The following is a 70,487-nucleotide window of genomic DNA, read 5'->3' as shown; positions in this document are numbered from 1 at the left end:
GTTTTAGTGCACATTAGATACAAGTGAGATGTTAGGAAGATGAACAAAACTCAAGATGTTGATTTAGTGCATTCTTTTGAGTTTTAGGTTCATCAAAACACATAGTTATGTGTTTTCCCATCATTGGGAAAGCTAATGTACAAGTCATGTGCATTAAGCCCAAGGAATATGGTGGGATATTGGTTTGAAAAAGTTTTCAAAATGATGTTGGAAAACCTTGGTGAAGGCTATCTTTTAATAGTAATCACCATTGAATAGTTAGACACAAACTTGAAGAAAACACTAAAGTTTTTGCAAGTTTTCAAGTTTGTATCAATCTTTGAAAATATGATGTATTTTCATAGAAAACTATTTTTCCTTGATAATATATGCCCTAAACAATGTCTACACGAAATTTCATTATTTTTGAATTTTTGTAGAATTTTCTAGGGGTTTCTGAAGTTGACTGAAATGGAATTTCAGCAACTATCAGAGCTCCGATCGATCCATGGATCGATTGGAGTGCCTGAATCGATCCATGGATCGATTCAGAAGGCAAATCTCGCGAGCAGATCGATTCAGTAGTCTGAATCGATCGGTGGATCGATTCGTAAAGGTTCAATCGATTGGAACCCAACTCCAATCGATCCAGGTTTTGGCTGGGAAAGCCTGATTTCAGCACTTTGAACCTATTTTAGTCTAGGTAACCATTCCAAACCCATAAAATACATTTGTATACAATAAAAAGGGTGTTTTCGTGATGAAAACAAGGATGGAATGGTTAAGGAAGACTTCATTGAAGTTTAGGTTGAGGTTTGTTTCAAATTTTGAACATTTGAACCTCAAAACTTCAAAATCTGGGTTTCCTAAAGGTTTAGGGATTCCAAGTCATTGTTGGTGTAATGACAGAAGTTACCACCATGTCTTTAGGGGGAGGGACTCTTTAAAGACATGAAAATTATTTTTCATGAACCTTGGAAGGTGGTTAACCTTCTGTTGTGAACTTGCTCAAGGTTGAGCATTTAAACTTGAAATGAGGATAAATGGGGAGTGGATATCCTCATCATTTCAAGTGGCAACTCAAGTGGTTGAAAATGCTCAAGGTTGGGTATTTGTCAACGTTGAGGGAGAAGTTAAGGATAATGAAGGGTATGGGACCTTCAATATTGAGTTGATCACAATGAGTGAAATTGTGATCCCGATGAGCAACTCTTCAGGGGGAGAGTCTTCAACAAATGGAGTTGTTGAAGTGTGCCCAAAATTGGAGCATAGGTTGATGTGTGTCCAAAGACGGGTTGATGTGTTTTATTAGTAGAAGGTTGATGTGTGCCAATAGGGGGAGAATGAAAGGTAGTAAGTTAGGTTTTCATTACCTAGAGGGAGTTTGCCCTCTTAGGGGGAGAATGAAAAGCTTAATTTATGGGTTCATTACCTAGTGGCATGAAGAAGGAGGCTATAGGATTAGCCTAACTTACATGTGGGATTGTAAGTGTTATTGTGGTATTGTCAAATATCAAAAAGGGGGAGATTGTTGGTGCAACATCCCTCAGGTCAAGGTTGACCTGGTTAACCAAGCTGAGTCTTGGTTTGGGTTTAGATGTTTGACAATAAGATATTGATCGAAGAAGAGTCAAGTAGGTCAAGGTTGACCGGATACTTGACTGGGAAGTCCTAACTGGCATGTTAGGCAGGTGAAAATCCTGGTGAGTGAAGCCAGGTGAAAGTCCTAGTGAGTGAAGCTAGGCAGAAGGAAATCCTGGTGAGTGAAGCTAGGTGAAAGTCCTGGTGAGTGAAGCCAGGTGAAAGTCCTAGTGAGTGAAGCTAGGCAGATGGAAAACCCTAGTGAGTGAAGCTAGGTGAAAGTCCTGGTGAGTGAAGCTAGGCAAGGAAGGAAATCCAGATGGATCAAGGATGATCGGACATCTGGTGTTGGGAAGTCCAAGTAGGTCAAAGGATTGACTGGATACTTGGCAAGGAAGGAAGTCCAGATGGGTCAAGGTTGACCAGACATCTGGTGGAAGTCCAAGTAGGTCAATGGAGTGACCGGATACTTGCACGACGAGTAAAAGTCCAAGTGGGTCAAAGGGATTGACCGGACACTGGTGGGGAGTCCCGGTCAAGGGAGTGACCGATGCGAGGCATGATGTACCAACAGTCAAGGTTGACCGGATGTTGGTTAGGGAGGTTTGGGACTTGGTTTTGGGCAAAATAAGTCTTGGATCGATCCGTGGATCGATTCAGATGTGGATCGATCGGTGGATCGATCCGGATCTTCCGGACGGGTCGGATCGATCCGTGGATCGATCGAGGTCCCGATCGATCCGATCGGGACGATGCTGCTTCGCGCGATAGCGCTGGATCGATCCGTGGATCGATCCAGCGCTTCTCGAAATCAGAGGCTCGGATCGATCCGTGGATCGATCCAGCCTCCGATCGATTCGGAACATTCGAATCGATCGGGATCCGACCGTTACGTCGGGTTTAAAGCCGCAGGCGAGCGTGGTCTTCGGCATCTCTTCACGAGCTCTTCTCAGATTCATTCCAGCTCCTCCACAGCTCTCTACAAGCACGTGATCGCCAGTTCTTGAAGGTTCTTGGAGGCTTTCCAAGTCAAGAGGCGGATCTATTGCAAGAGGAAGAAGTTAGGGTTAGGGTTTTTACTGCACATCTTGTAAGCTTTTGCTTAACTCGTATTTCCCTTTCTTCTTCTTGTATTGAGAGTGTTGTAGGGCTTCTCCGCCTTTGGTAGTTACCATAAAGGAGTGTTATTCATAGTGGAGGGTGTGTGCGTTGGTGTGGATCCTTGGATTAGTCACCTCTTGTGAGGTGGATACCAAGTAAAATCCTAGTGTTAGCGTTTTGTATTTGTTTCTATATTTTCCGCTGCACATTCAAGAAGAAACAAGTAACGCCAAGCAACGAAGCGCACCGAGCGAACGCGACAAGCTATTCACCCCCCCTCTAGCTACTTTTGGTCCTAACAAAGGCGAGAGCTTTTGATGGACATGTTGAAGGGTTGGGAATCAGATGTATGGCAGCAGATATGGCAGCTTAGTCTTTTAGTATAAGTGGGAGATTGTTAGAGTGTATACTAAAAGTCTAACTTTTGGTATAAACATTTATCTAGAAATAAGAATCACATTGGTCAAATGTCTACATTTATGATAAATGTAGTTGTTCAATTAATTTATATTGTAGATAACATGGTGTGTGGTGTCACACACAGAGGATCATGTTATCAGTACCTTATAAATTATAAACAGTAACTCACGACCATAATGGAAAGGAACAAACCATTGGAAGGTCGTAGTGTAACTAGGTATTAGTTTATCTTAACTATATAATTACACTAGTACACTTAGAGTGTATTGAGTAGGACCATTAGAGGTCGTTTCTTTTATACTGACGTTATAAAGAAACAAAGACCTCAGTTGTTATGGAAGTGTGTGCTCTTAATCCTAATATAATAACAAGCACATATATTTGATATTTATTTCTTTAATTTATCAATGGGTGAGATTTAGTTCGATGAATCAATAAGCCCGATAAGTTGGGAAATGATATCATTTATAGTGTGTGTTGTTGATTATAGAAGGAAACTGTGTCCTAGTGATCTAGGTTGAGAATGTCCCCAAGAGGAGCTCATAAGGATTGCCCTGTTAAACCCTGCAGGTGGACATAGTCCGACATGACGATGAAGTTGAGTGGTACTACTCTTGGAGCTAGATATTAATTAAGTGAGTTGTCAGTAACTTACTTAATTAGTGGACATTTGTTATCTTAAACACAGGGAGACTAACACACTCATAATAAGAAGGAGCCCAAAATATAATTTGGATTGGTGCGGTAGTTCAATAATAGTTCTTTAGTGGAATGAATTATTATTGATGAAATTAAGTTGTGTGTTCGGGGCGAACACGGGATGCTTAATTTCATCGGGAGACCAAAACCAATTCCTCCTCTCAGTCCCTATCGTAGCCTCTAGTATATAGAGATTTATACCCACCGCATACCCACCTTCTTATCCATCCAATGGGGCCGGCCAATCTAGCTTGGAACCCAAGCTAGGGCCGGCCAAGACCAAGTGGATGAGTCATGTAGGTGGCCGGCCAAAGCTTGGGTCCCAAGCTTAGGTGGCCAACCACTAGAATATTAAAAGGATTTTTTATTAAAATTATTTCTTATGTGGATATCATGATTTTAAAAGAGAGTTTAAAAATTAAAAATTTCCTTTTATAACTTTCTACAAAAGATTAAGAGAAGAGATTAATCTCTTTCCTTATTTGTAGATTAAAAGGATGGTTTTAATTTTTGGTAAAAACTTTCCTTATTTGTAAATCATCTACATGTTTAAAAGAGAGTTTAAAATTTGAAATCTTTCCTTATTTGTTGATTAAAGGAGGATTTTAAATTTTAAGAAAACTTTCCTTTTTAACCATGTTCATGATTTAAAAGAAAGTTTAAAAATTAATAATTCTCTTTTATTAGTTTCTACAAAAGATTGAGAAAAGATTTGATATCTTTCCTTATTTGTAGATTAAAAGAGATTTTAATTTTAGAGATAACTTTCTTTTATCCACATGTTTAAAAGAAAGATTTTAATTTATTAAATTTCCTTTTATAAGCCAATCATGAAGGGATTAAATTATTGAAGAAATTTTATAAATTTCGGAGACAAATTAGGAAGTTTTAATTAATTAAAACTCTCCTTGTTTGTAGCTTTGTGTGGCCGACCATGTAAATTGAGAAAAGGAAAATTATTTTAATTAAATAAATTTTCCTTTTCATGGCAAAAGAATTAAGGAAGTTTTTAATTAAATTTCCTTATTTGCCAAGACCAAGGATTATAAAAGAGGGGGTAGAGAAGGCTTCATGGTGAACAACCTCTATTATTTCTCTCCCTCTTTTCCTTGGTGTTGTGGCCGGCCAATCTCTCTTCCTCTCTTCCTCTTGGTGGTGGCCGAACCTTCTCTATTGGCTTGGAGCTCTTGTGGTGGCCGGATACTACTTGGAGAAGAAGAAGAAGAAGAAGGAGAGAAAGCTTGTATCCCTTGGAGCTTGGTTGGTGTTTTGTTCTTCGTCCTTGGTGAAGCTTCTTTGTGTTGGCCGAACCTAGCTAGGAGGAGAAGAAGGTGCTTGGTGGTTTCTCATCTCGGAAGATCGTTGCCCACACAACGTCCGAGGTTAGAAGAGGAATACGGTAGAAGATCAAGAGGTCTTTCTAAAAGGTATAACTAGTAATTTTTCTTTCCGCATCATGCTAGTTATTTATGGAAATAATACCAAATACAAGAGGCTTACGATTCTAGTATTTCAAATATGTTTTCAAGTTGTGTTCTTTTGTTTTATTTTTCCTTGTGATTTGATTGTTCTTTTCGGTTAACCTAAAGTTATTTTAGGAAATTAAATATTAGATTTCCATAAAAGGTTTTGTCTAGTCGGTGGTGGTTGCTCCCATATCCAAGAAGGCCATGTGCCTCGCCACGTCAGTACTGGGAACCAATTATGGAAATTAATATTTAATGGAATTAATAACTTAAGGTGATTTGGGTCGAACGTGTTAAGTTCCGCAGGAGATCCAAGTCAAAACCTAAAAGAATAAATAGATTAAGTTTTGGATCAAACGTGTTAAGTTCCGCAGGCGATCCAAAATTTAATTTAAAAGAACACATGGTAGCTAGGAAAAGGTTCAGACCTTTGTACAAAATTTTTGTACAGTGGAACCTCTAGGCTTTCCGAGTAGCAACCAACACTATTCCGGATGGTCAAGATCACCCAAACTAGCGGAGCCGGAATAGAAGACCCGGACCGAGATGAGCTGAACCGGAGCAGTGGAACCGGACCACAAAAAGTCAACTGGGTTGACTTAAGTGGTCCGGGCGCCCGGATCCATTCCATGCGCCCGGACCGTCAGGGCGCCCGGAACCATTCCGGGCGCTCGGAAGTGGATTTTGACCAGATCAATGTTTGACTCGATATGAACGTTGGGGGATAAAGTTTTATCCCCCCCAGGGTGCCCGGAACCCTTTCGGGCGCCCGACCAGTGCTATAAATATAACACTGATTTACACAGATTAATTAATCAACCTATAATCAATTTTCTCTATGCTTTACTATTCTTTTGTGCTGTTAACACTGTAAGAGGCTACTCCACCCAGAGGAAATTATCAGATAGTGCGACATCCTTTCCTTGAATTAGAAATCCTCTGATTGCAAACTAAGTAAACCCTCTGTGTCTGATTTCTTATTTTTAATTAGTCTCTTTTATTTAAAGTTACAAGTTCTATTATTAGTTGAAAATCCGAGAAAGGTGTAATTTATTTTTCAGGGCAATTCACCCCCTCCCCTCTTATCGGCCTACAAAGGGACCAACAAGTGGTATCAGAGCAAGGCGCTTCAGGAGGACTAACCACTGATCAAAGCAACGAGATGGTCGGACCAAGCATTGTTCTACCAAAATTTGAGGGGGACTTCGCACACTAGAAGCGTCGTATGGAGGTATTCCTGAAAACTGATTTCGAAATTCAGTTAATTATAAAGTATGGGTTTGTAGCTCCGATGAATCAGAATAGAGAAGAAAAAGAAGAGAGCCAGTGGACAAAGAAGGAGCAGAATGATTCCGTAGCGAACAACCGTACGGAATATCACCTGTTGAGCGTGTTGCCGCCTCAAGAAGTCAACCGCATCGGAAGCTACTCGTCGGCCAAAGAACTCTGGGAGAAGTTCCTGGAGCTCCACGAAGGAACATCCGAAGCCAAGCTAGCAAGAAGAGACATCATTCGGAACAGACTGACGAACATCCATCTGAAAAAAGGTGAGAAGGTAGTCGATCTACACGCGAAGGTAAAGAAATTGATTATTGGTCTCGAGAACCTCGGTGAAACGGTAACAAACCGGGATACTATACGCTACGCACTCAATGTGTTTCCTAGAACTCCAGAATGAGCGTCAATCATCGACGCCTATTACATTTCAAAGGACCTGGAGGTAAGTACCTTAGAAGAATTATTTTCTACTTTTGAATTACATGAAACCAAGTGTGCAGGAACAACTAAGGAATCAAGTCAAATAATGGCACTAAACGCAACCAAGAAGGATAAACCCGAGTCAGACTCAGAAGAGGATCAGGAAGAGTATTTGGTAAGAAATTTCAAAAAGTTCTTTAGATCTAATAAGTTTAAAGAAATGTAGAATAAAAAAAATCAAAGAAATAGAAGAAGGGTTCGTTGCTACCAGTGTCAAAAAGAAGGACACTTAAAAGAAAACTGCCCAGAACTAAAGAAGGACAAAGGCAAGATACCCAAGAAGCACAAGAATCTAAAAGCAACTTGGGACGATAGTTCATCATCTGAGTCTGAGATTCAAAAATATATCAGGATAGCACTGATGACAAGCTATGAAGGGCAAAGTACATCAGAACCCAGCATCGATGAAGGGGGAGGAACGTCAGATGAATGCAGTGAAGCAGGGGGAGAGTCAGGCTTCAAGTCTGATATGGTAAGTGAGGTATGTCTCTTACCTCCTGATCATCTTTACTTTGGTATTAAGGCTATGGCAAAATCCATGTATAAATTAGAAAATAAAAATACCAAATTAAAAAAAATGAAATTTTAGAAACAAAAAGAATTTTGGCAAAATCATGTCTAATAGAGGATTTTGATAAATTAAAACTTGAAAATGAAAAATTAAACGAAGAAATAGAAAGATTGAGAAAGTCTAACGGTTCAAATATTTCTGGTTTTAAAAATTATAGAGGACTAAACTGGTATTACAGGTTTCACCAAAGTCAAATTAGAAAAATATCAAAAACCTGTGTACCTAGGAAATACTTGATTAACCCTGTAGGTAGGAACCTTTATTGGGTTCCGAAAACATGTTTAACTTAAATTTAAAAATTAAACTTAGCATTTTCAGCGAGAAAGTTAAACAGATAGTTTCTTTTTGAGGTTTTGTCTAAGGAAGTGGTTGTTGCTCCAATAACCAAGAAGGTCTAATGCCTCGCCACTACCTGGAAGCCATAATATTGTAATCAAATGTTTAATTAACTTTCTGGAAAAAGTATTAAAATTAGAATTAAATAATGCTTAAAAGTTTGTAAACATTTATTTTGAAAATTTTGTATTACTTAGAAAATATTTTTGTTGCAAATAAAAAAAATATTTAGAAAATTATTATTAGAATTTTTTTTCTCTGTTTTTACCTTGGAAACTTTGAAAGTTACTTATTCCATTGCATAAAAATTATTTTTAAGTTTTTGCTTAGAAGTTTCTTTTGAAATTCTTTAACTTAAATTGAATTTTTTTTAAACTTAAAAATTATGTTTTCAAAGACTAATTAAAATTTTCTTAGAAATTTTTTTCAAGTAACTTAATTTTTTTTTTAAACTTTGAAAATTATTTTTTAGAAATTTTCTAACTTAAATTTTTAACACTTAAAATTTTTTTTAAGTTAAAATTTACCTTAGACTTGTTAAAAAGAACTCCAATTTTTTATGTGATCAAAGGGGAGAAGGATATTAAGTCTAGGGGGTGGAATATGATAAACTGAAAATCTTTTTTGGACTTATTTGTAAAATCAATTATTTTTATTGCATTTGTTTACCCTACCTTAACTTGGGTTGCTCACATCAAAAAGGGGGAAATTGTTGGAACCCAAGGTGTTTTGATGTGATCAAACAAGTTAAGTTAGATCCTGTTTTATCTAACCCTTGTGTCTAAGTGTGCAGGAGCTTAGGAACACAGGAAGTCGAGCAGAAGACGCGGCTAGCGAGAAGGACGGCACGGGGAGAGAGCCAACGGGTTCGGTGCATCCGAGGGACGAGGTTGTTGGTGCGGTTAGCACTGACGATTTAACCCAGGTTTTGATGAATGACAAATAGGTTAAGTTAGTTTTGTTGTTGTCTGACACTTTGATCGAGTGTGCAGGAGAAGTCCAGCTAGGTCGACGGGCTGACCGGATAGCTGGCAAGAAGTCCAAGCGGGTCGACGGGCTAACCGGACGCTTGGCGAGAAGTCCAGCTAGGTCGACGGGCTGACCGGATAGCTGGCGAGAAGTCCAAGCGGGTCGACGGGCTGACCGGACGCTTGGCGAGAAGTCCAGCTAGGTCGACGGGTCGACGGGCTGACCGGATGTCTGGCAGGTAAGTGAGGTAAGTCACTGGAGGGGAGTGACTGTGAGGACGCGTTCCCGGGAAGGGGACATTAGGCGTCGATCCGGCTTAGATCCATTTCGGATGTCTAAGTCGAGATCGTGACTAGATTCTGGTCTCGGAAAGACGGAATCTAAGTCATATTCTTTTTATCCATCTGTTGAACTTTAACTGTGCTAACAATCTGTTTTACAGGATGTATATTTGCCTCGGACTAACTTTGTTTTGCAGGAAAAGGGAGTTTAACAAGGTTACAGGCCGAAGGCGAATTCTATCCAGCCAAGTCATCGCCACGTGGAGCATCTCGTGAGCAACGTCACATTTCAGCGCCTAAGGGATCCAGCGCCCGAACAAGATATAAAAGAAGCCCCATGAGCTTCAAATCAATCAATCAAGCTGAGAACTCTTCTGCTGGTCTTGCTGCTCGACATTCAGTGCGACGCCAACAAAGCTCCGACACTACGCTCCGTTCTTTTCCCTTTTTGTCGGTATTTGTTTTTAGTTTTCATTAGCATTCCCTGTACGGTTCTTTTGTAATCATCATTTCGAATTGCTAGTGATTGCCCAACGAAAGTGGTCAAGGACCACGGACCTTCGAGTAGGAGTCGTCACAGACTCCGAACGAAGTAAAACCATTGTGTCTATTTTACTTTTCCGCTGCGTTTATACTCTTGTTTTTCGAATCGATATTCACCCCCCTCTATCGAATCTAACGGTCCTACAAGTGGTATCAGAGCAGGTACCGCTCTGATTTGGTGCAACCACCAATCAGACAGGGGGTGAATTTTTTTTCTTTCAATTAATTCTAAATCTGGTATTTCGTTAACTTAATATTTCTCTAATCAATTTAAATTAGTGCAACACGAATCTATTTTTTTTCTCTTCCCGCACTACTAATTCAAGACCAAGTCTTGGGATATTTTTTTGGTTATTTACCTGTGCACAGAATGTCCCAACAAGAAGGATTCAGCACAGTACGACCTCCACTCTTCAACGGGGATGACTTTCCATACTGGAAGAAGCGCATGGAGGTCTACCTCAAAACAGACTTCGACCAGTGGATGAGCATTACGAGACCCTACAAAATTCCAGTGGACAACTCTGGGAATCTAGTGGATCCTGAAGACTGGACAGCAGATCTGAAGAAAAAAGCATCAACAGAAAATAAAGCGATCAACACTCTACAGTGCGGATTGACAAGAGAAGAACTGAACAGAGTCGGTCCACACAAAAACGCTAAAGAGCTATGGGACAAGTTGATCGAACTGCACGAGGGAACGTGCGACGCTAAGGTAACAAAACGAGACCTGCTTTTAAATAAAATTTTTAATATAAAAATGAAGGAAGGAGAAACAGCGAATCAACTCCACGCGAGGATCAAGGACATCCTCAACGGGCTTCATGCGATAGGCCACCAGATGGAGAACAGAGACTTAATAAGGTACGCATTAAACGCCTTTCCACGTAATAGTTTGTGGGCATCAATAGTGGATGCCTACAAAATTTCTAAGAATATTTCTGAATTAAAATTAGACGAGCTTTTCTGTGAATTGGAATTACACGAACAAACTAATGCTGGAGCCGAGAAAGGTATAGCCTTATTTGCAGGTTCCTCCAAAGAGAAGAAAAACAAGCCTGAACTTGAAGAAGACTCCGATCAAGATTCTGAAGACGAAGAACACCTGGTGAATTTGGTAAGAAAAATGTTCACCAGGAGAAAAAGGAGCTTCAGCAAAAAGGACCTTCAAAAGATCAGCTCTCCCTCAGAACAAAAGAACGTGACTTGCTACGGCTGCAACAAAAAGGGACATTACAAGAACGAATGCCCAAAACTGAAGTTCGACAAACCAAAGCCAACCAAAAAGAAGGCACTCAAAGCAACGTGGGACGACTCCTCGGACGAATCGGAGGAAGACGAGCAGAAACATCAAAGCCACCTCGCACTGATGGCCCGCGAAGCCGAAACAGAAAACGAGTCGGAAGATGAAGACGGGTCTGAACCCGAATCAAGCCACGAGTCCGTACTCGTTTCCGAAGGCCCGAATGAGGTATACTTTAATTTAAACAAAAAGTTTTTTAGAATCATTTCTTGTTTAAATAGTAAATTAACTAAAGTAGAAAATGAAAACAAATCACTTCTTGAGGAAAATCAAAACCTCAAGGAACAATTAAAAATTCGAATCCAACTCAAGATCTAACACTTGAGGAAGAGAATTTATCATTAAAAAATGAAATAAACAATTTAAAGGAGATGTTAGAAAAATTCACAACAAGATCAAAAAATTTAGACTTAACCCTAAATAATCAAAAAGCATGTTATAATAAAACCGGACTAGGATATAAGTCGAATTCAAATAAAACCTTCAAATCATTAATAACCCAATATAAATCAACCAATCTAGCTTGGGTTCCGAAAGCGTGTCTGACCACGCAAGTAGGACTTAATCAATATTATATACCTAAAGAAAAAATACATTATATAAAATCGAATAAACCAAACCAAAATCCAAAATACAAACCTAAATCAAATTCAAAATCTAAACATTTTAAAAATCAACAAAATTATCACCAAGTTAACCATAACTATAAAAAGAATCGACACAAACCTAAAACCAAAATCTAAATTAATGGCCAATAATTCAGGGGGAGGCTCCAGAATAGCTGGCACCTCCAAAACTAACAGGGTAACCCAAAACAAACTAACCCAGCAGGGTAATTAGGATTAGTTAAAAAGAGACCAAGTTTAACTTGACTCATGGTACTGGTGAAGTTTTTGGATGATAGTACGTTAGGGAAGCTTGGGCATCGCATGTCTAGAAAGATATGACTTCGATCTGGTGCATTTGGCCAAGTGGAACTGACCGAAGCTACCCTTAAACGAATCCTAACCAGTTAGACCAAGATTTAGTACTAAGTTCCGTGGATAGGACTATTCGGAAAACCTCGAAAGGTTGGTTACTTCTAATGATGTCCATGTGACTCACCAAGCTTAGAAGTTTATCCGAAAAATGCCTATTTGTTGAAACCAAAGCTAAGTCTGAATCTAACACAAGTTAAACCAAAACTCTGTAATCAAACCAATTTCATCTCACAAAATCATAGGATTCCCTGATTGATAATATAGATCGGGTGAGATGAATAAGGCTTAAATTTTAAAGTTAAAAATTAATTTCAATTTTAAACTTAAAAATTAACTTCAAATTTTAATTTTAAAATTAATTTCAAATTTTAATTTTAAAAATTAATTTCAAATTTTAATTTTAAACTTAAAAATTAATTTCAAATTTTAATTTTAAACTTAAAAATTAATTTCAAATTTTAATTTTAAACTTAAAAATTAATTTCAAATTTCAATTTTAAACTTAAAAATTAATTTCAAATTTTAATTTTAAACTTAAAAATTAATTTCAAATTTTAATTTTAAAATTAATTTCAAATTTTAATTTTAAACTTAAAAATTAATTTCAAATTTTAATTTTAAAAATTAATTTCAAATTTCAATTTTAAACTTAAAAATTAATTTCAAATTTTAATTTTATTAATTTCAAATTTTAATTTTAAACTTAAAAATTAATTTCAAATTTTAATTTTAAACTTAAAAATCAATTTCAAATTTTAATTTTAAACTTAAAAATTAATTTCAAATTTTAATTTTAAACTTAAAAATCAATATCAAATTTTAATTTTAAACTTAAAAATTAATTTCAAAATTTTAATTTTAAACTGAAAAAATTATTTTCAAAATTTTATTTTTAAACCTAAAAAAATTAATTTCAAAATTTTAATTTTAAACTTAAAAAATTATTTTCAAAATTTTATTTTTAAACCTTAAAAAATTAATTTCAAAATTTTAATTTTAAACTTAAAAAATTATTTTCAAAAGTTTATTTTTAAACTTAAAAAATTATTTTCAAAATTTTATTTTTAAACTTAAAAATTTTATTTCAAAATTTTATTTTTAAACTTAAAAAAAATCATTTTCAAAATTCTAATTTTAAACTAAAGAAAAATTAATTTCAAAATTTTAAACTTAAAAAATTAACTTCAAAATTCTAAACTTTAAAAAAAATTATTTTCAAAATTTTAAACTTAAAACTTAACTTCAAATCTAATTTCAAAAAAAAAAAAAAAACCAGGGGCGGGCGCCCCTGGTATTCCCCTCCGGGGCGCCCGGAAGGGGATCCGGGTGCCCCGCCCTAGCAACCCCGGGCGCCCGGAGTCCCCTATAAATAAGGGGCAGCAGGCGCCCCCAACCTTTGCCCCACCAATTCTCACTTTTGCCAAGGTTCACTCTGAACCTCAGTGCGAAAGTACTCTAAATCAAAATTTTCTTGCGGTGAAGACGCTGTTGCGATTCAACCGAGGTCGTCAAATCTATATTTTTCTATGGCTCCTCGGTAAAAATTCTTCCCCTCTCTAAAAATTTTATTAGAATTTGTCTTCTCAATTTTTTTTAGAATATTCTTTTATTTATATACAGTAGGAAACGAACAAATACTGGTGCTGGACCCTCTTGTTAGTTAGAGCCCTAGAGCCAATCATTTGATGATTGTATGGACTCATTATATCATATTTTTGTATATTAATAAAGGCATTTGTTTGGTTATTATACTTATTTGTATTATTGCCAAATAGACTAAGTATAATAGCGTCCTTGAGTAGAAGGTTCATACCTATATCAATCGATTAGTTGAATCGATAGTGAGATGATATAGGGAACACTACTCTAAATCATTCCTAGTTGAGTATTAACATTCAGGGACAATGTTAATGCAATAAGACTAGCATGTAGGTCAGTTCGATGACTTGATCTCACAAGTCATGGATATAGAGATATCAAGCTGACACATGGGTATACATTGGAGAATGTATACTGAATGACCTGCCATGAGAAAGTATCATGGATCGTTATATGAGTGTCATATACTTTCTCATGTGGCTATTAGTATGACTATTAGTCCTTGGACCTGAAGTCACCATGGATCCCTACATAAGGAGTTATGTACTTTGGTTTCGTCAAACGTCACCCGTAACTGGGTGGACTATAAAGGCGATTACTGGGTATGTAACGAATTATGCAGAGGGATGTGAGTGATGTAGATGGGATCTATCCCTCCCATATGACGGGAGCGACATCAATATTCTTGATAGAGTTAGACCACGAAGTGCATGGCCATGCCCAAATGAGTCAACATTAGATGTTGAGCTCATTTGATCGAGTGAGTCTACTTGGAGTTCAAGATTTAGATTGATTAGAGGATGACACGGTCTATGCCTCACATTGATCAATCTAGATGTCTAGGATAGAAGGACAATGTCATATATTTTGTGAGGAGTCACAATTGGTAGTCACAAGGTGATGTCGGATCTCGACATTCTTGTAACTTGGGTAGTAATGATGTGTTGCTAGATATCGCTCATTACTTATGCTCCTAAATGGGTTTAGGGCATTGCCAACGTTACAAGAACCTATAGGGTCACACACTAAGGACAATTAGATGGAGATTTGGTTCATATGATGAACCAAGAGGATTAGATTCATTTGATGAATCATATTGGATTAAGAGTAATCCAAATTGGGCTAATTGAGTTGGACTCAAGTTGATTCATGTATTTAATGAGTCTAATTTAGATTATGACTCATTAAATCAACTTAATTTAATAAATTAGATTCATTATATTAAGTTGGCTTGAATCATATGGTTGGATTAGATTAACCATGAGAGAGATTTGATCAAGTTTGACTTGATTTGAGAGGAAGAGAAAAAGTCATGTTTGACTTGACTTTTTGCCACATCACTAGTGAGTTGGCAAGATGTGGACCAATAGGATTGCTCCACATCATCAATGTGTGCCACCTCATGGAGGTTACAAGCCTCCATAGCATTTAATGTGGTCGGCCCACATTAAATGAGGAGGTTACACTTGTTGCCATGTCATTTAGTGAGGTGGCAAGATGTGGACCAATAGTGTTGATCCACATCATCCTAGAGTGCCACCTCATGGGGGTTACAACTCTTAATGGTCTCCACATTAATTGGAATTAATGTGGAGAGTTACACCTCCAAGATGTGGCCGGCCACTCTAGTGGGGAATGAAAATATTCATTTTTTCATTCAAGTGTGATTAAGTCATCTTCTTCCTCTAGAGCTCTCTCTTCTCCCTCTCCTCCTCTCTTGGCCGAACCACATAGGTGCTAGCACACCTTGGTTTTTGGTCACCTCCATCTAGTGTGTCCATGTGGATACTTCTAGAGGACCGTACACTTGACGGTCTTGAGATCCGGCACCATTTGGACGAGCGGGATTCGCGTGGGGCGCGCATCAAGGGTAATGATCTTAACTTTAGTGTAGATCTAAAGTTTTTACAAACTCGTACAAGAAAAAGGTTTTTCGAAAAGTTTTGTTTCCGAATCTTTGCACGAGATCCATGGCTTTGGGTGACTCGGGGTTTCTGCGACGCGAAATAGCGTCCTTGAGTAGAAGGTTCATACCTATATCAATCGATTAGTTGAATCGATAGTGAGATGATATAGGGAACACTACTCTAAATCATTCCTAGTCGAGTATTAACATTCAGGGACAATGTTAATGCAATAAGACTAGCATGTAGGTCAGTTCGATGACTTGATCTCACAAGTCATGGATATAGAGATATCAAGCTGACACATGGGTATACATTGGAGAATGTATACTGAATGACCTGCCATGAGAAAGTATCATGGATCGTTATATGAGTGTCATATACTTTCTCATGTGGCTATTAGTATGACTATTAGTCCTTGGACCTGAAGTCACCATGGATCCCTACATAAGGAGTTATGTACTTTGGTTTCGTCAAACGTCACCCGTAACTGGGTGGACTATAAAGGCGATTACTGGGTATGTAACGAATTATGCAGAGGGATGTGAGTGATGTAGATGGGATCTATCCCTCCCATATGACGGGAGCGACATCAATATTCTTGATAGAGTTAGACCACGAAGTGCATGGCCATGCCCAAATGAGTCAACATTAGATGTTGAGCTCATTTGATCGAGTGAGTCTACTTGGAGTTCAAGATTTAGATTAATTAGAGGATGACACGGTCTATGCCTCACATTGATCAATCTAGATGTCTAGGATAGAAGGACAATGTCATATATTTTGTGAGGAGTCACAATTGGTAGTCACAAGGTGATGTCGGATCTCGACATTCTTGTAACTTGGGTAGTAATGATGTGTTGCTAGATATCGCTCATTACTTATGCTCCTAAATGGGTTTAGGGCATTGCCAACGTTACAAGAACCTATAGGGTCACACACTAAGGATAATTAGATGGAGATTTGGTTCATATGATGAACCAAGAGGATTAGATTCATTTGATGAATCATATTGGATTAAGAGTAATCCAAATTGGGCTAATTGAGTTGGACTCAAGTTGATTCATGTATTTAATGAGTCTAATTTAGATTATGACTCATTAAATCAACTTAATTTAATAAATTAGATTCATTATATTAAGTTGGCTTGAATCATATGGTTGGATTAGATCAACCATGAGAGAGATTTGATCAAGTTTGACTTGATTTGAGAGGAAGAGAAAAAGTCATGTTTGACTTGACTTTTTGCCACATCACTAGTGAGTTGGCAAGATGTGGACCAATAGGATTGCTCCACATCATCAATGTGTGCCACCTCATGGAGGTTACAAGCCTCCATAGCATTTAATGTGGTCGGCCCACATTAAATGAGGAGGTTACACTTGTTGCCATGTCATTTAGTGAGGTGGCAAGATGTGGACCAATAGTGTTGATCCACATCATCCTAGAGTGCCACCTCATGGGGGTTACAACTCTTAATGGTCTCCACATTAATTGGAATTAATGTGGAGAGTTACACCTCCAAGATGTGGCCGGCCACTCTAGTGGGGAATGAAAATATTCATTTTTCATTCAAGTGTGATTAAGTCATCTTCTTCCTCTAGAGCTCTCTCTTCTCCCTCTCCTCCTCTCTTGGCCGAACCACATAGGTGCTAGCACACCTTGGTTTTTGGTCACCTCCATCTAGTGTGTCCGTGTGGATACTTCTAGAGGACCGTACACTTGACGGTCTTGAGATCCGGCTCCATTTGGACGAGCGGGATTCGCGTGGGGCGCGCATCAAGGGTAATGATCTTAACTTTAGTGTAGATCTAAAGTTTTTACAAACTCGTACAAGAAAAAGGTTTTTCGAAAAGTTTTGTTTCCGAATCTTTGCACGAGATCCATGGCTTTGGGTGACTCGGGGTTTCCGCGACGCGAAAAAGCGGTTTTCGCGGCCCGACGAACCCAACACCTCCAATGCTAGTACAGACCCTAGGTTTCCCACAAACGAACTTAGGATTAAGTTTGAGTCGACCATTTATAAGGCCATTAGGACTACCTGCATAGATAGATCGTTCTTTCTAAGGTCATGTCCCTCCGCTTTAGAGGTTATAGGCCACTATAACTTAAGGAACCTTGTCGAATGTACCAGTCCAATAAACATAAGTCTGTGTGCCGAATTTTGCAATAACCTAGTGAAAGTAGACGATCTCACCTATACCACTAGGGCAGCAGGCACTGATATCACATTTTCCCCTATGACTATCCGAGAGTTTTTAGAGTTGCGTCCATCTACCTGTTCCTTTTTGTGCTATCCTCCGAGGGATCTACCATTCGGAGATCCCTACTCACATATTACTCTCGATACGATTTATTCGTATTTTTTCGGGGGAGAGAGAGATCCCACTGTGACACAGTTTAGGTCAATAGAACTTCGGGTCCAGGACTACGCTCTTTATAGGGTTGTAGTCCTTTGCATTGTACCACTGACTACTCGGGACATCACTGTGATGCGCCCATTCCATTCGTTCTTACTCTATGCCCTGATTCATAGGTTAGACATTGACATCAGCTTACATATCTTCTCCACCATTATCTACTCAGCTGGATTCGTGACTGATAGACGAGTCCATATGCCATTTGGTCACATCCTGACAGCCTATATGTCCTCGTTGCACATTGATGTCACTAGAGGAAACATTGCCCATATGATCGAGTTCGATGTTATAGCAGCTCGGAACTTCTCCCTAGCCGGTATCCAGATAGATAGAGATGACGGGACTATGTCTTGGCGGAGGGGGGCACAGCACCAGCCCGATCCAGACGCACAGATGGACGAGTTCATGCTCGCACTATTTCCAGAGGAAGCCGCACCGGCTCCACCACCGCCCCGAGCTCGAGCATCACGACACGCTTCCCGCACTCTAGCCAACCGTATGACCGGACTAGAGAGAGCTATGGCGAGTCTCCAGCAGGAGAACTCTGATTTTCATCGGGACATTCGGCGAGAGATAGCCGAGTTACGAGCTGCCGGGAATACCCGACACATTGAGCTGATGGCGCTTCTCCGATCCTTGGGATCTGGACCACCCCCTTCATCATCTCAGTAGATCTAGTTATGACTCACTTCTGTAGCTACACTACCTGTAAAATATTTTGAATCTATCTAGTGATATTTCAGACTTACATCAATTATGTTCTATCTTAATAGACTAGGATTCTTTTTAAACTATTTTTAAAAATAATGTTTTTTTAACTAATAGGTTAAACTTGTTCGTTTTCAAAACTTTCCATTTTTAGATTTTCAAAAACAGTTTTGGCCTTAGACTAGTTTTGAATCCTTAGAAAGCATGTAGCCATAGGACTAGTTTTTGAGCATCTCACCAACACCTTAGGTTTACCTTGCTTGTGTTTGACAAACATAGAAAGGGGTGAGATGCATAGGCAAACTGTCTGGACTTAAGATGCTTATTTCAGTGCATCAGCATAAGTCTGGACGTTAAATACAACTCAGATATTAATCAAGTGAACGCTACTATCTCCTGATAGTTAGTTAGTACCTAATTGGTTAGACAGCTGGTTAATTTTAAATGTCAAGTTCAGGGGGAGAAATTAATCAAAATTTTATGTGTTTGACAAATGCTTTTTAAAAAAAAAACTAGCTTATGTTTGAACATTAATTTTCAAAAAGTTAAAATTAACTAAGTTTAATCTCACCTAATTTTTTTTTAAAAAACCTGAGTTTAAAAGTTGAATATAGCAAATTTAAACTTATTCAGTTCTTGTAACATATGCTTGAAAATTCAACTTTCCAAACTTAGCTTTTAACAAATTATCCTTAAAAATTTATTTTGGCAAAAATTTTACTTCTTGAAAAATTATTCTTACTTGTTTAAATTTTTGCTTTGTTTTTTTTTTTTAAAAAAAAATCGAAGTTGAAAATTTACCTTGTTGAAAAGTAAATGTTAAGTAAATTTGAAAAAACTGATTTGAAAATTTTTACACACTTGAAAAGTTAAACTTAATTAACTTTAAATTTATACTTTTCAAATTTCAACTTGTCTCCCCCAAGTCAATTTGACTATTTTTTAAACTTGGTGTTAAAAATTGAACCAAACTTAGATATGTTGCAAAATCTGATTACTTTTTACAGTAACTCTACACTATGATTGTTTACCCTTGCTTATTTTTGATGAATGCCAAAGGGGGAGGGTTAGGTGGTTAAGTTAGCTAAACCAATTTGAAAATACAGCCAACAAAGCTCCGACACTACGCTCCGTTCTTTTCCCTTTTTGTCGGTATTTGTTTTTAGTTTTCATTAGCATTCCCTGTACGGTTCTTTTGTAATCATCATTTCGAATTGCTAGTGATTGCCCAACGAAAGTGGTCAAGGACCACGGACCTTCGAGTAGGAGTCGTCACAGGCTCCGAACGAAGTAAAACCATTGTGTCTATTTTACTTTTCCGCTGCGTTTATACTCTTGTTTTTCGAATCGATATTCACCCCCCCTCTATCGAATCTAACGGTCCTACAGAGGTGACCGTAGATGAGTACACCGGTGGATGAGAAGAACATATGCGATGTTCGAGGGACGAGAAACCGAGAAGGAAGGCTGCTCGAGGAGAAGGCCGGAACTTGGGTTCGCGTGACCCTATTTCGGATGGCCGAGATCACCCAAGCTAGCGGAACCGGAACAGAATACCCGGACCAAGACGAGATGAACCGGAGCAGTGGAACTGGACCACAAAAAATCAACTGGGTTGACTTAAGTGGTCCGGCGCCCGGATCCATTCCGGGCACCCGGACCTTCCGGGCACCCAGATCCATTCCGGGCACCCGGACCGTCCGGGCGCCCGGAAGTGGATTTTGACCAGATTGAGGTTTGACTCGATCTAAACGTTGGGGGATAAAGTTTTATCCTCCCAGGGCGCCCGGAACCCTTCGGGGCGCCCCAACCAGTGCTATAAATATACCACTGATTTGCACAGATTAATTAATCAACCTGTAATCCATTTTCTCTGTGTTTTACTATTCTTTTGTGCTGTCAATGCTGTAAGAGGCTACTCTGCCCAGAGGAGATCATCAGGTAGTGCGTCATCCTTTCCTTGGATTAATAATCATCTGATTGCAAACCAAGTAAACCCTCTATATCTGATTTATTATTTTTAATTAGTCTCTTTTATTTAAAGTTACAAGATCTATTATTAGTTGAAAATCCGAGAAAGGTGTAATTTATTTTTCAGGGCAATTCACCCCTCCACTCTTGCCGACCTACAAAGGGACCAACATATGCCTCATCTAGTGATGAGAATTTCATTCCAATTTTTGGCTTTCGATCATCTGCAACTTGGGGAATATATTTCTGATCATCAACTCTATTTTCTTCCATTTCTTGACACTCTCACATTATAATTGACAATAGGTAATTCGATAAACAAATAAAAATTACAACTTATTGTAGATAATGTAAAACAGAAACTAAAATACTATGGTAACTGATCTGGCGGTAAGGACGGGGGACCCCCTTTTGAGGGGAGCCAATGACACGTAGAGGTCAAAAGTCAAAAGGGTCAGCATAAGGTCCGGCCGATCGGAGAAGGGTGGGGTCGACCGGCCGATCGGAGAAGGGTGGGGTCGACCGGCCGAACGGGTCCGAACGGAATCAAAGACAACCCGACGGGGAGTTGGGTTTCCGACGCTCGTGGTGAAAAGGGTCGCCGGGCCGAGCGGGTAGTCCGCTCGGCCGAGGCATAGAGCAACACGGGCAGGAACAATATCAGCCGAGCACATGATCGGGAATCTCCCCAGTCGGGCCAACACCTACGCCAGGTCGGAAGTGATGTGCCTGTCGAGCGGCTGGACGCTCAGCACGGGGAAAAAAGAGACAAGGACAAGGGGACATTTGGGAACATCATCTTCTGACAACAGACATGTTCGATGACCAGGCCATACGCAGAATCCTATGACGGAAGGTTCTGCTGTCCTATCAGAGAGGTGCTCGGACTGTAGCAGTATGGTGTCAGACATGCTCCTCTGGTAAGCCCATACTGAGGTATGGTAAAGGACACGTGTACGCCTCGACAGGTGTGCACAAGCCTCCCTAGAGCTCTATATAAGAGCCCACAAACTTCACCGGAGGTATGCGATCCTTCATCTTTGGAGCCACTTCATCGTTTTCCTCTTGCCTGACTTGAGCGTCGGAGGGTTGTCGCCGGGAACCCCTTCCCGGCTCGACTTCCTTGCAGGTTCGCCGGAGATTCGTTCAGCCAGTCGAAGACAGTGGAGAGCGCCACGTCCCCAGCGTCCATGGACTCAGCGTTCGGACATGATCAGTAACAATAAACTATTGTAACAATATGATGAAATTTGCAACAGAAATATAAATAAATCTGATCGTAAATACTATTGTAAATAATATGATGATATTTGCAACAGAAATATAAACAAATTTGATCATAAGTTAATTTTTAAAACTGAGTAATAATTACACGAAACTAGCTCCAGCAATTGATTGCAGATAATTGATATTATTGTAGATAATGCGAAAAAAAGGAGGTCTGAATTCAAATACAGAACAACTAATAGGCATTCAATATAATCTTGCAATTTATCAAAAAATAAGATAGGGAATTTTAGCATACTCTGATAGCTAAAGAACTCTATCAATCAACAATAACAAAAAATTTTGTACTGAGATCTATCTCGTTCATCACAGCATAGGTCCAAACAGAAGGTGGAAAAATATATTTCTTGAACAATAGGGAAAAAAAACTTGGACTTTATTCTACCGGTATAACATAGATGCAAAATCAATTTATAAAAATAAGCTTTTATCGGCAATGAAGGGACGAGGACGATTGTGGAACCTAACTTTGCAACGCCTATCAGAATATGTCACAGTGAGGAGTCACACAAGCTAGTGAGGACGGCTTCGAATAGGAGGAACGCGAGTTAATCCCCCCATGCTAGTGTTGGGACCTTGACGCCCGCTAGAGGGGGTGAATAGCATTTCACCCAAATCGATCGCTTCCTTCTACACTTGTTAGTTACGCAACGGAAATATAAACAAACAAGTAAAACTCTAATCTTAATACAAGACAAGAAATGCAAACCAAGCTACTCTATCATTTAACGTGATTCGGAGATTAGGGCTCCTACTCTACGACTGCCCGTAAGGTGGACGATCTCAATCTGTCGATGGATGACTCCCCGGCAAACTCCGGCTAGCTCACGTAGCTCCTTGTGGATGGAGAAACCTCACCACAACTCTCACAAGAACACTTGAGACGATAGGGCACAGGTAGACTACTAATATGGGTTAACCACCTCTATTTCGTCAACCTCAACCAAGCTCTCAAGTCTTGATTATATAGGTCACATGTTGGAAAATCCCGCCTACCAGTCGACTGTCCTCTGTAGAAATTCGATCGTTACAGCCTAACGGCTCGATACCAGCCCTCTGTTCGCTGCCAGTCGACTGCACCAGTCGACTGATGAAACCACCAGTCGACTGCTACAATAACACTACAGTACTGCTACGGTAACGTTACAGTACTGCTACAGTGTGCTATAGTACTGCTACAGTGATCATATTCCTAGGATTTAACCCCCGAGTATATTCACTCAGCACTCGTCCTCGCCCGACCAACCTAGACCTAGCCTTCTAGCCTCCTCCATCAGACTTGCGTCCCTTGGATGTCTCCCCATCTTTGATGTCTTGCCTTTTGGAGCTCCCATAAGCCTTGTCATTATTGTCGGGTCTTCCTTTGCCAAGAGGTTGCGCCTCCGGGACTTCAACCATTGCCAAGTCACACATGGACTTACGTTGCCAAGACTACATGCTTGAACTTACACCGTCAAAACTCATCCTTGGACTTTCCTCCTTTGTCAAGATCACACTTGGACTTTCGTTGTTGTACCTGTATCCTGCACACTCACAATGCATATCAAATACAACAATAAACCTAACTTAAACCTTTGCCCAAACATCAAAACTTAGGGTACCCAGATTGCTCCAACAGCTAGGACGACTGTAGAGAGGTGGACCGCGAGTTAGGGCTTCATATCGAAGCGATGCTGCAGGGGTTCCACTCCTAGCTGCGCTTGTGAGAGGTTGTGTCTCACACGGTCGCGGTGAGGGAGGATCGTGAGTTTGGGCAGAGTCGGGAGGACGACGAGCGAGGGAGTGCGTGGCGAGGAGGAACGTGAGTCTGGCCAACGTCGGGAGGATGGCGAGCTAAGGCACAAGGAGGGAAGGAAGAGGAGAATGGGCACAGGAAGGAGGAGGAGGAGCTAGGGCACAAGGAGGGGTTCATTCGGTTTGTGGCGAAAAGGAAATAAAAAATGTGACACAGACTTGCCACGAGGATGGTCCGCAGCAGTCCGCAAATTTTGGTCTGCAGCATAGCTTTCCTGTATATATATAATTCCTTTTTCCATGATCGAGACAGTAATTTGAATGCTAATGCATGCATTTATATCTTCTCAACTTCCCAAGATCGACAGATAAATTAGCTCCTTCATGCCCTCATCCCCTGACATGTGCCTCTGGATGTCATCAGCAAGACTCAAGAGGCTTCGTCAATTAATAATTAATGAGTTTCATGATGTTGAATTTGGAGTCACTAGCTAAACATCTTGGTAAATCTATCTACTCAGAATCTGATTGATCAAAATTGAATTATAATATATGTATCTAATTAATATATAGAGATGATATTACAAAAATATCTTTAATAATAACTTACAAAATGTATTTTAATTGGCCAGATTCTAACTATTTTAACATTATCCTTCTTCATTAAGATTTAAGATTACACTAGCCATCCTTAGAAAAAGATGTAGAGAAGAGACACACTTTACGGCCAGACAAACAGACTTCAAGGGGAAACTATTGTCCACGCAGACCCATGGGTGACTCAATCGAGTCAAAATTCACCAGCTCAAAATCGCACGTTCAGTATACCTTATATTAATTATCTATGTCAATTTATCTATAATATTTTTAAAATTTAAAGTAAATTATTAATTTTAGATAATTATTTTTCACTACACAGTACATCAGTTATCCTAAAATTTCTATTATCTTTATTATTTTCTTCTCTAGTATATTTTTTTAATTATTTTTTTCGCTCCCTATATAGTTAATATCTATTTTTCATTTTCTAACCCAATTTTTTTGTTTTTTTCTCTCTTCCAAATTAAATAATTTTTTAATATTTAAAAATAAATTTCATTCTCTAAATTTAGAGAAGTAAATTTAAATTTAAGAATTGAATAGAGTTGCAAAAAATTTTATTAAGTATGTCAAAAATTTTAAATTTTATATTTAAGAAAGTTTAATATTCTCAAAAATCGTATGTCCTTAGCAAAAAGGAAAGGTGTTATCACGGCCTCTTTAAATCTCATACTCTCTCCAAAAATAAATCATAAAAAATATTTATTCTAACATAACAACTCTTTATATGATAGAGGTCACATGAATCTTATCTTATGTCATTTATTACATTTCTCTGTAAATTTATAAAAATTATAAAAAATAAGTTGATAAATGAAACTTGAACAAATTTAATAACAGGACCATAAATTATGGGTGTACTGCAGCTATCAATTATGGATATAGAAGTAAACTGATCGAGGGGAATATCCAGCAGCATTATGAGATTTATCACAGCTCGTTTTAATTATTTTTTTAAAAAAAAAAAAAAATCATTTACAGGACCATAACTTTATACACAGTCAACGCAGACTTAAACCAGAGTGGAGCAAGTGGAGGTGGACGGGTCAAACAGAGCAGGAAGCAGGAACTTCCTACCGTCGACCCCATTCGCGTTGTAGCTGGCCCCGGTGGAGGGTTCCACACTCAAGTCGCCGGGGTATCCTGGGTAGGATCCCTTCGCGTACACACCGGGGCACGCCGTGACCGCCTCCAGCGGCGCCGATTTCGGCCCCTGGTAGAAGCCGTCTCCGAACGGGTTCGTGACCGCGCCAGCCACCATGCTTGCCAGGTTGATCACCATGCCGTCGGCCCCGACGTCGCCGTTGGGGGCTACCAGGGGCGGCGTCTGTGGGCCATAAAGGGGCTGGTGGAAGGGCCAGGCGCACTGGCCCGGGCACTGCTTCGCTGCGTTCCCCACCCAGATGTAGGCCGTGCCGGACTTCCTGTTCGACCAGTGCGAGCCGCACCGGCTCATGCAAAATCCCTCGACGGCCACGTCGTCGGCCGTGAAAACCACCGCGATGCCGCCCTTCTTCGGACCGGCCTTGGCGGCCAGCTCCGACACCTGCGACATTTTCAGCGACTTGCCCAGCGAGCATTCCTCGTCCGACACTTGGCTGAAGACCGTGATGCTGCTCTTCTTTATGTTCCCGGCCTTGGACAGGTAGAGTCGGTCGATGGTGCCCCACCATTGGTGCACGGAAGGGGCCAATGGCTGGGCCTGGGAGGTGGGCGTGAGGGAGAGGAGGAAGTCTGAGATGATGGCCTTCTGCGAAGGGCTAAAAGCCCCGTACCACATGACCGAAATAGGGATGTCGCCATGGAGCACGGCTCCATTGTGGTACGTGAGGAGCTCCGCTGGCTGCTGAACTAAGCTCGTTAGCCTTCTCGCTCCCAGGCTCACCTGAGCTAAGCTCACAAGAACAAGCAGCGCTACGGTTGTTTTAGAAACTTGGAGAGAAGCCATTTGAGGATCGAAGAGTAGGAAAACTCGAGTTTTAGTGCCGAGTGAAAGGGCGAAGGAGAGGAGTATTTATAGGTTAATCACAAGCATGGAGCTTCATCTCCGTTTCCAGATACAGAATCGTCGGAATGAACACGTACCAGGGGACACGTCGAATGAATCATCGTGTCACCTGTTCCAACCTACACTTTGCTGGCAACACTCGCCTGTTCAAAATATGGAGGTGGTCATAAAAAGACAGACATCAATAGGGGAGGCCGCCAGGCCGGTCACGCAGATTCCGCCGCCGATTTATCGCGGGCGGCTGAGATTTGCATGTGAGAGCAGAACGTTTAATTTTCCTACGAGCTCTCCTCCACAGCTATGCATCAATAATTTGAAGCTTAGTGGTCCAATATTTTATTGATTTCTTGCATATCGATGCGTGGATAAAGCGACACTCACGCCAAATTTTTCCAAGATGCATAGTCAGCAATCCATTATTCTCATAAATATGTATTATAATTAATTAACATCGGAAACAGAGTAGGAATATAATAACAGGAAGCATTAAAATCATGGTTAATGGACAGCTAGATCGAACGCACAATGTCTGCATTCCATGGACTATGCTGCAGGTCCACTCTTCCCCTTCCCAATGCTCTCAACGTGGGTGGCATGGCTGTTCACTGCACTTCAGCTCAAATTGAATTCGCGTTAGCACCACGCCTTAAATCTTGTTTAATAGGATCGAGAATTTGGTGCAGAGAAGGGCAGACCGAGGGGAGCGTGCGATGAAACAGAATTTAACACTCGATACGGTCTCCTTGGAAGGAGCCCGCGAAGTCTTTTCTTAGATTAGCTACACCCATGCATTATCAATATCTGTAAATTAACAAAAAATTAAGAGTGGAGAAGATAAGGTCGAGGATGGCACGTGTGCAGTGCAGCTGTGTTTGCGTTAAGGCTCCCTCGCGTCTGCCAATCCATTCCAATCACTCGATTAAAAGAATGAGACAAATATGCACCACATGATCTTTACGTCGAATAGTTTATGGGCAAGAAGACAGATTCCAGCTACAGAACTGAAACCAGCGCGCGTGTCAAAGTGCATGCACGGCACCGCCCCAGCTCCTTCCTTCCTCTTCATTCCATGAATCATATAATTCATAGTGGAATGGAGTCGTGGTCGGTTCGCCTCCCCTTCCTACACTTAAATGACTAGTTTAATGCCTTCAACAAGCCTGTCCACGTAAAAGTCCAACCTCATCTATTGCAAGTTTATCATTTCCATCGCCATGCCTGTTCAACCTTAATTAGGTTCTGAGTTATTGGTCCAACATAATAGTAATATACATAAATCATCCCGGCCGTTCATCACTATCCCTTGTCAATTTGTTGTATATGAGCTGAATGAATACATTTCATTGGAAACAGCTAGAGGATTGAATGGACAACTGTGAACTGATAAGAATGCATCTGTTGACCAATAGGGTCACCATTGTTCTCCCTTTACGCCCACTAAAATCCGCTGTAAAAGCTGTTGATGCAGTAAAGAGATTCCCCAACAAAGCTGTCGCCACCGAAGAGCCTTGTTCCAATTCATGACAGTTCATGAGTCTCCCAAACCACAATCCACTGTCAGTTTGGTCCACCCGCGTCGGGCGTTGACTTGGTGATGAATAAACCATTAGCTGTCTCCCTGAAGTTTGGTCCATATCCATGTACAACTGGTAAACAAAATAAAATCAAACTAAAAGCTCAAAAATAACTTTATTTAATTTAGAGTATTTATAATAAAATTAAATTAACTTTAAGATTAGTCAATATCCTAACCCAATAGTGAGAATTAATCAGTCTATGGCTGCCTAACCCAACAACCGGTCAATTTAAATTAATTCCCTCAAATTAAGCACAACGCTGCATCATGTCCCAGGAAGCCAACTCGAAGGCTCGTTCCTTCTGCTCTGTTCTCTCGACAGGCCGCCTATTTTTAGTCCCCTGCCTCCGATTCGATCCTCCACACAGTTTCGATTCAAGCAAGCTTCATCGTCCCATTCTAGCCTTGTACTCTTAACTAATGGCTTCTTTTGCCTCGATCCTCGCACTACTTGTTCTTGCGAGCTTAGCTCAAGCGAGCGCGGGAGCAAGACGGTTAACGAGCTTAGTTCAGCAGCCAGCGGAGCTCCTCACGTACCACAATGGGGCTGTGCTGCATGGCGACATCCCTATTTCCGTCATGTGGTACGGGGCTTTTAGCCCTTCGCAGAAGGCCATCATCTCAGACTTCCTCCTCTCCCTCACGCCCACCTCCCGGACACAGCCATTAGCCCCTTCCGTGCCCCAGTGGTGGGGCACCATCGACCGATTGTACCTGTCCAAAGCCGGGAACAAGAAGAAGACCACCGGTGGTCGCCAGCCAAGTGTCGGACGAGGAATGCTCGCTGGGCAAGTCGCTGAAGATGTCGCAGGTGTCGGGGCTGGCTGCTAAGGCCGGGCCGAAGAAGGGCGGCATCGCGGTGGTTTTCACGGCCGAGGATGTGGCCGTCGAGGGCTTTTGCATGAGCCGGTGCGGCTCGCACTGGTCGAACAGGAAGTCCGGCACGGCCTATATCTGGGTGGGGAACGCGGCGAAGCAGTGCCCGGGCCAGTGCGCCTGGCCCTTCCACCAGCCCCTCTACGGTCCGCAGACGCCGCCCCTTGTGGCACCCAACGGCGACGTCGGGGCCGACGGCATGGTGATCAACCTGGCGAGCATGGTGGCCGGCGCGGTCACGAACCCGTTCGGAGACGGCTTCTACCAGGGGCCGAAATCGGCGCCGCTGGAGGCGGCCACGGCGTGCCCCGGTGTGTACGCGAAGGGATCCTACCCAGGCTACGCCGGCGACCTAAAGGTAGACCCCTCCACCGGGGCCAGCTACAACGCGAACGGGGTCGGCGGTAGAAGACACTTGCTCCCTGCTCTGTTTGACCCGGCCACTTCCACTTGCTCCACTCTCGTCTAGACTCTGTTTCCTAATTTCCATTCGCCATTGCTGTACAAACTGCGAGCTATATCAAAAATTGTTTTATTCTTTTTTATTAGCTATTAATAAAATAATCTCTATCACAAGTGCTACTTTATGGAACACGTCGAACAGATTTAAACACACATAGTTCAAGACATCCCAGAGACGATTGGTGGCTCCGGTACGTTCCTCGCATAGTGTACGGGCATATGAACCAACCACCAAGTTCAACGGTGAGAATGGAGTCGAATAAGCTCGTGAGTAACCACAGCAATCAGTTATGGGATATGGTGAGTGAGTTCCACCAATAGCTGTGTTTGTGTGTGTTCATTTCTGAAAAAGACGATGTGGACGATGTCAGGCGGCCGCATTTACTCGGTCAAACTCCAATTCCGAAGTCGATGCAAGGGTTAGTCTCCTCCCCCAATCCCTGGATTGATCTGGTGAGACATCTGTCACCTGCATGTACCTCTATTGATGTGGAAACATCCCATTTGTTGCCATTCCTACGCCTTGCTCTTTGGACTGCACTCTCTCCTTGGCATTTACAAAACGACGATTAAGAAGGGCATGAAGTAACTGAGCCCTTCCTCCCTCTTCGCTCCATGACGAGTTCACTTCCCAGACATGGCTTCCTAATTCTCACGCTGCTAACTCTTCTTCTTGTGCTTCTCTGGCCGGCCTCCTCTTCCCAGGTACACGTTTGGCTCCATTTCTTGTCGCCTCCCGGGTCTTCTTCTGTGCTTGCTACCGTTGGATTCATATCGTTGGCAGCAGGGAGTGCTGGTGGATCAAGACAAGGCTCGGCTGGGGTCGGCGCCGCCCAACTGCCGTAACCGGTGCAACCAGTGCACCCCATGCACAGCGGTGCAGGACCCGGCGCCGCCGGCCGGGTCGCGGCCGAGGGATGGCTGTTCGTTGCCCATCGACAAGTACTCCAATTACAAGCCGTTGGGGTGGAAGTGCAGCTGCGGCGATCGCCTGTACAACCCTTGACTAATTTGATGCACGGTGGCTAGTTGGAGAGAATTCTCCCTTATTGTACCATTTTTCTTAATTTAAGTTGCAGAAACCATAAGCAAACAAGTGGCCTATCTTTAACATATTTACAAGCATTTGCAGTCGCCTTCGTATTATGGAATGACTATTTTCTTGATCATCTGAAAACTTCAAAGGATTTACCAAAGGGAGTTCACTTACAGGGAGTTCTTGATTTGTATCAGAAATTTACAGAAAACCAACATTTATATACAGCAATATATGGTCGAGAGCATATAAGGGTATACAACTTTCACAACGAGCAGCTGAGCCTTAAGAAACTTGGACCTTATTGCGAGTAGTTGTACAATTTCTCTTCTTTTTTTTTAACAAATTCAACCATTATATAACCATCTTCTTCCATGTTTGAGTGAAGTCTATCACTTGAATCGAATAACAATGCATGATATGTCATCTTTACTTCCTCTGTGGAAGGATTCCAAAGTCAACCGCCTAGCTGCTGCCAGTGGATTCTTGATTCTTCTGGCGAGATCAACAGCCTCTTCATTGCTCATAACCTGGTAAAAATCTACAAGGGTAAAGATGCATCATATGTAATAAACTAATATGATTACAGGATGCTGGAAGATTGTTAAACAACCTTCCAGAGGCCATCACTAGCGAGGATGAGCAGCTCTGTTTCAGAGTTTGTATCTTGAACTTGTACATCAGGATATGATCTTATAAGTGTTTTGAGGTTCTTGTCCCCAAAAGCCCGTGAAACGGCTAGTTGCCCGTTAACTCTGGCACAGTCTCCTGAGATTCATGGCAGCAATCTAGTTAATCATCTAATGATGATAATAACAAAGTTGTTATTAGTCGTCAAGAAAGGTCATTAACAACCTGCTGAATTCTCTTTTGTAAGCAAGATAACATGCTGATGAAATTTGCCAACCACAATTTTGGCCAAATTATTGTAAAATCTAAATATACCAACTTTCGAATAGTAGAAATGACATGCCGCCAACAGGAAGATAAAATCTGCAGAGCCACTTTTAATTGGACCAAGTTACTTTCAATGTTGAGAAAATGTGCACAAAAGAGACCTCATGAATCAAAAGGTTCACAGGTTGGTTCCTCATGCTTTAAGCAACAGATATTTAGAGCGTAAATCTCAGACACTTTTCCTCTTGAACAAAGTATGTTGACATACTACATCTTGTACGGTTCCTCATGATTTAACCTACAAATATTTAGAGCATGATGATTCTAACATTGCTCCTTAAGATTTAAGTTTTAGCATACTACTTTAGTTTCAAATTCAGGGTGGTAGGCTAATGGAGGCTAATAAGCTTATATGACTGTTTACTGTTAGTCTGAGCCTAAAAATTTGGACGGTGGTTCAGCCTTACAAAGTTAATAGTTCCAATCAAGAATTGCAGCTGATGAAGGGATTTATAAAATTAGATAATTGAACTATTATTAGGTCAGTATTTGGACTTATTAAGTTGTAGGGATCTCTCATCTGGAAGAATGTTGAATTAAAGACACCTACTTTAGTCACACATGGGCCAATGGAAGTTTTATAAACCTTAATGATTGAACTATTATCACCATAAGCTTAAATAGTTTAGGCCATTGGTTTGATCTAAAAAAGTTAATAAACCAATTCTACTCAGCCATGTTGATTGAGTCAATGATAATTCAAATGGTTTATCTACTCGAGGGGAATATTGTGGGCAATCCTATGTCTCTTAATATCCACAGTTTGTGTTGTATGAATTTATTACACAAGAGTTCAAGAGAAATTCAATGTTGATATGCAACAGTAGTTTATTTTTGAGTGCTTCCATCACTGGATAATTGGACTACAGAAAGAAAGAAAACAGTTGTCTTCACAGTCCACAAGTCATCATATAACTCATTATGGATTATATGCATCTCAGTAGTGTCACGAGCACAATGTTGTCTTTTTTCTTTCTTATTTTATTTCAAAAACGTAAGAATCAACTAGGAACATCGTAATTAGTAGAAGTAATAAGGGTAAACGGATTAAAGCTGAAAGCAGTAAGATAACATAGAGCATTGTTCCAACATGTCTTTGAAGTTCATCAGAACTCAGAAGAATATGTAATTTATAGTGCATCATCATTCAGCAAACGTCAATATACATACATGTACATAAAATAAAATTAAAATTTTGAGAAATAACAAATATGACAGTTAAGAATAACCAAGAGTTTGAAAAAAAAAAAATCCAGTAGAATGTTTGAGAGTCTTGAAGATCTTCACTGAATGCTTCACTATGTCATTGAAAACCTTCAACAAGTTACGGACAGTGGTAAACATCTTAAGCAAGGAAAATGAATTTGAACAAACATTAGACTATGCAGCCTTCACTTTATTTTGAATAAAAAGAGAGGAAACAAATGCAAATCAATTTGTAATTTTTAAAATATTGCTACCCATGAGGTATAACTAAACAAGTCCTGCAAAAGATGCCTAACCTGGCATATTAGTAACAAAACCACCCCTTGTTTCAATACTCTCTCGTTCAGAATTTGGCTCATGATCTGTTGACATTTGGATAATCTCTCCGCGCTTTGCAAGAACAGCTCGTGAATCACCAACATTGGCTACCCATAATTTGGTGCCATTTACAAGGATTGCAGTGACTGCAGTGGATCCACCTCTCCCCAAATCACGACTATGAGAAAGTATCTCAATGTCAGTCTTTTCATAGGCCCTTCTGATGGCTGTCTCAGGATGGGTCCAAAATTCATCCTGCAAAGGAACAAACACACATAACATCACTCCACCATCTGCATCCAAGAATTCTTAACAATACAGCATAAGAAAAATGGAAATTACCTCCTCCAAAATATTAGTAAATAAATGCTTCTGTAAGTAGGCTGGAACACTATCTCCTAAATGCCCGTCAAAAACAGCAAATAGACCCAGTTCTTGATCTCTCATACATATGAATTTGGCCACATGATAATCCTCTATAGGATGATCCGCTGATCCTTTTAGTAGACTAAAACCATAGCTAATCCTGGTTTGACCTTTTGAGTTCTTACCTTTACCAACAGTTAATGACGGACCTGCAAGCTGGATGCCCATTTGTGTCAGCCAAATAAATATATACGGGATAAGCCATCTTTTGCTTACAATATAATATAGAAAGTTACACCGATCAAACTTCTAAATGTTACAGTGTCTCTACTCAAATGAGAATGAAGAGAAGCAACAAGAGAGTAAAACATCAGCATTCTCTCTGTTCAAGGCATCAAACAAGTACCGTCAAGTAAACAATTAGTTGTATCAGATGCCTAATTATGATGAACTTCTCTACTCTTGCAGTAGAACAAATCATCAGATGAAGAAATAAGGAACTAAAATGCGAACAGATAGCTAAGAATAATATCGCAATTCGCCACAAATAGAGAACTTACAAAGCAGCAAATTTTATCCATGAAATTCCTCACAGCTCAGTCCCGGCCCTTCAGATCTGGGACAACTCCCACTCCCAAAATCTCAAACTTCGTCCAAAATATCGACAACTTGCATCTCAAAACCCCAAATCCAATCGTTTACAAGTGCAACGCCTAAAAGGACGTCAACGCCCCCGACCGGTCTCCTCGCCGAATCCCCAAATCTGCTCCTTTCAACACCTTAACGAAGCACGAGATTCAAAATCCGAATTTTAATAGAGAAATCCGCGACTTGGATCCGGATAACTAGAGAAGCAGAGAATTCAGCGATTATAATTAAATCCGCTCAGAGAGAAATACCAAAAAAAAAAAAATCTCTCACCGATCGAACAAGAATCCCCATACCCCTTTCCAGAGACATCAAGAAATCCACAGCATGGGAAATCGAACCGTGGAGATGGGAGCTGCGCGTTTGGAGTGAGATGTGATCTGTGGGTCGCTGTGAGGAGCGGTTGGAGTCGTCGTCGGAGTCGTCAGCAGCGAGCCAAAGGAAGAAAGGGATAGCCATTAATCATAGAAAAGGCGAATGATTTAACACGAAAGCTTGTTTTTTTTTTTCTACGGCTCTCGTTGACCTCGCATGGCGATAAATTAGTTCAGAGACTAATAGTCAATACTAACATCAAAATAGTTAGAATAGATAAATAAATTATTAATCTATTGTGTATTTAATTATTTTAATGCGAGCATCTGGCAGCCTCTCATATTTTAAGAATTAATTAATTAATAATTTACAACCTGATTTACAATTAATTATGACATAATTTCTTCTTCGTCTTTTTTCACAAATTTAATGTTTTTTTCCTTCTTTGCGTCCCCTTCAAAAAACATGATTATGTTTCGGTATCTCACGCAACTAGATTTGACTTTGAAACAGTTCGAATGCTAAATTAGTTTTATATTCTAGATGGAATTGCAAACGAGAGAGGTGCGATTTAGCAAAAACAGAATCTTGGGGAGTGATTTGATAAATACAAATGGGCTTTAATAAATGTAATGAAGCCCTAGACTTTCATTTTACAAAAAGATAATTTTTATCACTCTAAAACATGATTAACCCATAATCTAGGATCCAATTAAATTCCAGCATCTTGAAATTTCTTACTCTTATTTAAATTCATCAAACTCTCTGGTGAACACTATTAGTGATCATTTGTTGAAATAGATCAAAAAGGTGAGATATCCCAATAATGCGGAGTCTCCTTCAATTAATATTTTAATTCTTCAACAGTTTCCTCCATGTTTTTTTTACCTTGGAGTATCTAAAGCATTCATACTTATTTTCTTCTTGATTATGCAATCATATGCTCGGTCAAGATAAATTAATGTCTCTCTTTAGGTAATAACCACTGTTTAGGGTTCGTCACATTGCTCCCAACGAAATCAGAAAGATGCGATGAAGTAGTGTTATTAGTTTATTAGATCTGTAGGCCCTGCCCTGTCCGGCCATTTTTCATTTTATCTTATTCTAATTAAAGTGGATACATCATGCATTGCATGGAGGAAGAACTGAGCACAAATTCACGTCCTGTTTCTCTTCATCATCCCAACTTAATTAAAATGCACGCATTCATGCTTATAATTAACTAGCCACCATTTCTGAATCTGATATAAATAGATTTAACACGTCACTCATTCTGCAGCTTGTATTCTATCAAAGAGCATTCTTGAGAAATAAGAACATAAAAATTAAAAATACAAAAATGAATGAAGTTATATGAAATATACAAGTTTGCTCAACGTGTTCATAGATGGGGGAGCAGAGCTAGCTAGCTAGCTAGATTCCCTACTCAACAAGCAAATCTTTTGTCTAGTTGTGATAACATCATTAGCTTTTGTCCATCTGAAAGTAAGCAGGGTTTCTTCAATCTGCTGCTTAACTTAGCTTGTTGCCGACACCAAGTGATGAAATTAATCTGGAAAACAAAAAAGATGAAAGCATGCAAAGAGACAAGAATATGGAAAGAGAACTTTTCATTGTAAGGATTCATTAATCACACTGATGTCACCACCCATATTAATTTGTTTGTAAGCAATGACGTCTATGAGGTTATGGTGTCACGGTAAACATCTAACTTATCACTCAGATATCTGCGGTTCAACTCTCAACTATGGCCTATTTATAGAAATTTTCCTTCAAATGAGGGGGGAGGAGGCGTAACTAAAGGATTTTACAGAAATTTTTCCTCCAAATAAGGGGCGTAACCAAAGGATGCTGGACTTCTGGGCTGGTCGTCGCCGCGTGCGCTTCCCGATTTACCCTAATAACTGATGAAAAATTTGGTAGGGCCGGATCGGTCACCTTAGAGATAGTCAATGAGGTTAATTGAGATTATCAATTTTTTTATTTGTAAGCATTGTTCAACTCCCAACTACGGCCTATTTATAGGAATTTTCCTCCAAATGAGAAAGGAAGAGGGGGCGTAACTAAAGGATTTTACAGAAATTTTTCCTTCAAATAAGGGGCGTAACCAAAGGATGCTGGACTTCTGGGCTGGCCACCGCCACGTGCGCTTCCCGATTTATCCTGATAACTGATGAAAAATTTCGTGGGACCGGATCGATCACCTCAGAGATAGTCAATGAGGTTAATTGAGATTATCAATTTTTTTTATTTGTAAGCATTGACGCAGGGCTAATACAGAGTTTTATTTTAAAAAAAATCAAGCTCATCGTGGAATTTGATTTAAGGATTTAGGGATGATTGGGCGAATAATTAACTAAAAAGATTAAATGTACTGAGAAAATTTCTAAATATATGGGTTTCTGCCCTAAATCTTAGATCCAGGCTAAAGTCCAAGTAAGCTAACACCCGGCTCCGCCCTTATTTGTAGGTTTAGTTGGTCTTAATTTGAAATCTGTCGATGCACATGAACAACTTCCTAACCTATATATAGACAGTGTCTTCAGTTATATGTTTTGCTTAATTGCATGATTATTAAAGATATACAAGTTGATGGCTGTTGTACTAACTTATGCTGTGTTCTGTTCTAACTTCTGAAGCCGGAAATTAAAACAGTGACACTAAAAGCATTGTTTTGAGAAGAGTAGAGAGGAGATTCTTGGAGTTGGCCGTATGATCATCAACTCCATTAATTGCTCGAGGTGTATTTAATTAATATGTAAAAAAATGTGTGAACTCTCTCAGACCCTGAGCTTCAATATATCACACTATCAAAGTCGATGCACTCGGTAGATAGAACAAGTATAAGGCATGCCCTATAACTATATTACACGTGCTACCTAAATTTAATCAGACCGGGATTCATCTTAATTATATATACAGCACGTGTGACCTGTAATTTTGACTTCCATTTCCAAGCTTAAATAGTTGGTAAGGGTAGATCAGACTGTTGAGTTCCTGCGATATTAATTGAACTGCTACTACCAGTTGTATGTGATTGATGAAATCCCCCCAGCAGGCAGCAGCATCACTTTTATTTGAGCCAGCCGATTTACTTAAAAGTCATATGTCACGCACGCAATAACGAATGAGAGTGACTAGTAATAGTTAAAGCTAAAATCAAGGTGGGTGAAAGGTGACCATAGTTCCTTTGGCTTCATGTTCTATTGCGTGCATGGGGAAAATTTGTGACGTCGAGGAGCTTTAGTTGGTGCCCCGTAGATTTTATGCTCTTGAATTAGGATAAATGAGAGAATTTCCGCACATCGATTAACCTTATATGTAGAAGTTATGATAACAAGAAAAACAAAAATCCAAGTGAAAGAAATGAATATACACGTATACTAGCTTGTGATCTAATTAACCATATATCGATCCTTTTCTAAAGTAATATATTTTATGGGAGCCTCATGCATGGCAAGTGGCATGCTCCCAAGTCATACGATTATTTTAATAGAGAAGAGGTAGTGATCGATCCAAAGGATAGAGGTAGTGATTATAAATAAGCAGCTCATCTTCTGGTAAGAAAGTGGAGTAACCAAGGATCAGTCATAGTCCTCGGCTAGCTACTCCCCCTACCTCTCCGATCCATCACCCAATTCCTTCGATGGGGAGATCGCCCTGCTGCGATGAGAATGGCCTCAAGAAAGGACCATGGACACCCGAGGAGGACCAGAAGCTAATCCAGTGCATTCAGAAGCATGGCCATGGCAGCTGGAGAGCCCTCCCTAAACTTGCCGGTGACAATTCATTTCTTCATTAATAATTACATGTTTATCTGCAAGTCTCGTCTATGGCAATCTTGATTTCAGCCTTCTTAATTATCGAGATATATATATATAATCATACAGGATTGAATAGATGTGGAAAGAGCTGCAGGCTGAGATGGACCAACTACTTGAGGCCAGACATCAAGAGAGGCAAATTCTCCCCGGAGGAAGAGCAAACCATCCTCAACCTGCACTCCATCCTAGGCAACAAGTACGGACCTTTTATATGTATTCCTCTCTTGGCTAGCTAATTAATCCCATCTATCTATGCATTTCAAATTCTGAATTTGATCCGTTCAGGTGGTCCGCCATTGCCACGCACCTCCCTGGACGCACCGATAATGAGATCAAGAACTTTTGGAACACCCACTTGAAGAAGAAGCTCATCCAAATGGGGTTCGATCCCATGACTCACCAGCCAAGGACTGACTTCTTCTCAGCTCTCCCTCAGCTGATTGCCCTTGCCAATCTCAATGAATTGCTCAATGGTCGGCCGTGGGACGACCACGCTGCACGCCTCCAAGCTGATGCAGATCAGGCTGCCAAGCTGCAGTGCCTCCAATACCTGTTGCAATCTTCAAGCACCATGACTACAAATAATGGTTCCGATCCCAGTGGTCTCGGCGCCACTACCGCAGCTGCCGACTTGGAGACCATGAGCCTGCTTAGCTCTCAGATGACTTCGCCCATGCCGTCTTCTGGTCTTCAGAATATCAACAGCCACGAACAGGTTAACCACTTTTCATCCGTCTTGTTTGAGCCACCTACAAGCCAGGAGAACATCGAGTGCTATACCGCGGCTGTGGGGTTTAGCCAGGGAGAAAACAGAACACAGTACGTTTCCCCTAATGCATCTCTTCCTCCTCTCGCTGACGCATCAGTTGCCCACCATGAGAATGCTTGCAGCATTTCTAGCTCTAATGAGAATGAGACCCACTCCTTCTGGCCTGAACTTTTCATCGATGAACAATTCATGGCTGAATTTGCTTGATGACTCATCGCCCTTACTCTGCGTTAGTGTCTAGCTAGATTTCCTAGGAGGGTTTGGATGCTCTGATGTTTGCATACAATTCATGCATTGAACGGCTGCTAAATTGGTTCTTGATACTTGTAAATGTACTTTTCACATATTCATACATATATGTGTATACTTATTCTGCAGCTTCTGCTCTTTTCTACGTACTTGGCTTTCATCTGTACTAATGATTGATCACTTTCTACTGGAACTAAAATATCATTTTCCTTGCATCAGCACCCTTACATTATCATATAACTACTTCACAATTTTTTATTAGTATGACAGTCCACATTGAAAGTCGACCAGTAACAGAAATAGCAATAAATGCTCGACTGTGAATCCACAAGGACATGACAGTGAATCCAGTGATGCAAATCTACCAGAGTAACAACTCAGATACAGCTCATATTGAAGGTAGACGGTCCTTTTTAAATCTTATGCACGTTCAGAAGGAGCCGGGAATATCATATTGTATGTAGCTTGACTATACCATTGTTTTTCAAACACTCGGTTTCAGAAAATACAAAATCATCTTTCAACGTAGTTATGGAACATCTGGCACATTAATCATACAAGAGTGAGTTTCAACTGCACGAACTAGAAAAGTAAGAAACCTATATACTATCCTACTAGAGTTATCAACGAGTTCTCCGAATGAAATGAAAAAGACAAAATCAGAAATCCAGGAAGAAGTAGATAACATGACATATGTTCTATATACTATCCTGCTAGAGTTATCAACGAGTTCTCGGAATGAAATGAAAAAGCTAAAATCTGAAATTCAGGAAGAAGTAGATAACATGACATATGTTCTATATACTATCCTACTAGAGTTATCAAGGAGTTCTCGTAATGAAATGAAAAGGACAAAATCAGAAATTCATGAAGAAGTAGATAACATGACATGTATATGTTCAACTGTTCATACTCTGTTAAAAAAAAAATCTCATTAAGTAGTCTACCGAGCCTACCAATCATTCTTCAGCTAGAGCAGACTGACATGCCAATCACCATTCAGAAACACAATACAGTACTAACACTTCAAAATTCAAAGATAAAGTTAATTAGCAGTTGGAGCCAATTCAAAGATAAAGTTAATTAGCAGTTGGAGCCTATATCTTTTCTTACAAGCAATAGACCGATAGATATGACCCATATTACTTGACCAAGTCCGCATGCTTAGTTGGATAATAAGTTATTATATGAGACTTGATTGTGGTTTCTGAGAAAATCTTTCACAAAATTATGTGAAGGAGAGTATTTTAAATAAAATAAGAAACACCACACTACCTGATCACTGTCCATGGGTTGGAGATTAAAAGTATCCCATGTCACTTGGTATATAACAATTGGATGGCAGCATGGCAAAGTTGGTGGCTGAAAGAAGGAAAACCATGGCTAGGAGCTGAATAGCAGAGTCATAAAGGATGGATAACTCAGCTTTGGTTTATAAGATTCTTTCTTTTTTTTTTCACAGAACAATGGTAATGAAAATCTAAAGGCTGGATAATTCAACTTTAATAGTTATATACAAAAAAACTTCAATTAACTAGTTGCATTAATTGCATACAAATTTGCTTAAACTGTGTCGGTCTCTTGTGCTTTAGTAAAAGAGAATTTAAGCTGTAAAGATTATGTTTATTTCATAAACAGAGTAGATAAAGCTACATCATTATAGTAAAGTAAATTGAAGTAAAAACAATTTCCTTGGTAGAACAGAAAATTAAGCATTAAGTTCTTGCTAATGTGCATGCACTTTGAATGGCAGACAATTTGCAATTAGGGCGATTCATTTTTTCTTCCTGAAGTAATTGCATGCAAAAAGTCACATACAATTCCAACCTACAACACTGTCATTGGGTTAGTTTTTACGGGCCAAGGTTCATGCATAAAATGGGAGGTTAGGTAGAAAATTGACCTGTGCAAATTTAAAGAAGCATTCTTATACTCGTATTTTTCAACTATCAGACACAAGTTGAGAACGATCTTGTTATTTGCCTCGAAAGAAAGATAATTAAAAGTTTTGGGGGTCTCATCAGACCAACTCCTATAATAAATTATCTTTATCTTGCTTGGTTACTAGTCAATAAATACTTGATAGGTTTTTAATTTCTCATTATTATCGATTTTCCAATGGGATATATGACTACCAAATCGTTGGTATCTTCTCTGACATATAAAGGGTCCTTGTTCTATTAATTATGTTGGATGCTGAAACATATTCAATACTGTCTTGTTTGACCTTAAGAGCAGTATTCTCTGATCTTTTGCTGGAGACAAAACAATGACATAGGAAATCAGAGCGAATCAGAATGGTTCCTCTTCATAAATATTTTGAATAAACATGAGAAAAAAAGTATGTTTAATTGGATAGACTTAGGCTTCAGAGATCACTTGAACAGATGAAGCAGGGAAATTATGGTAGGAAAAGCAACAATGAAACAAAATCCACCATGGAACAAAATCCTCTGTTTCTGTTGTGCTTCCTTGCTTCTTCTTCGGACAGAAAAGTATGATTTGACATTCTTCTATTTGTCTGCACTAATGAATCTCTCCCTCTCCTATTGTCGACATTGGAAGAATCAGAAAGTATCTCACGGTAAGTACTACCTGAGGCACTCATCTAGGAATCGCCTATACAAAAACATCACAATCCAAGTGCACCGAAGTGCAATATTGGCACGACACTTTATCCTACCACCAAGGCACCAAGATGGAACGCATAGTGATAACAAGGCATATCCCAGCCAATTTGTAGAAGGGGAAGAAATAAAGACATATTATTTAGTATATTATATTAATATTTAACACCTATAGCATCAGGACTCCGTGGCCCAATGGATAAGGCGCTGGTCTACGGAACCAGAGATTCTGGGTTCGATCCCCAGCGGAGTCGCGATAGGCTTTTTATTCGTATTTGTTTTTGATTTGAAACAATGCCCTCTTTCCCACGCTCGACGTCTTGTCCTACATACGTGCCCCTGGGCCTCTGCACTCTCGTCGAGTCACCTTCACCGACTTCGCCCTGCACGTTGGCGGAGAAGGCGTGATTCGGCGATCGCTCAAGATGTCAGCCAAAATGTTTAAGAAAAGAGGGCTCTGGATCAAGGGCGGGAGGCACCAAGGTGGCATGCTTCCTCAAAGGAGAAGCGCAGCATTCGACAAAAAGAAGTTCGAGATCTCAGGTGGAATCCCGAACAACCCCACAGTAAGCCATTCCTCCCATCCTTCTTCGTCGATCTCAGCACTTGTGGCCCAATGGCATTTAATTATTTCAAGAAATAAACATGATAACAGCACGATATAATGCTAATTTTAATTTGAAACAGGTGTTAGATGTGCTTCAAAAGATTAAAGCGGAGCAGTACTAGGCCCTGTGCTACGGAGGTCCTGCAGAGAAGGAATCTGTAGCTCCTGCTCCATGAACATTGATGGACGCTTGGCTGAAGCTGAAGAAAACGCCGGCGGTGGAGGGAAGAGAGTACTTGCAGCGACCGGAAGGAAGAAGCTCGACGGGCTGTACGAGTGCATCCTCTGCGCATGCTGCAGCGCGGCGTGGCCTGCCTACTGGTGGAAAACGGAAGCGTTCTTAGGACCTCCTGCGAATGTCGATGGGTTGCAGACAGGTGAGACCCACGGTTATGTATAATGATGAAGATGACCCTAAAAACATATTACAATAGTGAAGAACACTTGACATGACGATCAAATTTAATAGGAGATCAAAGGCACCTGAAACACTATGAGTTATTCGTTCCACGACTGGTTGGATATGAATGTCGGACTGGACATCTAGCTCGGTCGGAGTTAGTATAGCAACTAAAGACCAGCAAGCTATTGTCATTGGTAAATAGTGAATTTCTTGATCTGCCGTTGTGACTGATCGGGCTTCAAGGCCAATCAGACTCAATGTTCCTTCGCTCAGTTCCAAGGATAGTCCGAGTGAGCATCGAGTTAGGTGCTATAGCTTATAAGACTGAACGGACGTCCTCTCGATCGGTCAGCAGACAATTAGCTTACAGAAAAACCCGTACATCTATCATGTCATACTTTTATAGAAGTCTGTGCGAGAAAGGTCAAAGAGCATCCAGCAGGCATATCATACTTTAAAAGTTTTTAGCTTGTCACATTAGAGATTTGCGTGCTCGCTTAAGGAAGAATGTCAGAGACACTTTTCGACTTGTCTTTTCTTACGACGTTTTGGAAAACGTTCATATGCTTTGGAATGAGTGTACAAACGCTACAGCAACACTATAAAAAACAAGCTAATGTATGCAATAATTCATTATTCTACACACTCCTTGCTATTGTTCATTTAACTGAAGATTAACTTGAGCGTCGAAGGGCTAACGCTAGGGACCATTTCCCCGACCCGACACTAACGCTCCTTATTTTGTAGGACAACGTGAGGTCTTCTTCCAGTCAACACCAGAGTCATGTTCCCAGCTAGCCATCTTCTCAGCTTTTGGACAAGATTATATAATTTGTTGATGAATTAAGCCACGACGACTTTACAAAGAAGAGGATAGAGGCGCTAACAAAGGACGAGCGCAAGATGTATAGATGTATGACAATCAAGAATTGTGATCTCGTATGAAAGCTCACTCAGATGGATCGTTGGATGATGTGGCTGGAATGTTGACTGAATCGTCACGACTCGGTGGGAGAAAAGGGGGGAGGGGGGTTGAGCTGTCATCTGGGTTGACCAAAATGTCAGAATGCCTCCGAGCAACTCTACCTACAAACAGCGACCGGATTGCCCCAGTTCCTAGGACTCCGATGCTCGAGGCAGGTCCCAAAATATATAAGGAACAAGATAAATAGTGGAGTAATGAAATACGTAAAAAATACGCATGAAAAATGTGTCTTGGCCCAGGGGTGCCCTCTACTGCCCTCTGGTAGACCAGTGAGATGGTCGTTACACTAATTGAGTTGTCATGATCCGGAAGAATAGATGAATGTGAGTCGAATGAGGAGTCAAATATGGGAAGCCGAGGGTTGGCGCATAACATTGGTATGTAGGTCAGCCCATAATAGTGGCTCGTAGGCCAAAACATGACAACAACACACAAGCTAAAATATAACAATGATGCGAAGGCCGAAACAACATCAAAAACATATAGCAACGCAGATCAGATGTAGGATTAGAAAACAAGGGCATTGGCTGAGTATATGGCAACAGCGGATCTATGCTAGAGGCGGTCGGATCAGCTGCTGGAGTTGCCAACAGGGAGGGAGAGGGGGGGGGGGCATAGCCCCGCCAAAGCTGGTGATAGAGGTTGGCGGAGTTCTGCAACCGACGAGGACCGGCAGGAGGCAAAAGGTGGAGATCAACCATTGTGTGCGAGCGGAGGCAACCGCAGAGGTGTCAAGGTCTGGCAAAGAGAAGGGCACCGAGCATTAGAGGTGACGATTGGACTGGTTGTGGCTGCTCATGACGCCGACAATAACACTCCCCGCGACAAAGGGAGTAGCGACCTTGATGAGGCGGTGGCCAGCTGAGGCGTTGCTTGCGTGAAGGAGATGCGATCGGTGAAGGCGGATAGGGAAGGCAATGACGTCAGGACGAGGGAGGAGGTACGTGCCCCTGCGGTGACGACAAGTCACAGGTGAGAGAAACGGAGAAAAGGGGACCTCCGTGAGAAAGAAGGCGGCCAAGCATGGAGGCAGTCGACATTGCATGTAGCCGATGTCAGAGGCAGGGAAGGTGGCATGAACGAAGGGCGGTGGCCCCCTCCCTCCCTCCCATGGACTCCTCATTTGCCCTAGAAAAAACCCCCTCCCCTTAAAGTCCTAAATAGTAAAATAACCTAAATGGCCCTTTTGCCCACGTGTCTTCATCTCCATATTACTATATCACAAGTCTCTCCTTCAAGTCTTGTCAAAGGAAGTGCGAGTTCAATTAACTAAATAGTCTATCGCAAAACCTAAATCACTCCTGAGTATAAAATCATGTTGTAGGGCTCGTTGTATAACGTCTCGCTAGTAGCTATGGCAATAACGAGAAGATCGTGACTAGATTCCGGTCTCGATGAGACGAAATCTAATTAATATTCTGTTTGATTTTAAACTGTGCTAATACTCTATTTTGTAGGATATATATCTTGTATTTGCCTCCGGACTAACATTTTCTTGCAGGCAGGAAGCTGTTGGAAAACAGGGTCCGGGCGCCCGGAAGCAAACTTTATCCATTTCGTGCATCGACACGTGGAGCTTCGTGATTGACTCAGCTACGTTATATTCAAGGCGCCCGAAAAGATCCAGGCGCCCCAAACCTCCTATATAAGGAGGGTAAAGGCTGGAGTCAAGATACAACAACGAGAAGATCTTCCACTACTTGCTCTGTCGTGCTACGCTCTTGCGACGCTCCTCCGACAACACACTTTTCTTGTTATTCCTTAGTTTTTGTCGGTATTATTTTCCTTTAAAAGTAATTGTACCTTCATCTGTAATATTTTGAATTGCTAGTGGATTGTCAATCGAAAGCACCATTGCGTGCGGGCCTTAGAGTAAGAGTCGACAAAGGTTTCGAACCAAGTAAAAAATGACTTTTGTTAGCATTGTTTTTTCTTATCGTTTATTCTTTCTGTTGCGTACTCTTTCTAAATTTTTAATCGCTATTCACCCCCCTCTAGCGAACTCATCGATCCAACGCATCTGGGGTACAAAAAAATTCCTTGAACTATTATTGCAGATGACAGCATCTCCTAATAAATTTTAACGAACTGGAGTCCACCTCATGACCGCGGAGATTATATGAGTTAGTATAAAAAAGGGAATCCTCTCCGCTAGTAAGGAAAGGGGCAACATCACCACTAAAACCCTAGTTCCACTTCAGTTTTACTATACTTCTTCTTCTTCTTCTTCCTGCTTTGAACGAGGAAAACTGACTTGAGCGTCGGAGGGCCTAGCCAGGTATTCTCACCTCGATCTTAGGTCATTATGCTTTGTTGGTTGGTTTCATAGTGCGCAGGAGAGGAGACATCGAAGGCATTCTTCATCGGAGTTCTCCTAGATCTACTTTGGTTTTCTCAGATCTAGCCTTGATCTGCGGTTTTCTTCGCTGGGAGGTATTCTCTGCTGGGCTTCTTCTGGATTTACTTTAGTTTTCTCAGATCTATCATTATTCATCTTCCTCGAAGTCATCGCCTATCTTTCCCAGCTCTTCATCTCGCAACTTTCATATAGGATCATATAGCATTAAAATTTATAATTTGGATTGCATCTCGAATTATTCTTAGTAAAATATTTGTTTTAGATTACTACATTGATCATGTATAAAATATAAGATAAATATCACACACTGAAATGTATTAGTTTTCAGTCCTTACAAAAAAAAGTTTATATTGCTATATTTGTTAGGTTGACAAAATTGTGACATAGTTTTTAAAAATCAATTATTGCTTGATAAAAATATGACATGAAACAAACTATTCCAATTAGTGAGGAAATTAAATTTTAATATCACTGTTATCATTTTTAAACTACGAATTTTTAATAGGTAAATTTTCTATTGCAATCTTCAATTGTATGAGAATCGTTAATTTGTTTATGTTATGAAATTTACTAATGATCTTAGTCCTCCGTTACTTCTACAAATTTTGAATATGTTTCTGTTTATGCATAACATCTGTTTAGAATACATTAAAATAATATGATTTTTTTTTCACGAAATATTGTGTCATATTTTTCTTTTTTAAATTATAAGATATGTATTATTAGTACTTTTATATTGTAATTTATGAAGAAATTATTATTTAATAGTTATTGCCTTCTATCTTTACAAAGTCTTTAAACTAGTCTATGTTTTAGAGTAATCTAGGATTAAATAATAACAAAAGAATGCACGTAGAGTGATTACTTAAAGTTCAATTAATTTTCCCTTATTTATTCTAACTGTTGCAGATAAAATTTGAGTGATATATAATTTGTTTAAAATTTATTCTTTCATTTCATTCTGAAACAACATTTGTTATAATTGATATTTTGTTTTTAAAATGTCTGGATCAACGGACTGATATACATAAATTATCCGTATTTAAAAAAAATCTAAATTGGGACTCAACTCTCCATCGATGATTGATTGACTAAATTAATTAATTTTATATAGATTCAGTTTATTTGATTTTTTTTATTGACAAAGATGGATGAGTTGGTTTTGGTAAAAAAAAAAAAAGGTTTGATTTTGATTTATTAAGTTCGATTGGTTAGATTTTAAAATCTATTATTTAGCTCTAATTCTAGTCTCCTCAGGAAAATTTTAATTATAGTAAAAGGAAAATGTGTGAAAATACACATTATATCTGTGACCAATCTAAAATGAAATGAACCATAAATGTGACCAACCTAAAATGAAATGAACCATAAATATTACTAATGGACATTTTTATTTACATAGGTAGAGTTTGTCCGTGTGTTCAGTAACTTGTATGAATTTTGAATATGTTTATGTTCTCTTAAGAATACATTAAAATGTTTTGAGATTTTTTTCCACAAAATATTGTGGTTGTGCCATGTTTTTTTTAATTATAAGATATGTATTATTAGTGCTTTTGATATTATAATTTGTGAAGAAAAAAAATTACCACTACAAGAAATTTTACATTTGGTGATGCATCGCCAAATGTAAATAAAACGCGTCGCCAATTGCTCGTATGCAAATGTCAATTTGTTATTTGGCGATGCATCAAGGAACACGTCACTAAAGGTGTAGGCATTTGACGACGTTTCCCGCATGCGTCGCTAAAGGGTATTAAACATTTGGCGACGTTTACCTTGCGTTGCAAAATGTATTTTTGATTCAATTTTTTGAAATTACTAGTGATCGTGCACACGCGTCGCGTGTGTAATATAATACATTGAAATCACATTGACCTTTTATAATGAAATTATATTAATTAAAGTATTTTAGCATTAAAATACTAAAATAGAGTCATTAGTAGATTCATTAGGGTAAAGTACTTGACTTTACTTGACTTTTGAAAATCTAAATTATTTGGGTCTTTGAAAATCTGAATTGTTTGGATTTTCGAGTGTCATCCTTACGACTTCCTTATGAAAAAAATTAATTTAATTTAATATTATACTTATTTTAGTAAAAAAACTAAGAAAAATATATTTTTTAACATTGTCGGCCTAAAATATTTATAGAAGCTTTTTTTATCATAGTTTTGTCAATTTTAAGATGTGGGACTAAAGAGAATTATATATTTTTATATAAAACAACCAGAGAAAATTAATGATGAGAAAAATTCATAATAATATGTCGCAGTTGAGTCTCAAACTCTAGATCACTGATTGTTTCGTTTGTGGAATTACTAATAAATTTTGGAATTATTTTTAGTGTGAATAGAAAAAAGGATATTAACGTAAATTCATTTTAGGCTTCACCAAAGTTAGTTAGTAAAGGGGGGAGATTTTTAATAAAATAGTAAGATTATAATCATTTGACAACACAAAAATGTGTCGCAAAGGTATTAGACATTATGTGGCGCCCTTCAAGTATCACAATTTGTCTATTTTTTATTTATTTTAATTTTTGTGATACTATGAAAACGCCGCCAAAATGTGTCATAAATAATTTTTTTCTATTAAATATGAATATCAAATAAAATAATTACAGACAAACAAATTTAATAGAAGTGCAATTTGCTATTCACAAGTAGAATGTTTTTCAAATAGTTAAATAACTAATAAAATAACATCCAAAAACATAATTAATTAAACACTGATTAAAAAATATTTCAAAATGAAACACTACATATGTGTTGCCAGATACTAATGATGTGACGTAGGAGATCATGTAGAAAAGCTTGTTGGTGGATACTGGAAAGAGAAATCGAGAATGACACGTTGAAATTGTTATAATAATGCATCAAATCTTTGTTGCTGCTCACCTACCGTCTTTTGCTACTCGCCTTCATTGAAGGAGATTATTGATCTTATTGCATACTTTTGGTTAGGGGTGCAAATGAGTAGAGCCGCTTGCGAGCGGCTCGGTCAAAGGTCGACTCGAGCTCAAATTTGACCGAGCTCGAGCCGACTCGTTTAACATTCGAGTCAAGCTCGAGCTCATTTAACACTGGCTTGAGGGCTCGTCAAGCTTTGTCAAGCCAAATTAATTTAATATTTTACCGAGAAAGAGCTCATTTAACTAGATATTGTCAGGAACTAATCCACCGAAAGATTAAGGGTTCATCCACCTCGAGAATAAGCCGTAGAGTAAGAGGAAACAATCTCCGAACCACGTAAAAGGAATTGTGTTAGCATTTGTATTCTTTTCTCTTTGCTTTGTTTTATTATTATTATTCCGCTTGTGTAACTAACAATTTATAGAGAGCACAAGATTTGGAGGTGATCTAACTATTCAACCTCCCTTCTAACCGGCCACAGACTTCCAACAGATGTAACCGACGTCAAAGGTGGGCGAGGAGGTGTGAACAAAGGGCGGCGGCCCCCTCCCTCCTGCGGACTCCCCATTTGCCCTAGAAAAAACCCCTCCCCTTAAAGTGCTAAATAGAAAAATGATCTAAATGTCCCTCTTACCCACGTGTCTTCATCTCCATATCACTGTATCAAACTGCACAACCACTTGCCCAAACCCTCAAGACGATGTGGTGATTAAGACCATGGGCGGATGTAAGGGGTGGCAGGCTTGGGCTGTAGCCCAGGCCTGACTTGGCCCATTTTCTATTAAGTAGCATAGTAATAAAAAATTATTATACCCAATGTACAAAATAAATACCTTATAATAGTGGCATTTATCAAAATAATTAAATACATATCAAATTAGACCCTTTATTCATTATTAATCTATTAATAATTCATTTAATCTATTAATAATGAGTTAACATAAAATCGTTCTCCTTCTCTTTTACCCTTGCACCGAACTTGTTTCTCAGCATGGGTTTATTTTTCCCACACCGTCGCATTCTCCTTTGATCTCCTCTTTTCCCCCTTCGATCTCCTCTTTTCCAATACGTGGCACCTCTTTCTATGTTCTTCACATGAAGCCACATTTCTTGCTCACACCGCAAGTCGAAAGCCGCCGCTCGCACACGATTTGCTGTGTTTTCTAACAACGAGACGAAGCTGCCATTCATCTTCTAGGTTTGTGTATGCCCTAATCCTCTAATGTTTCTCCCTCTTTGTCTAATTATTAGGATAAGAGTTCTATGATAGAATTCTAGTTTTTCCCTATCTTATTTCTTTTTTGTTTTTGTCTAGTATTAAGAATGGTAATATGATATGTATTTGAGTAGTATTATACAGAAAAATTATCCAAACATTAAAGGGCTATTAGACGAACCTTCAGAAATTCTACCCAAACCTATAAATATCAAATTACCTATATATAATGAATAATGATCAAGGACAATTCCTTATAGCTGTTGTTTCTCATGTAGATACTGGATACTTTAAAATTAAGCTTGTTTCACTTAGAAATTCAAATGAAATTGTCAAATTGACACTGTAAGTTTCGAAGTTTTTTCATTATTCTCATCTGACTTAGGAATTAGGACATCACTTTTAAATTAATAAGCGTGGTTAGAGATTATTTCTATATATATGGGTAATACAAATCTATAGATTATATTTAATTATTTATTCATAATTAGATGAATATTTATAGAATTTAGAATTAATAATGTATGACTATTTAGTATTTACAGAAATATCAAATTTTTTGGCTGAAGCTTCATTCTTCTTAAAATTGTATTAGTTATTTCTAGTTTTGTTTGAGATTATGTAACTATTAATAATATAATTGGTTTGCTTAATAGGGGTTATTTTTATAAATTGAAAATAGAAAATCATCAACCTATTATGAAAAGGGGAAAAACTTTATTATCTTTTGTGTTTTTTTTTAAAAAAAAGATAAATTTGAAGGTCCCTCAATTCCTAATGATGTTCCCCCTCATATTACTTTTATTGCTTTTATTTTCTTACCAATCCTACTCAACCAAATCCTTCATCATTGGCCATCGATGGTTTAGCAGTTGGAAGAGGATATGTAATGGAGATAAATATGCATTTCTCACTCATATTGGTAACTCATCTTCATCACATCATAATACATCTTTGAAAAAAATCGAAGGTTTAATGAAACCATCTCAACATATTGACAAAATAATGCTTGCTGTATCAAGTGAGAAAGTTCAGAAAAATCCTCTGTATCTTAAAACCACAATTACAAGTGTTCGGTGACTTGCACTTCAAGGTTGTTCTTTCAAGTGACATAACGAATCGTCTAAGTCATTGAATCGAGGGATTTTTCTTGAAATGTTGGATGCTTTTGGACGGCTTAATAAAGAAGTTGGGGATGTATTGAGTAGTGCTGCGAGAAATAATACATACACTTCTCCAGAAGTACAAAAAAAGGTTTTGAATATTATGGCTAATAGAGTACGACAGAGAATTTAAAATGAAATTGGGGATGCAAGCTTTTGTATTCTTGTTGATGAAGCACATAATGAATCTAAACGTGAGCAAATAGCTCTTATCTTGAGGTTTGTGAATATCAACGAGATTCTGACAAAATGATTTTTTGAAATCAAAAGTGTTAATGATGTTACCTCATTGACTCTCAAAAACACAGTTAGTGATATTCTTGTTCATTACAACCTTCAAATTCAGAACATGAGAGGCCAAGAGTACAATGAGGCTAGTAATATGCGGGGTGCTTGGAATGGACTATAGGCTTTATTTCTCAAAAATTGTCCATATGCATATTACGTACATTGTTTTGCACACAGATTACAATTAACATTAGTATCAGCAGCTAAGGATGTCTGAGATATTTGAGATTTCTTCTCTCATTTGGATAGCGTTGTTAATATGGTGACGTCTTCTCCTAAGAGTATTTGTAAGTTGCAAATTACTCAAAGAAGAGAAATAGAGCATTTGCTAGAAATTGGAGAACGTAATTCGGGACGTGAGGCTAATCAAATTGGTAACTTGTAATGAGCGGGGGCAACTCATTGGAGTTCTCATTATGACTTCGTAAAGAGTTTGATAGATATGTATAGTGCCACTTGTATGTACTTGAGCGTCTAAGTGAACATAGTCCAAATATAAGTTCTCAGGCTGAAGTTGGTGGTATATATAAAAATATAATAAGCTTCGAATTTGTATTTGTCTTGCATTTCATGCGTAGGATTTTGGCCATCACTGATATTTTGTGTTAGGCCCTCCAGAAGAAAACTCAAGATATTTTGATTGCAATGAGATTTGTCTTTAGTACAAAAAATTGTCATTCAAGCATTGAGGGAAGATGACTGGGAAGAATTTCTATAGGAAATGACTACATTTTGCTCAAAACATGATGTTTACATACTTGACTTCGACAATTCATATAGGGTTGGTTGTTCCTGTGGGCGAGAGTATCCTACCGTTGAACATCATTATCATTTTGATATGTTCAACAAAGCAATAGAATTTCTTCTGATGGAGTTAAATAAATAGAAGATTTAATGAGACATCAGTAAAACTCCTTTATCTTAACTTAGCATTGGACCCTAAAAATTCATTTGAATCATTCAACATGGATGACATTTGCAAGCTTGCAGAGAAGTTTTATCCTCAGGATTTTACAAAACAAGATATTTATTCCTTGAGAATTGAGTTGCAACATTATTAGAGTGATGTGATTTCTGAACTTTGATTTCAAGTATCCACTCTTTCTGAATTATGTCAAGAGTTGGTTGCAAGTAGAAGGTCATAGAATTATATTATGTTGACATGACTGATTTATCTTGTGTTGACACTACTCATATCTACTGCTACAGTTGAAAGAGCTTTTTCAACCATGAAATATGTCAAAACTGCAATTCGTAACAAGATGGAGGATGATTTTCTTACTGATTGTATGACCATTTATATTGAGCCAGAATTTTTAATAAATATAGATGTAGATTCTATTATTGATGAATATTACGTTATAAAACATCGTCAAACACCGCTTAAATAGGTGAGATTGAATTATTACTTTTGATATATTCTATTAATTTTATTCCTATATTTAACTTTTTAAAAATTTTAGCCACTTCTCTAGTCAATTCTTAACTCCAACACTCAGTCCTGGTAGACTAAATTTACTTTTTCTCTCTCAATTATTATCTATTTTGATTTGCCAAATATCATTACAAGATTTGAAATTAAATAAATATCAATAATTATCAGTCTATCACTGATGAGCTAGTCATATATGAGAATTTTAGGATAAACGACACTAGAGATTCACATTATTACACTGTTCCTAGCATATTATGTGAGTTTCACTCACTGGTTTTGCTTAATTGACAAGTTGATCTATTTTGTGTGTGTTTTTAAATATGCAGCTCATAGAACTCATTTGAGGGTAGCCAATATTACGTCCGATAAGGAATAATATTAGTCCTCGAAATAATGGTATGTGAATGTTGATTTACTCATTTGTAGAATGTGTTACTATGCATCTTTCTATAGTAAATAGAGTAAGATTGCAAATTCTAGTATATGTCTGTTAGATTTCTGTGTCTGAGATTGAAGGATGTTTAAGATAATAGTTAATATATTGATTGTGATGTTGAGTTCTATTCTTAATTTAACTAAATTTGGTTGATAATTAAATGGCAAAATTATTTTCGCTGGAAAAGAAATTTTATTCCTATATTTGTTTTTTTAGTCAAAATTCAACACATCCTAACATACCTTCCTCTATATCTTAATCACTATACTAATAATTAGTAATCATCTCTTCCTCTATATCTTAATCACTATACTAATAGTTAATAATCATCTGTGTTTTATCTCTTTCATATTGACCTAGAAATGAATGAACAAGAATACTAAAAAACCTAAACGAATCATCTTTTGCCGTGTTAAATTCAGGGAGAGCAATTTCTACGATCTATCTCAATAATTACGATGTAAACGGACAGAGGTTAATTATTTTGCCCACTTAAAATTAGCACACGACGCAACACCGTCCGTTTTATTCTCGTAACCGAAACTTTAGTAGACGACGATACGATACGATACATAAAAACAAAAGAGCCGATACGATGGTTCAATCTCCTGGAAGCAGGAAAAGACGGGCGCTGACAAGGTCGACGAAAGGGACCAGTCAAGCGGTGGATCCGGATCCGGATCCGGATCCATTCATCACTGCCCATGCGACACATGCCTTCCCTTTCCAGACGCGATGGCGATATCGTCGTGGCATAGATCGCGGGTGGCGTAGAGGCGGTACGGACTGGTGTCGAGGGCGAGCCACTGCTCGACGGTGAAGACCCGCTGGCTGCATCCCATGTGGGGGCCGGTGGTGGTGACCTCGACGTACTTGCAGTACCAGCCGTGGCCGCTGCCGGAGCCGTCGGAGGTGAGGTTCATCCAGCAGGGCGGCCAGGAGGAGATGCAGGGGCCGCGGCCGCTGAAGACGTCGAGGTTGCCGCGCTCGAAGTAGTCGTGGCCGGGGCCCATAAGGCCGCCCCACGACTCCAGGTCTTCGATCAGCACGCCGTAACCGTCTGCGCCGGCGATCGCCAGGCTGATGACCGAGTCCGTGCCGCCCTTCCAGATCGACCCCGTCCGGACGTAGATAGTGTACACGCACTTGTAGTCGTCGTTGCTATCGCGCACGACCTGTCCGATCATTTGCCCCAGAGACAAAGTACGTGAAACTTAACCAGATCTGGAAAAAGATGTAGGATGGTGATAGTGTGATGGAAGAGCACTTACTTTATGAAGGAAGGAAGGGGTGATGGAGGTGACAACGGTGATCAAACAGCAGAGGCAAAGAAGGATGGCGAGGGAAGAACTGCGGATTCCGCTGCTGCTCGCCATGGTTGCCCTGTCTCTTCTTGTGGACTGGGAGTGGATTAGGATTAGTAGGATTATTGAGGGGAGGCAGTATATTAAGAACTGTGATTTATCCCAGTTGGGAAGGCCCTTGAATGAATTAGGAAGGGGGCAATGAATGATTTTATATTTAACCACTTCAATTTTTAGTACTTTCCTACTATTATTATTATTATTATTATTTTAACATTTTATTGAAATACCTCTATAGTTTCAAATGTTAACAATGGAAAGATAAGTCAACAACTAGAAAATGTATATGAAAAAGAGAAAGGAGATAAAGGGTAATATAAATGATACTAATAAGACTTCAAAAAAGAATAAAAATTATCAAAATGAAGTCCGTTTTATTTTTCCACAAAATTCTTATTTTTATATACAAATTTATTAATTTTTGAATCATAATTAATTCTTAAGCAGCCTATTTCCTCCTCCTTAGTATATATATATATATTTATATACAGAGAAGTAGTCATTGTTGTTTGAAACATTTCAATTTGAAATATAGGGTGAAAATAATGATTGTAGGTGATTTAGAACAAAAAATTTTATTCCACTCTCACATTCTCCCTTTTAAGCAGGATGGAACAACTGCAATGGGACTGATGTGGATACAATTAAGTTGAGTGATATTGTCATTCCTAACCATACTTTACCTTTAACAAAACCACAATTTATCCCTCCTTGTATGGCCAAGATCGAGGCGAGTAGAAATAGACGGCGAGAGAATAAGACGACGCAGAGAGGGTAAGAGAGCTTGTCCAAATGTCAATGCTGATTAGAAGTCATCAACTGACTTTCTTTATAGAAACCTTAACATGGCCTAGCACTTCCGAATGAAGACCAATTTTTACTATAACCTCCGAAATGCCATGATTCATCATCGTGGGGTTGTCCTTGTAGCATCATTCATCCTGGCTGAAGAGTGGAGACTGGAGAGTCTAGTAACCTTGTCAGGTATTACTGACTTCAAGAGGCATCCAGGATAACCATCACTGGAAGTTCTTTAGTACGCTTGTATGTGCTAGCAAAGAATTACTTTCTTGGATCCCTAAAGTTGCTTACTGAAGATGAATAAAGAGAGGCGTTAGCAACAAATAACCCTAGTTTAACGAATTCACTCTTTAACATGTTTAATTTTTGTAGTAGAGCCAGTAATAGCTACACCTGAGTAAAGATCAAACTCTGCATTGCGATGCAGGGTCCAATGAGCTGCATTGGGATGCAGGAAAGCAAGCGGTTACAAATCTAACAGCTATTACCTATCATCCTCTAATCATATTGCTGCCTCAGTTGCATCTCTGTCTCGCTCTTCCAAGTAGCGTGGCTTGATTGCCCCTTCATCCTCTTCATCTTCTCCTTGTCCTTAACGACTGATCCCTTCTTTTTGTCTGACTCATTTGTATGCTCGGCAGGAGCACGATCTCCGCACAGCGGACACACCATACCACGAGCGTGAGAGTATGTTTTAGGAACTCCACACTGTAAACATACCCTGAAAAAGAAAGAGCATACTATTAGGCAGGTAGCAAAAGGACCTTTTTTTATAGTTCATCAAACAAAATAAGATTCACAAATGAGCATGCACTATAGTATAGTTCATTACACAACCTTCAGCTAATTCTGAATGTTAAAATCATGCAGTTGCATCATACAGTTAACTTTATATCCAAAAAAGTCATGAGCTAGATTCTCTACTTGCAATTGACTTGTAAAACGAAAAAGTACCTTAACAATTCTGCAGCATCTTTCGGATCAGGATTTGTTGCAGAAACTATTCTCTTGTTAGCAGGAACTATCCCAGGAGTTGATGAGGGAAAACTTCCTTCTATATCATTTCTTACTCGGTCACGAATCCCCACTAGCTGAGCTTTGGCCTCAACAACAGCACCTGGAATGTCAAATTTGGGTAGATGCAAATAGAGAAACAGATGGAGTTAAAGCTAAAAGAAAGTAAAAAAAAAAATAATGGAGCATGAAAATGTACAATCGAATTGAAGTATTGAGCACGCATCTATAATACTATATTTTGTCTCCATGTCAAACACTCATCCATGGTAAGATATTTAATCTGATCCTTCAGTGGACTACAAAAGTACCTCATTAGTTAAATCTGAATTCTCAAGTGACTAAAAAGTAACTTTATTAAACTAACTTTTTATACAATGGATTCATCTTTCAGATGCTGAACAATCCAAAATATAGAGACTTGATAGCTTTTTTGGTAAGAGTAATTATTTACAAAGATGGTATGTAGATGGCCAAATTGGGTGCTTCAAACAGAATATTGACACTTATATCAGCTCAGAGGGTTGAATCATATTTCTCTGTGTGCACCATCAGAATAGAACAGTAAGAATTTTTGCAAGGTACGGACATAAATTGTTGGTGCTTCTGGAGAGGGCCACAGTGATGTTTCAACAAGACGAGCAATACATCCATAGATCAAGAATGTACGGAAGTACAACTGTACAGAAGTCACTTTTTAAATAGGTGACACTTGCTGGCTAAGGAATCTTTAAAGGCAAGACATGACAAAAGCAATATATGTTACTGATATATAAAAAATAAACGTAAATTCTGGTTTAGAATCACTAAACGACTGTAACAAAGATGCATGCAAATGTATGGAAGTGTGAGTTTCGAAATTGTCCAAAAAAAGAGAGTTTACAGATAACACGAACACATTAAATTTATTGTCACATTAATCATGGAAAGCTAAAAATTCTTCACAACAGTATTACTCTATGATGCTTTAATCATACACTTCACATTAAATCAAAATCCAGAAAACACTAACATCCATAAGAGGTCTTCTACAAGATAAGAATGATGGAATGGCAATGGGATGAGGCAGGGAAACATAAATACAACAAACAAAATAAATAAATGTTAACAAGAGGTTAAAAATGGGTTAAAGTTTTGGCCCATCCCCATCTCACCATGTTTTGAGATTATATTTCTCATCGTATTCTAATCCTATTTGTGTTGAGGTGAGACAGGTCAAATTGTCATTCCTACTGTAAGTCCAACATAGCTAACAAGATATAGATTGCATGCTTCTTTGTGGCCTGAATTTGTCCAACATACTTGAGCTATCTACTACACCAATAAGACAGATATCTCAATTATATAGGATTTTTGTTACATAGATCTTGTCGTTTGATTAACAAGCTTAATGCTATGTTTACTCCAAAGCACGGATGAGGAAGGGAAAGAAATTTATAGTAGAAAATTATCCTCGGAGGAAGAGAAGAGAAAGGGTGAAGAAAAGCCTTCCTTTGCATGTTTGTTTATCTTGCTAGAGGAAGGTGGATACATGCAGTGCAATGTAATTTTGTAAATAAAAAAATATACATGCATCATTTTTTTAGGTACATGGTGTAATTTTGTGAGTTAAAAAGGGTACGTGCGTCATTTTTTTTTGGTATATGATGTCATTTTGTAAATAAAAAGGGGTACATGCGTTATTGTTTTTCCATCCGCTCCGTCCGATTTTGAGGTGATCAATTTTGGCTCCAAAATCATTCGTTGATGGATTGCGTTTTTTTTCCATCTGAAAATTTTAATGAAGTAAATGGCGAAAACTTTTCCACTGCGGAAATTTTTCCTTAGTTTTGGTTTCCGCTCTCCCAAGTAAACTGACCATAAGATTCATTCTCACAAGGTTATGACATTGATTTGGTTGATTGTTAGGGCCTACTGAAACCTTCAAAAATTCTCATTTTGGCATGAATCTGACATTGGAAGTTTTATATTTGGGCATGGATCTGAAGTTGGAAGTTTTGTATTTGAGATACCTTGTAAGGGAAAAATATATTGATTAAGCCATCTTGGTTGAGATGAGTTTTTTATGCCCATTAATAATTTCTGGGAGAAAAAATAGGGCTCAAAAATCAAGGACAATTAAACTGTACACAAACTCTAGTCTAGAAAACTAGTAGATTTGTCTAGATGAAATCTAGTGTGTTTCAAATTAATTATTAATCAAGCCCAAATTTACTATGCTTAAATTAATTAATAACGTTGATGTAGGCAATGACAGATCAAATAGAGGTAAAAAAAAATTAAAATATGGCAATAGCAGAAGGAACAAAAAACAACTAAAAAGATATAAAAAGGATGAGAATATAGAGAGAAACAAGATGAAAAAAAGAAAAAGAAATATAAGATGAAAATGTTTGATAGGATAAGGAGATTCAATAACAAAATAAAGGATGAAAAGATGAAAATATGGGATACAACAATGAAGAAAGAAGTGACATGAAAAGAAATGCAATCACAACAGAATGGAGAAAGAAGAGAACGATAGAATTTATAGTTATCCTTGATCTTGATATAAATTGAACATGACATATTTGTTATGGCATGCACAAAAGGGTAGGTTTTAAAATCCAAATATTAATTTTACATAGTTGGGCATACAAAATTTGAATATGGCACAAACTTAAATTCGAATTGTCAACCAAGAATGAATTGAACCGTGTGAGAAACTTATTTTTTAAGGTATAAATTTGTCTGAAGTATCCTTTGATATTTAGGCAATCCCATGTGAAATTGTCTCTTTAAACAAGATGAGAATATAGCATGCCAATATAAATTTGTCTGAAGTATCCTTTGATATTTAGGCAATCCCATGTGAAATTGTCTCTTTAAACAAGATGAGAATATAGAGAGAAACAAGATGAAAAAAGAAAAAGAAATACTATATGAAAATGTTTGACAGGATAAAGAGATTCAATAGCAAAATAAAGTATGAAAAGATGAAAATATGGGATGCAACAATGAAGAATGCTGTGACATGAAAAGAAATGCAATCACAACAGAATGGAGAAAGAAGAGAACGGAAGAATTTATAGTTATCCTTGATCTTGATATAATTGAACATAACTGTGTGAGAAACTTAATTTTTTAAGATATAGCATGGCAATATAAATTTGTCTGAAGTATCCTTTGATATTCAGGTAATCCCGTGTGAAATTGTCTCTTTAATATGAGGCTTTAGATTAAGGAGTGAGTCTTTGATAGCATGTCAAAATGTTGTTACAAACTCTAATTCTATAATATTACCAATTATAATTTGAGGGTTCCCACATGTTCTATAGTTAATTGCAACATAACATGATTGATGTTTTCTTAAGTCTATCATGCAGTTTCTTACATGCTTGTGAAATTGGAAAAGATTTGATATTTCTTTTGAAGTTCTCCAATGAACATCTATTCATTAGCCGCTTCATAATGCTTCCTAGATGTTCAGCTACAACAGAGGGTCTCCTTAAGATAGCCACCCTCACTTGGATGTGATCACTATAACTGCAGTCTCCTATTGGACTGGATACCAGCTTGGGGATGTTTAAGGGGATAAGGAGGGCCAAGATTGCATGCCTTAGGTGTCTTCACCAACCTAAAAATACCTTAGGAATTTAGATGACTTTGAAATCATAAGTACTTACTCAAATGATAGATAGGATGTCTCAAACCTATTCTTGGTTAAATGGCTTAGATTTTGAAGCGGTTCACAAAATCCAAAAGAACAACTAAGAGGTTTAGGAGTTTAGCGTAGGTAAGCTTTCTAGCAAATGATCCATTGATACAATGAAGAGTATATATTATAATAACAAAGATTGTTAGAAGATTAAAAGATAGTTTTCCTCATTGATCATATAATCCATAGATGTTAGGGATAACATTAATTAAAATAAGGTAACCCATCTAGAAATATCATAAATGATGACTCATTTAACTAAAAGGAAGTATACTCACATTTCCTGCCCACAATTGAGCACGAGAGCAACACAACGTTTGAAGATAGTTAAGATTATGATCTAGATATATCACAAAGGCCACAAAGTAAGCTCACTTAAACTGATCACAATTAAGAAACATTTTGCAAAGTAGGATCGTATAGGTAACAACAATATAAAGCTAAATGAAATGTGGGCACTGAATCGACTATCTCCAAAGGAAAAGAGAAAGAGGAAGCATCAAGTATCTACTAAGAAAATAGATGATTGAAAAATTCTAACGTTCTGGGAATACCCACCAGCAGGCAGATCCTTTTTGTCTCTCCCTGACCTACTCCTAGCCTTCCGATCGAGCACTCCAAGCGCCTCGCGAGTCTCCTCGGGCGCAGCCGCACAATTATTAAGGAACTCCGGAGGTCCCGTGATCTCCAAAATTCCAAGAAAACACGAAAAACAAGATTTTCACAACCTCGGATCAGCAACTAAAATGCAGAGCCAAAGTGTAACGATGAGAACGAAGTGATTTACCTCGTTGAATGCATCTAGCGCAGAAGGGAGGAAGGAATCGGCGGGCGGATTGAGCGCTTCGTCGAGTGACCTCTTCTTCACCTTCCCCCGCTTGGGACGTTCCCTTAGGGTTTCTTCACCGCTGTCGCCCTCTCCTTCGTGGTCCTCTTCTCGCTCGACTCCGTCGTCTCCGAGTGAAGAAGAAGAAGCAGGAGAAGTCGTTAGGTCACCCTCTTGTTCATCCGACGAGTAGCCCTGCAGCAGTGTCAGGCTCATCGCCGTTGCCCTTGTCTTCTCGGCTTCGCTTGTGCAGCAAGACGGCGTAGCTGGTTCCAAACCGTTTTATCCAAATTATCGTCCTGGGATTTCCACGACATGATGACTCAGCCCTGTTATTACGTAATATTAATATTAATATTTTAAAAAAAACATAAAATGATCATCTCAAAAATAAAAATAAAAAACTTAATTTCCTGTTATGCTTCTGTCGATCGAAGCCCATACACAAGCCCACGCAGACATAATGGGCTTCTGGACCAAGAAATTGACGTAAACAATTATAAGGGTCCATTGATGAGCCACTTTTACACAAGTCGTCAGTAGGAAATTAATTATTTTTTTAAGCTACATCAATCTTACCGATTAATTTTGAAGATAATCAGTCCGGTGGTCCAATAGTTCAACATCTTAAATTTATATATTAAGATGCCCCTTACTTTGTTATTATATATTAAGGAATGATCAAATAAGGATAACTATATTGTTTTTATTTAATCAAACTGAGTCGGATGAAAGCTCACGAGCATTCAATGATGGGCAACAACCATATGATACATGTCCACATCACCAACTTGGTTCCTCCATTTTTGCTATAACAAAAAAATTAACAATTTTGTAAAAGTAGACAGCAACATGATCTCTGTCTTCATCGCAAGCTAAGAAGTTGGAAGTCAGGATATTAATGATATCTTCTTCCCTCTTTTGTTTTCTCTGGTCAACCAAATCTATTGTAAAAGCTGAGGTCTTCCAGTAAAAAGCCTAGCTTCTAGTGCTGACTTGCATCAGAGAAGTAATCAGCGCTTCCAAACAGAACCACCTGCCATTTTTTGGCCATGACTGCAGCAACAAGATGCACAGTCCTCCACGACAGGGGCATTGTAGCACCCCAGCTAATCAATCACGTTACATGGCAGTTCCTATTCCTCCACAGCTGCAGCACAACGCAAGAGGCCATCCCTGCTACATGCCAAGGCCCCTCCCCTGACAAAGAATATAGAAGTCAGGAACTAAGAAGAGCCCATTGTCATTAACCGCTCTAGCTAGCCTGGGGACCCCTGGAGCACCAGCCCGGAGCAACCCCCATACTATGCAACGTACGTACGTATGACGATAATTTACGCAATCCGAGTTTAATTAGTTGTTGATCCATCGACGTGCATTAACTAACCGCCATATGTGTGCACATTAAATGATGTAAAGTTCCCTTGTCTTTGTTGCTCATATTTCAAAGGGGGACTGACTTCTTGGATTCGACTTTATGCGACCATCGACTCCACTGTTCCAAAACCGGTATTAATTCTTTCCTGTTTTCTATGGGCTCATGTCGTTTGCTTTTCGGTTACTGTCCCGGTATCAGAGATTCTTGTTGCATTTTTGGGAATTATTTACTTAACTTAGACACCAATAATGTGCTCAACACAGTGATCAGCCTCTTTCCACGCAGTAAAAGGTGGAGGAGAGCTCTGTAATATAATTGGCATGAAGGCTGAGCAAAGGCATGCATGCGAGATGAAGTGGAATCCAACCATATAGATTCCTCGATCAAGGATATTCTATCACATAAACGTATATAAAAAAACAAGCAGGAGACACTAATAATTCTGAGATTCCAAACTTGTTGAGATCCAACGTGGCCATGTTAAAAACGTTCTGGAGTACTAAGAACCATAGTTTAATCTAGCAGATCATGCGTGCACTAGCTAGTTGAGGCTAGCACTGAGCTGTTCTTGCAAAAACCAGCTCTCTTTATCTTGCTCAACATTTAAGTCTCATTTTTTATGACCCATGCATATTCATTTGGCCATAATTGTGGAACCTACACACGCAGTTGCATCAATTCCATTTTCCTAACAGTTACGTTGTCCTTCATCAGGTTGATGTGACTTGGTAATGGGTGAAAGAGGATGGCGATGGGACTATTTTTATCCCCTATACTACTCTACTCCTCTCCTTCACCCATCGACTTCAAATCATAAGATGCCATACCTTCTATGGCATCAGGCAACCATCACCAATAATTTAAGTTTCTCTCTAGGGCCCTTGGCCACTGTTTTAGCATCTGCCACCAAAAGCATGCATCCCGCTAAACTTGGCATGAGAAGGCAACTCTGACAGCTTCTTCTCTTACAGATCTATCTTACAAGTCTTCTCTTCTTCAGCACAAGATTTTTTTCTTTTTCTTTTTCAAACTGAAATGTCGTTAAATTTCACTCAAGGGACACATGTGCATAAACATAGGTCAATTAAGATGTTAAGTTGGTAGGCGTTTTCCTTTCTGCTACTAATTGTTAACTTGAAGCTGATCTAGCGCCGCTGTGTTGTAGTTTACTCCTAAAAGAACGGTACATTATTGCTTACATTCAACAAATTAAGATGAAACTTATGAGGAAATGGGTCGATCAAAAGGATAATGCATGATTGGGAGCCATGACCTGAAGGAGAAGCAGATGTGGAACTTCTCAATCATGGATGTGAGAAAGAAAGGAAAGCTGAAGGACCACCTGAAAACCACAGGAAGCACAAATTATTAGCTGCCACACCTTTTTTAACCTTCCATGAATAATTCAGAACGTGGATCTCTGTTTCACTCATGTTCAGAATCCTTCCAACTCTAGTTCCATAGATTTAGATCACGAAAAAGAATATGTCAGCATCAGCAACTTATATGCAGCCAAGCTAGTGCTAATTCTGAAAAATGTGATGATTGATGGTGTGTGACATGGAAGAATCAATCACTTAGTTTGCAGTTTACATGCCCTGGTTTCTTGAGAACTTTAATAGCCTTATGACTTTAAAGGTCTCACGTCAGCAATATTTATTTAGTTAGTTAATTTCTGCTGGGAACCATGTCCGAGTGATGTATATGAACTGATGCAAATTAATAAAGGAAAAGAACTAATCCCAGGTTGTTGATTGAGATAAGGTTAGCTTAACGAGGAATATGGAACACAATCAAGAATGAAGTATATACATTACAAAATCTACTTAGTTGGGACCATGAGCTGCATTAGATTGAGGAAATATGTCAGCAGAATAAAGTCATGTCCTCATACATCATCACTTGCCAATTAGGAAGTTGCTAATGCTAATTAAAGATCTTTGTTTACCCAAGTTTTGACATGTGATTGAGAAAACATATCATCAATCAGGCATCAAAGTAGAAGAATATCCCACAGCCAGAATAATTAAGCATTTCTTTGCAGAGAAATCAATCGTTATTCCTTCTTTCTTGAATGCCCATTATTTACAAGGTTCTACCTCTTTAAGAGGAGTGCTCAGTTTCCCGAGTGATTACACAGACAGTAATTCAATCTCATAAGCTTTCATAGGCGTCTTCTAATCCTAATTACAAAAACGAGCCTTCATCGACGTGCGCTTCCACTCGACGAGCCGCACCAAGAAGTCCTTAACCTGCACAAACACATCAAGCTCAGTGCCAAAAACGATTGGGCACATCATTGTTGTTATCAAGTGGTCCCATCAAAGAACGTAGGAGAGAGGAGCATCCATGACCATGAACACTTGCCTCAGATGGTTCTTGGAGGGAATAAGTGGCATCTGTCTCCTTGGGGAACTTTGAAACCAGGATTCCAAAACCTTGTCCTCTGTCCTTCAAAACCTATTACAGAAAAAAGATGGCATGTTAATGTTTACACCACTAGCTATTTAACTTAGCTTGCAAACTAGCTAGCACGACTTATATGAAGCTCGCCTTGAATGCATCTTCATCGGTGCGATCATCGCCGATGTAAACTGGCATTACATTCTTGCGGTCGGCGTATCCTGTGAGGGAAAAGAAGATTTTGTTTGGATGTCAATGAATGAACCAAAATGATGGATGTGTTGTGATGTTAACGCATGCTTGTGAGCATACCAAGTGATTCCAATAAGAACTCTAATGCCTTCCCCTTGTCCCACTTAATAGTGGGACGAATCTCTAACACCTACAGTTGAGGCCACCAATAAATCATGTCACAATCGTATAATAGCCAGACGGTAACGTGCAATGCTCCCTTGGCCAGTGAAAGATACACAGAACAATATCGCACCTTTCTTCCTTGAGTGAGCCGCAGTTTGGGGTAGTCCTTCAACACAGACCTCACTTGCTCGAATAATGCACTCCATCCCTGCCAAATAGATCGGAAGAATAAAATGGAAGAATTTGAGAAAGCAACAACGATTTGTGTTCGTCCCGTTCTTGCATAAGGTAGGATGTCGATGTCAAATTTGATGCAAAAATCCAACCTTTTCATCCACGCATCTGAAGTGGACAGATACGCAGAACTTGTTGTTCTCCACCCTGGCGCCGGCAGTGGACTTGGTTCTCTCCAGCAATGCTCTGTATATCTGAGGAAGCGCGCGGTGGCGTATTAGTCGACAGGAATGGTAGATTCATGAGGAGAAGAGAGAAGAGAGAAGAGAGACGAACCGCATCTATCATTGGGAGGAATTCGCATGCTGGTTGAAAGAGGACGGGCTTGGTAGCCTGAACCACCCAAAATGAGAGGTGAGGATAAGCACCAAAGCAGAAAGTTATGAGAGGAATGTGAGAGTTTGATGTGCAATTCACTTACCCTGGACTTGGTGTGGCTGGCCTTTGCGGGGCCTTTGATGTCCATGCCGTGGCTGCCAGCATAGTATAGTCCGCTAAGCTTCACGAAGTTAATCACCTGAACGGCGTTGTTGTAAGTTAACGGAGTCAGTTAAGAAACAGTAGCCAGATTGGCAATCGAAATGTACCTTGTCGAGGCGTCGCCCGCTAACGATGGCAGTGGGGAAGTACATAGCAACGTTCTTGACTGCTTCTCTCATCTGATATCCCAGAAAAAAAACAGAATCAATATCGCTCGAATCCTTGCATAAGGATGAAACATGGGAAGAGGAGAAGAAGAAGGACAAAGAGCTGACCGCCGTCGACATGAAGGCGGAGTCAGGATCGTCGACGATGGGCGAGAGCGTCCCGTCGTAATCCAAAAACATGACGATCCGCTTCCCTTTGGAGTCTCTCACGATCTGCTCGAACATGCTTAACGCCGAGGGATGCCGCATCTACCAAAACAGAGTTAGCGGCGAACGGGACGCAGGGATGTGATGAAGAGGAAGCCCGAAGGAGAACCTGACACCACTCACCACCCACTCTGACTGCTCGTCGTCGACGTCGGTTTCCTCGGGAGGCGCCAAGGCGACGGCCGCCTTGGCGTGAGTAGGGGAAGAGGCCTTCATGGACTCCATCCACGACTTGATCACGCAATCGCCGAGCTCGATTTGCGAGAGGTACTTCACCCGGCTTCCGGCGCGGGGTGTCGGGTACGGGAACATGGAGGTGGCCGCCACGGCCTCCGCCGGCATGACATTCTGCTTCGTCATGGATCGACGAGACGGAGTCGCAGCGGTGATCGTGAAAGCTCAGGAAAGACGGAAGCTTCCGCTCTCCCTCCGGATAAAAATCGGATTTTTCAGGGGTGCGGAGCACGGGGTGGAGGTGACGACGGTGGGAAGGCGAAGATTTATAGGAGGAGACGGAGGGTGGAGTCGAGGAGGAGGGCCCGGAGCAGAGCAAGCTCGAGGGAGGGGTCCGTCCTAGTAGACTCCCACTGCACGTGCGACATCGTTGGTCCCACATGGCGTGTACACGTGTTGGCTTCCGGAAAACCCCTCCTCATTTGTTCCACCCCGAACAGCTGATTCGGATGTTATTTATATATATATTTTATTATTTCCATTTCTTCTTGTTAGTATCTTGGTCAAGTACTCATCACGAGGCTCGATCGTACTCATTATCAGTGTCATTAGTACAAACAATGATCTATATTGCTTAACGACACTTGTTTATAAAATCAACATGTTCTGACTTCTGTCATACCAAATTGGTAAAAAGAACTAAAAAAACTAAAGAATTTAGAGTTAAGGCACTCATGTGCTTGGCACTCACTTTGGGCTTCATTATCCATCTTTTTTTCTGATAAAATCCTTCCTCTGCCAATGATTGTTGATGTCTAAATAATAACTAAGAGTGCTGAATATAGAGAGAAAAAGAGTAGAGGAAATGTTAAATATTTTTTAATATTTAATGTAGTAGAAAAATAAGGTCAACAAGTAATTGCTCAACAATTTTTTTATTCATCCACAAACTTTTGAATCTATTAAGGTTTTATTCTGTCCTCCAAATCTCCATTATTCTTCACTTTCATAGTTTCATTCACGCAGAGAAAGATCAATTTGAGAAGCTAATGTGGCTGACCAAACCAAGAAGGTTGGTCGAACAAATTCGTTGAGCCGAGTGATCCGAGCAAGGTGGTTGGGCTGAGTGGTCCAAACAAATCCGATCAATTTTACATTCCACATCGATCTCTCTACGCTGGAAAATGTTTGGTCCTGGTCCTCCAATGATAGAGTTTCACGTGGTCGCAAGCTTAGCTCAAACTGTTGAGAACAACATGAACTTATTAGGATAAGGTCGTGCCTACTACAATCCAAATTGATTTAAATCATGTCGAGCTCAACACAAGATCGACTTGATGAGTCGTATTCAATCTTTACCGCATATTAACCGGCGATTATAATTAATTAATTAATAAAATCGCATTCAAATTAAATTAATACTGTTTTAACTTTCGGCAAAAATGTCATTTTGCAGGCTGCCATCAGCCTCCAATCTAATTAACCGTCACATCACGTTTCATCATTTTAGAAGTGAATTTTAGAGGAGTTGGATAGTTTTTATTCGGGGCTAAAAACTTAAACAAGTCTGTCGTTATTCATTCCAAATGGAATAATAGAATTAAACGGAACGAAAACTTTCATTCCCTCAAAGAACGAGGTGCACTTGCTACCAACTTTTTTTAAGAATGATCTGTGCCGTCATTATCATAATGTCTCCTCAAGTTCTTTATGTCGCCTTACGAAGGAACCGCGAGCACCATGCAGTTTCCGTTTGAGATTCGCGACGCCTCCTTGCATGTGCTCCTGCGGATCCGCCTCCTCCTCGACGCTGTCTCACACTTTTCGACGGAGTATTGGCGGCTTGCGTTGGACTCGACAGCCTTATGCTGTGCCGCCGCTTCAGTGGAACCACCTGTATTGAAAGGTGTACATTAATACCCACGACTATACGTAATTAATGTCTGGATGAGTAATTTTTGATTTATTTTGGTATTTGGCGAAAAAATTTTAGGTATTCAATCGTTAATTTTTGATACTGATTATAACATTTTAAAAAAATGATGATGGGATATCCAACAAATGGAAAAACACATTGGCCGGCAAAGATTTAAAGCGAATACTAAAAGAAAAATATTTATATTGTAAACTTTAGCAGCATTCATAGTATATAAAAAAAATGGGATTCATCGTCACAGGATACTCATCTCTGCGATCTCTAAGCCATCGTTGGAGGTTTTATGGTCCTACCACATAATTAGCTTTAGTTTCCCAATTTATTTCTCTCCCCACAAAAAGAAAAGGAATTAATAAAAAGAAACAATCAATTCCTTTGGAGGAATCTAATTGGAGATATCAATCCACATCTCCATTGGTCCTCTTGTCTGGACTCCGGTTGGGTTTGATTAGTAAGTACATGAGATAATAATTACAATAGTCAGATCAAAATTTGATAGAGAATTTCATTATCTCGGTGAGCTCCGGCCCATATACTTTCTTTATATGACTAACATGATGATACCACTTTCTTTAAGATCGTTGTCTTTTATCATCCTTATCATTAATGTTATCTCATTAGGCATAATTTTTAGCACTATATACCTAGACCTTGTTTTAACCAATTAATAGTTTAATGATTGATGATGTGCCTTTTTATTTGTTCGGGTTCCTCTACTCTGGGAAACTGGATCATTCTCTGAACTCATGAAATCCAGTGGCTTGAAAGGTAACACATGTTAGGGGTTGGCCTATGATATGCCGGATCCTACAGCCTCACGTCACGTGTCCTGTGTAGTCAAGAATCGTACTGAGTTATCAATCAAAGTAAAAGTGAATCAAACGTGATCCAAAGAGAATCGGGCTTGGCCTACAAGGGACTTGAGTCTAGTCCAATTGGCTTGGTACATTCATCTCAAGGAGTTAGTTCAACCAGGGACAAGTCATCTCTAACTCAACATCAAACGCCAACCTCGTCTACAATTCAGTCAAGGCATCTCCCTTAGATTCCGGTATCATCTCTCAGTCTCAGATCTCGACATCATGACTCGACCTCAAATCTCAACATCAGGTCTCGGTCTTAAGTCCCGACATCATGTCTCCAGTTCAGATCTTGACATTTCGTCTCGGCCTCAAATCTCAACATCTTGTCTCGATCCTAGATTCTGACGACCTATCTTGGCCTCATCTTATCTCGGCCCTATATATCAACATCCTATCTCGGTCTCATCCTGTCTCAGCCCAAATCTCAGCATCTTATCTCAGCCTCATCTTGTCTCAGCCTTAGATCTTGATATTCTCTCTCGGCCTCATCCCGTCTTGCCCCATATCTCAACCTCATCTTGTCTCAGCCCCATATCTCGACAATCCCAAATCTCAGTCTCAGTCTCAGATCCCAACATCACCTATGTCACGACCTCAATCGCCAACTTCATCTATCCTCAAAGCCCCTCCGTCCTCGGATCAAATCCATACTAACCTCTCATTATTGAGGCTGATTTTCCAAAGGTACAGACAACAACAATGAATATTCTAGAACATATGACACAAGATAAATAAAGAACCGATTAAAGGATTGTCAGATCTAGCCTCCTAGATGCTCTCTTTCAAACATGTGGCACATAGATGATGGAGAGACAACTAATGACGATAGGATTAGATCCCTTCATCGATACTAACATGAAGATGCTCTTTTAACAGATATATAAACTCTAGAGAAGGATACTAACATGAAGATGCTCTTTTAACAGATATATAAACTCTAGAGAAGGTAAATGCATGAGGCTTCTCCTTTTTAACTCTCACACACACCCTCTACTGTATCATTTATACCCTTCTTCTTCTTCTTCCTGCTACTCTAGCTTCAAACTATTATATTTGAGAGGTGTCCTAAAACAATCATCTTAGATATTGTATTATTTATTGGATAAATAAATTTACTATTTGAGTATATATTCTCAATATATATGATTGAATCTTAAACTCATTTATTAAATATCCGCAATATAATTCATAACATGAGAGAATTTGTGATTAAATCATAACTAGTGAGCATCTCTATATGTATAATGATGCAGCGATAAAGGAGGGCCCATCCACCACGAGTCAACTGCCAAGGTGGAGGTTAAAGTTAATTGTCGAGGTGGAGGTTAAAGT

The 70,487-nt window shown here is 39.3% G+C and overlaps 7 protein-coding genes, 1 non-coding gene and 2 pseudogenes across 12 annotated transcripts; 5 read left to right on the top strand and 5 right to left on the bottom strand.

Annotated features, from left to right (window-relative positions):
• Positions 1–25,103: 25,103 nt before the first annotated feature.
• On the bottom strand, positions 25,104–26,308 carry LOC122028177 (protein PHOSPHATE-INDUCED 1-like). The gene has a single exon (XM_042587207.1). The coding sequence runs from the start codon at positions 26,156–26,158 to the stop codon at positions 25,223–25,225; it is 936 nt and encodes a 311-aa protein (XP_042443141.1). The 5' UTR covers positions 26,159–26,308; the 3' UTR covers positions 25,104–25,222.
• A 1,784-nt stretch (positions 26,309–28,092) lies between these two features.
• On the top strand, positions 28,093–29,246 carry LOC122026400 (annotated as a pseudogene).
• Positions 29,247–29,398: 152 nt separating this feature from the next.
• LOC122026401 (EPIDERMAL PATTERNING FACTOR-like protein 1) lies at positions 29,399–30,239 on the top strand. Its single transcript, XM_042585129.1, has 2 exons — positions 29,399–29,837; positions 29,920–30,239. Exons 1-2 carry the CDS (start codon positions 29,748–29,750, stop codon positions 30,136–30,138), a joined length of 309 nt encoding a protein of 102 aa, XP_042441063.1. The 5' UTR covers positions 29,399–29,747; the 3' UTR covers positions 30,139–30,239.
• Positions 30,240–30,294: 55 nt separating this feature from the next.
• Positions 30,295–34,137, bottom strand: LOC122026399 (probable protein phosphatase 2C 41). Of its 5 annotated transcripts, none has more exons than XM_042585127.1 (6): positions 33,960–34,098; positions 33,576–33,860; positions 32,992–33,231; positions 32,628–32,904; positions 30,782–30,936; positions 30,295–30,698 (listed from the first exon to the last, which is right to left on the bottom strand). In XM_042585127.1, exons 2-6 carry the CDS (start codon positions 33,594–33,596, stop codon positions 30,561–30,563), a joined length of 831 nt encoding a protein of 276 aa, XP_042441061.1. In that variant the 5' UTR covers positions 33,597–33,860; positions 33,960–34,098; the 3' UTR covers positions 30,295–30,560. The 5 variants fall into 5 exon arrangements, with proteins under 5 accessions (XP_042441061.1, XP_042441060.1, XP_042441062.1 ...); XM_042585126.1 differs by having other exon boundaries at positions 33,937–34,079; XM_042585128.1 differs by having other exon boundaries at positions 33,576–33,794; positions 33,937–34,077.
• A 3,414-nt stretch (positions 34,138–37,551) lies between these two features.
• Positions 37,552–38,994, top strand: LOC122027419 (transcription factor MYB93-like). Its single transcript, XM_042586371.1, has 3 exons — positions 37,552–37,757; positions 37,869–37,998; positions 38,088–38,994. The coding sequence occupies exons 1-3, from the start codon at positions 37,625–37,627 to the stop codon at positions 38,776–38,778; spliced, it is 954 nt and encodes a 317-aa protein (XP_042442305.1). The 5' UTR covers positions 37,552–37,624; the 3' UTR covers positions 38,779–38,994.
• A 2,634-nt stretch (positions 38,995–41,628) lies between these two features.
• Positions 41,629–41,701, top strand: TRNAR-ACG. The gene has a single exon. It is a non-coding gene; the product is annotated as a tRNA-Arg (tRNA).
• Positions 41,643–44,307, top strand: LOC122028051 (annotated as a pseudogene).
• A 9,439-nt stretch (positions 44,308–53,746) lies between these two features.
• On the bottom strand, positions 53,747–54,718 carry LOC122027315 (PLAT domain-containing protein 3-like). The gene is made up of 2 exons (XM_042586259.1): positions 54,526–54,718; positions 53,747–54,429 (listed from the first exon to the last, which is right to left on the bottom strand). Exons 1-2 carry the CDS (start codon positions 54,628–54,630, stop codon positions 53,950–53,952), a joined length of 585 nt encoding a protein of 194 aa, XP_042442193.1. The 5' UTR covers positions 54,631–54,718; the 3' UTR covers positions 53,747–53,949.
• A 1,014-nt stretch (positions 54,719–55,732) lies between these two features.
• LOC122026969 lies at positions 55,733–61,261 on the bottom strand. The gene is made up of 4 exons (XM_042585737.1): positions 60,918–61,261; positions 60,689–60,815; positions 56,374–56,536; positions 55,733–56,140 (listed from the first exon to the last, which is right to left on the bottom strand). Exons 1-4 carry the CDS (start codon positions 61,170–61,172, stop codon positions 55,918–55,920), a joined length of 768 nt encoding a protein of 255 aa, XP_042441671.1. The 5' UTR covers positions 61,173–61,261; the 3' UTR covers positions 55,733–55,917.
• Positions 61,262–64,390: 3,129 nt separating this feature from the next.
• On the bottom strand, positions 64,391–66,639 carry LOC122026968 (probable trehalose-phosphate phosphatase 6). Its single transcript, XM_042585736.1, has 11 exons — positions 66,306–66,639; positions 66,084–66,224; positions 65,916–65,987; positions 65,750–65,845; positions 65,605–65,661; positions 65,421–65,522; positions 65,225–65,302; positions 65,050–65,119; positions 64,888–64,958; positions 64,702–64,794; positions 64,391–64,586 (listed from the first exon to the last, which is right to left on the bottom strand). Exons 1-11 carry the CDS (start codon positions 66,540–66,542, stop codon positions 64,518–64,520), a joined length of 1,086 nt encoding a protein of 361 aa, XP_042441670.1. The 5' UTR covers positions 66,543–66,639; the 3' UTR covers positions 64,391–64,517.
• Between the last annotated feature and the right edge of the window lie 3,848 nt (positions 66,640–70,487).

Source organism: Zingiber officinale, chromosome 10A (genome assembly GCF_018446385.1).
Source record: "Zingiber officinale cultivar Zhangliang chromosome 10A, Zo_v1.1, whole genome shotgun sequence".
NCBI lineage: Eukaryota > Viridiplantae > Streptophyta > Magnoliopsida > Zingiberales > Zingiberaceae > Zingiber > Zingiber officinale.
This window is presented reverse-complemented; position numbering and strand designations above follow the sequence as displayed.

Bases quoted from the DNA above. Each gene is read 5' to 3' on its own strand.
- LOC122028177 (XM_042587207.1), bottom strand. From the start codon at position 26,158: ATGGCTTCTCTCCAAGTTTCTAAAACAACCGTAGCGCTGCTTGTTCTT.
- LOC122026401 (XM_042585129.1), top strand. From the start codon at position 29,748: ATGACGAGTTCACTTCCCAGACATGGCTTCCTAATTCTCACGCTGCTA. The intron at 29,838-29,919 runs GTACACGTTTGG...CGTTGGCAGCAG, and splicing joins GGCCGGCCTCCTCTTCCCAG to GGAGTGCTGGTGGATCAAGA.
- LOC122026399 (XM_042585124.1), bottom strand. From the start codon at position 34,122: ATGGCTATCCCTTTCTTCCTTTGGCTCGCTGCTGACGACTCCGACGAC. The intron at 33,232-33,936 runs GTGAGAGATTTT...ATGGGCATCCAG, and splicing joins TGGGGATTCTTGTTCGATCG to CTTGCAGGTCCGTCATTAAC. The intron at 32,905-32,991 runs GTAATTTCCATT...GTTCCTTTGCAG, and splicing joins TTACTAATATTTTGGAGGAG to GATGAATTTTGGACCCATCC.
- LOC122027419 (XM_042586371.1), top strand. From the start codon at position 37,625: ATGGGGAGATCGCCCTGCTGCGATGAGAATGGCCTCAAGAAAGGACCA. The intron at 37,758-37,868 runs GTGACAATTCAT...ATAATCATACAG, and splicing joins AGCCCTCCCTAAACTTGCCG to GATTGAATAGATGTGGAAAG. The intron at 37,999-38,087 runs GTACGGACCTTT...TGATCCGTTCAG, and splicing joins CACTCCATCCTAGGCAACAA to GTGGTCCGCCATTGCCACGC.
- LOC122027315 (XM_042586259.1), bottom strand. From the start codon at position 54,630: ATGGCGAGCAGCAGCGGAATCCGCAGTTCTTCCCTCGCCATCCTTCTT. The intron at 54,430-54,525 runs GTAAGTGCTCTT...ATGATCGGACAG, and splicing joins CCCCTTCCTTCCTTCATAAA to GTCGTGCGCGATAGCAACGA.
- LOC122026969 (XM_042585737.1), bottom strand. From the start codon at position 61,172: ATGAGCCTGACACTGCTGCAGGGCTACTCGTCGGATGAACAAGAGGGT. The intron at 60,816-60,917 runs GTAAATCACTTC...GGAATTTTGGAG, and splicing joins CGCTAGATGCATTCAACGAG to ATCACGGGACCTCCGGAGTT. The intron at 56,141-56,373 runs GTACTTTTTCGT...TTTCTTTTTCAG, and splicing joins GATGCTGCAGAATTGTTAAG to GGTATGTTTACAGTGTGGAG.
- LOC122026968 (XM_042585736.1), bottom strand. From the start codon at position 66,542: ATGACGAAGCAGAATGTCATGCCGGCGGAGGCCGTGGCGGCCACCTCC. The intron at 65,523-65,604 runs GTTCGTCTCTCT...GCGCTTCCTCAG, and splicing joins TCCTCCCAATGATAGATGCG to ATATACAGAGCATTGCTGGA. The intron at 64,959-65,049 runs GTATGCTCACAA...TTTCCCTCACAG, and splicing joins GTTCTTATTGGAATCACTTG to GATACGCCGACCGCAAGAAT.